This window comes from Ricinus communis, chromosome 3 (genome assembly GCF_019578655.1).
Source record: "Ricinus communis isolate WT05 ecotype wild-type chromosome 3, ASM1957865v1, whole genome shotgun sequence".
NCBI classification, from domain to species: domain Eukaryota; kingdom Viridiplantae; phylum Streptophyta; class Magnoliopsida; order Malpighiales; family Euphorbiaceae; genus Ricinus; species Ricinus communis.
The window spans coordinates 18,232,702-18,304,790 of NC_063258.1; the positions used below are offsets into that span (position 1 = coordinate 18,232,702).

Genomic DNA, 72,089 nt, shown 5'->3' on the forward strand with positions numbered 1-72,089 from the left:
TAAGTGATGGAATTCTAAAGATGAATTTTATGGATTGCCGATCTTGTTTACCCGTGCCTAAATCCCTGAATTGAATCCCTGCCTCTCTCGAGCTTACCGGATTCCTAAACCTGCACTAACCTAATAGAATCTCTTCCTATCGGATTACTACAAATTAGCATTAAGTATGATTTAAGACTATTAAGAGTTGTTAGTTCTTAATCCCGTGAGTAAATCAACCTCATCTCTAAGTGTTAACTACCGGTCCTTACTATTCAAAATCCAGTTGTAACAAGCATTTCTCAATGTCAAGAAACAACCTAATAAACAATTAATCCAACGTCTCAAATTAACCGCATCAAACTTTTATTACCGAATAGCAAGAAGATTGCAAGAATGACAATTATAAAAACTAACAATTAAGCATAATCCATCAACAAAGGTGAACCCTAATGGATTCAAAAGATCTAGCTCATGTTCATAGTCAAAGCAATTAAAGAATAAAATAAGGAAAAACAAATTAAAGGTATGTACACCCTTCTCTTTCAAGTCGAATGAGAAACCCTAAATTTGCAAATTCAAAATCTCAAACCCTAGTTGCCTCTTGAATGCTCCCAAAGTTTGTCTTGATCTTCAATTCGATGTTGGAATAAGTGGAATCCCCCCTTCAATTGATGAAAATTGATCTCCAGTCTACAATTGAGGTATAGGAAATATTTGATTAAGTGTGTGTCTTGAAATTGAGTCCAAAAATTGCCCTCTTCAATTAGAATTCAAAATCGTCTATATAGTTGATTCAAGACACGAGTCCAGTCAGGTCAACTGCGGAGTCTGCCAGGCCGAGCCACCACAGGCCGTGCCCAAGGCGGTGGCCGATCCACCACAGTCGGCCGGAGGCCGTGGTGGCTACCAAGGCGTGTCAAATGGCACAATTGGGGATAGCCTCTTGATAATTCAAAGACGGCCGGAGTCCAGCCGTGCTCAACCCTCGGGGTGCTTGTTCTCGCCTAATTTGATGGATTTTGCTCCGTAATCACACGTATTTCTCTCGATTGCTGATGGTGTCCTTCGAAAATGACCTGAAACGAAAAGGGAAACAAAAGACAGGTGATTCTAGCATAAAACGAGATAATCATGCATAAAAATGTGAACAATCGGGCATGAAAACATGTGTAGTATGATGCTTATCAAATTACCCCATACTTAAACTTTTGCTTGTCCTCAAGCAATTTACAACTCACTCCTCAAAAGATATCAAATAACTCAATCAGCTGCATTGCAGGAGGTTAGCTCAAAACAAATTTCAAAACTCCGTAATGATTTTTCCCAAAATCCCAAAATCCCTAAATCCTTAAGAGAAAGAGCAAACTTAATAAAGTTGCTAAAGTTAAAATGATAAACCATCTAAATTAAGAAATTGAGAATCATGTCTCACAAGATATCACTCAAAACACACAAGTGTATATAGGTGAAAGAAGATCGCCAAGCTCTCAATGCAAAAATACAGAAGAAGTGCTTACCATAGGCTTGCTTATGGATTCAATCTCCACTACTACGAAATAATCAATAATCATGATCAAAGGGTCTTGAGCCAGGTTGTAATGGGGTTAAGGTAAGGTACGTATAAATATGGAAAGTAGGCTACAAGTTGCTCGAAGTTAAGCAAGTAATGCAAGAAAATAATGAAGGATCAGGTGCTGTACCAAAATGAACACTAAGTTGCTCTAAAAATAAGATGATGCTCGAAATGAACTAAATTAATACTTTCTACTTTTTTTTTGTTTTTTTTTGTTTTTTTTTGTTTTTTTTATATATAAATATATATATTTACAACAGCTTATGTAGGAGTTGTTGGTTATTGACACATACAATAATTGAAGGGAGCATTTATGAAAAATCTAGCAACTTAGTGAAATATATGAATACAGATTGATCCAAAGTAAAATGCAGCATAACTTATATAATTTTCAGCAACAATGGTAGAAAGAATGGTCAAATGAATAGAAGTGATAAGATGAGTGTCACTGTTATTATTGTCACGAAAGGAATGGCTAAGGCTCAAAATTGGTTCACTAAGGGAAAAATAGGGTTAGGCTTTTTGGCCAAATTGTGTAAATCCTAAGTGCCCAAATCATCTCACGATTATTGACAATTCATGTAATCTCAACAGATATCGTAAAGCAAGTTCTAGAAACAGAGATTCATGAAATGCTCACTAATGAAAGAAAAGGGAGCATAATAGTGATGCACCAATTGGCTCAAAATCTCACCATTTGAGTGGGTTAAAATTGCATGAATTCTCAAACCAAAGTTTAAACAGTCAATCACAATAATAAGCAACAATATTAACAGTGTTCTATATCTAAGATAAAGTAAAATGGAAGAATTTAAGGAAAAATACCAGTTTTACACTGGATTGTAATTAAGAGATTCGTTCATTGCCTTCTTCCAACAAGGTTCGATAAAAGCTATAAGGGAATCCATTCAAAGGAGAAAATCATTAACTACTCGATTAAAACAAAACTCAAGATAAGGACAGTAATAATGAATGGACTCAATCAATAAGGGATATTAAAACAAGATAAAAACAAAGAAAGATAAAATCAGACTGCACAAATCTACTGGTGACCTACCCCACACTTGTGAAAGACAACGTCCTCGATGAACAAGGTAGGCACTCCAAAATAAAAGGAATAAAATACGTAAAATGAAGCTAATTATAGGAGTCCATAAAAGAAATTAGAAAACTAAGAGAAAAACAAGACGACAAGAAGAGATAAAAACTAGAAAGTCTACTAGATGCTGCCCTTGATGTGTACTTTAACACTTCAAAATATGTCACTCCTCAAAATTACGTACGAGCATCAAGTAGGCTAACTCCTGCAAAATTCAAGAATAAACACATTCCAAGCAACATCTAGTAAAAGGTTCAATAAGATAGCATCTCCTCAAAATCAAACTTACTAAAAACAGACTGAAATATCTAACTGCAAATGACTACATAAAATAAAATAAAAGAAATGTCCAAAAATTCAGAAAGCAAAAATAGATTCGGGAATGCCTCCCGAAGGCGCTTCTTTTTGTTCGAGTCGTCTAGCTGGACTCTGGATCAGCATTCCTGCATCGCGGGCAAATTAAGAAGGTAGGCTCAATGTAAGTTGGGGTTCGAGGCATATAAGCGCAATGAAAAGGTCCGATGTGTGCAGTAGATGTCCAAGGAGGTGCTCTCTGGACCGATTTGGGATGTCCATTCATCCATTCTGAATTCCGGCTAAGTGATATGTCAAAAACAAACTTGCAACTACCCTTCTCGGGTCTATCATAGCACAAAGTCTCATATTGATACAAGTTATTTTTTTTAGATGAATAACACATACTAGTAGGGGAAGAAACATGTATAGCATCATCCATTTGTACATCTTGTGGTTGTGTATTACATGCAAGATCAATTCCATCAATACAACAAATGGCATGAACATGGTCGGTGGAAGAACTATCAAATGAGGGTAAACTAAAAGTGACACAATCGTCCCCTACATTAAGTTCTAACTTCCCCTCAAATACGTCTATTTTAGCTCTAGCTGTGGCAAGGAAAGGTCTCCCCAAAATTAATGGTATACCATGCTCATTGTCCATATCCAAAACCACAAAGTCCACAGGAAATATGAACTTATCTACCTTAACTAGCACATTTTCCACAATTCCCCTAGGAAGCTTAATGTAATTGACTAATTGTATGCACATCCTAGTGGATTTTGCCTCCCCCAAACCTAGCTTATTGAACAAACTAGTGGGCATGACATTTATGCTAGCCCCCAAATCAGCTAATGCATCATCAACATATAAATTACCTAAAGTGCAAGGAATAGTGAAACTCCCTGGATCGTGACGTTTCTCTGGCAACTTGCTCTGAAACATCGCTGAGCACTCCTCATTAAGCTGAACATAGGCGACCTCCTCCAACTTCCTTTTTCTGCTAAGTATGTCCTTTAAGAACTTAGCATACTTTAGCATCTGCTCTAATGCATCAATAAAAGGCAAGTTAATATGCAGTTGTCTAAAAATATCTAAAAACTTACTGAACTGCTCTTTCGCCTCTGCTTGTTTATCTCTAGCAGGATAAGGAATCTTAGGTTGATATTCCCTAACTGGAATTGATTTCACCTTTGTCCCTCAGGTTCCCTAACCTTACCGCTTGTCTTAACTGCACATCAATAGTGGGCGTCATAAAAATAGGCTTAGAAGGAGCTCGAAACTAACTTACCTGAACGCAAAGTGATGGCATTCACGTGCTCCCCAAGTTAGACTCGGGTGGTGCTCGGGAGCGCTCCTTGCCTCTCGGACAACATCTTGAGATTTGGCCAATTTGGGTCTCCAAGTTCGAATCAAGGCCTCGGTTCCTAAGTGCACTATCAGTTTGGAACCTCATCTCCGTAGACGTCACAAACTTCATCATAAGCTCCTCTAAATTTGACTTCTTTTCCGGTAGAGGAGGAGCTTGTGCAGTCCAAATTGAATGTTGCCGCGATCACGATGAAGTCTCCGAAAACCAGTGGACCCTAAGCGTTATTGTTCCTCCAATCAAGTTGGGATGATTGCGCCACCCGTGGTTGTATGTATTGTCATAAGAATCGTTCACTGCCTTGGGGCATTCCCCATATAATTAACCCTGTTCAACATCGGGATGACATAGCGAATTAGATGGAAAAGTAGTAGAGGATGAAGCAAACATACCTCCCATGCAGACAGTCAGACCGTAATGCGGGCCACCACAAAACTCGCAGCCCAACGCTCACTGCATGAACCGGCATCCTGAGTTGGTCGATCTTCTTGGCTAGAAGCTCCACTTGAGCTCGCCAAGGTTGCTGTAGAGTCCACTTGGTTGACCACTCCCTGTCTTCCCTGGTCGGCTCCTAGAGGATTGCCACTAATAGTTGTTCATGGCCATTTCCTCTATCAAGTTCCGAGCCCGCCGAGCGCCTTACTGCTTAGCGCCCACCGCCGCGAAGATCCACCATCTCGCCTCGTTGCAAGGTTCAACCCATTGTAAAGGTCCGAACTGCATCCACACCGGCAATCCGTGATGTGGGCGATCTCAAAAGATCTTTAAATCTCTCCCATGCATCGACATGCTTTCATCATCAAACCGCACAAAAGAAGATATGTCATTTCTAAGTTTAGCGGTTTTAGCGGGAGGAAAATACTTATATAAAAATTTTTCGGCCAACGCCTTCCGGTGTAGTGATCGTCATTGTGGAAGAGATTGCAGCCATCTCTTTGCTCTGTCCCTCAAGGAAAATGGAAACAATCTCAAATTGAATGGCATCATCGGTTGTTACATTTATTTTGAATGTGTCACAAATCTCCAAAAGTTGGAGATATGTGCATTGGGATCCTCACGGGCAATCCTCCAAACTGCACGCTTTGTTGGATCATCCGGATAACATTGGCCTTTATCTCAAAATTGTTGGCCGTCCGACTATACTAGTTTTCGTCCCATCCAAAGATGGTCGAGCAAACTCGTACATCGCCCTCGATCCTCATCGTGGGGGTCATGGTTTTCCATCGTGTCTAGTCTATCCACAGGTACCTCAACCTCAATCTCCTCCTCTTCTAATTGCAACCTCTTCCTTAAGAGTTTGAGGGATCGTTCGGATCGGGATAGAGGCTCTATAAGATTCGAGTTTGAGCTCCCGGTCATAAACTACCTCAAACCGAAAGTCCACACAACCACCGATCAACAAAAATAATATAATAATAAATAATAATAAAATTAAAGAATAAATGAATAAAACAAATAATGACTAAATTAACACAAAATAATTCACTCTAGTTCAATTGACTCCCAAGCAGCGCCAAAACTTGATGGGCTCTTTATGCAACCTACACCTAAGGCGTTGAACCTACCGATGCAGCCCTAGCACTAGTGAGTATCAAGGTCGTATCCCTGGAGATCGGGTGAACCTAGAGTTACTACCGCTGCTATGTTATCTAGTCCGAAATAGGGTGTGAAAGTTCTAACATACCGGTAATGGTTATGAGTGCAATTAAGTAAATGAAGGACAACAATGGACAATTAAAAGACAATTGTAAAGAGAGAAATAAATCCAAAAGGGAGCCTAAGTGATGGAATTCTAAAGATGAATTTTATGGATTGCCGATCTTGTTTACCCGTGCCTAAATCCTGAATTGAATCCCGGTTCCTCTCTCGAGCTTATCGGATTCCTAAACCCTGCACTAACCTAATGGAATCTCTTCCTATCGGGATTACTACAAATTAGCATTAAGTATGATTTAAGACTATTAAGAGTTGTTAGTTCTTAATCCGGCAAGTAAATCAACCTCATCTCTAAGTGTTAACTACCAGTCCTTACTATTCAAAATCCAGTTGTAACAAGCATTTCTCAATGTCAAGAAACAATCTAATAAACAATTAATCCAACGTCTCAAATTAACTGCATCAAACTTTTATTACTGAATAGCAAGAAGATTGCAAGAATGACAATTATAAAAAACTAACAATTAAGCATAATCCATCAACAAAGGTGAACCCTAATGGATTCAAAAGATCTAGTACGCTCATGTTCATAGTCAAAGCAATTAAAGAACAAAATAAGGAAAAACAAATTAAAGGTATCTACACCCTTCTCTTTCAAGCTGAATGAGAAACCCTAAATTTGCAAATTCAAAATCTCAAACCCTAGTTGCCTCTTGAATACTCCCAAAGTTTGTCTTGATCTTCAATTCGATGTTGGAATAAGTGGAATCCCCCCTTCAATTGATGAAAATTGATCTCTCCAGGTCTACAATTGAGGTATAGGAAATATTTGATTAAGTGTGTATCTTGGAATTGAGTCCAAAAATCGTCCTCTTCAATTAGAATTCAAAATCGCCTATATAGTTGATTCAAGACCGAGCTGAATCTGGAGTCTGTTGCCGAGCCACTACAGGCCGATCCACCACAGTCGTACGGAGGCCGTGGTGGCTACTGAAGGCGTGCTTGAAATGGCACAATTGGGGATAGCCTCTTGATAATTCAGCACGGCCGGAGTCCAGGCCGTGCTCAACCCTCGGGGTGCTTGTTCTCGCCCAATTTGATGGATTTTGCTCCGTAATCACACGTATTTCCCTCGATTGCTGATGGTGTCCTTCGAAAATGACCTGAAACGAAAAGGGAAACAAAGGCATTTGGGATGAACTAGATACTCATCAAGCACTCCCTACTTGCAATCAGCTAAATGCGCATAATGGTTAAAGAGAAGAAGACCGATTAATGCAATTCTTGATGGGTTTGAACGACGTTTATAACAATGTTCACTCAAATATTTTGATGATGTCCCCATTGCCTAATGTGCGTCAAGTTTATTCTCTTGTTGTCCAAGACGAAGCACAGCGAAAAATGACCTCAGAACTAACTGGACCTTTCTCTATTGCTGCTGCTATTCAAAATCGATATAATAGCTCCTCGAACAACTCCAAAGGCAAGTACTGTGAACACTGTAATAGAGAAGGTCATACAATTGAAAATTGTAGGACCCTGAAATTCCATTGCAGATTTTGCGATAGAAAAGGCCATACAGAGGACCGTTGCAAATATAAAAATGGAACTTGGATCCTCAATAACACAAAGCCTCAAAATAGTCGATAGAATCAATAACAACAACAACAGCGTGGACAGCACAACAATTTCACTTCCGTTGCGAATGCCACAATGTTTTCGCAATCATATAATACGCAGGATTCTTCTAAATCCCTTTATGGCCTCTCCACCGAACAACTCCAACAACTTGCACATGCCATTTCTATAATGTCTTCAAATCAAAGTTCTGGTAATAACGCTTATGCAAATGCTGAGGTCTGTCTCCTTTCTCTAGTGCTTCAATTAATTCTGCATTTACAAAACCTTGGATTTTGGATAGTGGAGCCACTGATCATATCATTTCTGACCCTATACTTCTCACACAAACAAAATCTTCCTCCATACCTGTTGTTAATTTGCCTACTAGTTCATTTGCTCCAATCACTTTCATAGGAACTGTCCCATTCAATTTAGACATAACATTAGAAAATGTCCTGTGTGTTCCATCTTTTAACTTAAACTTGATGTCTGCTAGCAAAATACTAATGCTCTCAACTATTGTGCCATTATGTTCCCTTCCTTTTGCGTTTTACAGGACTTGCAGACGGGGAGGATGATTGGCTTGGGTAAACAACACAATGGTCTATACTACATGTCTCCATTGCAAAAGACTCATGCATTTCACCAAGTTGCTCACCCTTTAAATCTATGGCACATGCGGCTTGGACATCCGTCACCATTCCGTCTCAAACTGGTTTCTTCATTGTTACCTTTACAAGATTTCTCTTCTAATAATGATTGTACTGTCTGTCCCTTAGCTAAACAAACAAGACTTCCATTTCCATTAAGCTCTATATCAACCCATGATGCCTTTGAATTGATACATTGTGATATTTGGGGGACACATAAAGTTCCTACACATTCAGGTGCACATTTTTTTCTTACAATTGTGGATGATTTTACGAGATGCAGTTGGATATTTCTTATGCAGCATAAATCTGAAACACAACACTTTTTAACATCTTCCATTGATTTTGTTCATATCTAATTTCATACCCATGTTAAGGCCATTAGAGTGGACAATGGTTCAGAATTCCTATCCATGAATTTTTTTTTTCATTCACATGGCATTGAATATCAATGCACTTGCGTATATACTCCCCAACAAAATGGAGTTGTTAAGTGAAAGCATCGCCACATACTTACTGTTGCTCGTGCATTATTATTTCAGTCCCATTTACCACTTGATTTTTGGGGTGAGTGTGTCTCAACTGCTGTTTACCTCATTAACCGAATTCCATCACCATTGTTATCCAATAAATCTCCTTTTGAATTGTTCTATAAACATCCACCTTCTTTTAATCACCTAAGAGTATTTGGCTGCCTCTGTTATGCAACTGTTGTTCACCCCATCGCTAAATTTGATTCTCGTGCTAAGCGTTGTGTCTTTGTTGGCTATCCTACTGGTCAAAAGGGCTATAAGCTTTATAATATGGATAAAAAAAATTCCTTGTTAGTCGGGATGTTCAATTTTGTGAAACTACTTTTCCTTTCTCTTCCACCGCGACTAATATCACCCCTGATCACTCTCTTGATATTACACCTGACTGGACTCCCATTGAACCACCTGCTACAACCAACCCATCTCCTCTCACACAAGAACTTGAGCCATTACATATTGCTCCACCAACACATAATCCTCCTGACCAACCAACTATAACTCCTCAACCCGAACCAGATACACTTCTTTCAAACACATCATATCTTATCTGACAGTCTACCCGTTTCAGAAACAACATCATGTGTGGCATCAAGACTATATAATGTCTGCTCAAGCCCATCAATCCACTTCGGTCTCCAGTCCTATAAAAGGTACTCGATATCCTATCTCTAATTTTCTTTCATTTTCTCGTATTTCTCCTCCCCATCGTACTTTTCTAGCTAACATTACAGGACACTCCGAACCCAACTCCTATGATGAAGCCATTCTTGACCCAAATTGGTAACAAGCCATGAATGTGGAATTAAAAGCATTCCAAAATAATAACACATGGAGTATCGTTCCTTTGCCAGTTGGAAAAAAAACCCATTGGTTGTAAATGGGTGTACAGAATTAAGTACAAATCTGATGGGACAATTGACCTTACAAGGCTCGTCTTGTTGTAAAAGGTTACACTCAAGTCGAGGGTGTTGATTATCAAGAAATATTTTCACCTACAGACAAACTCACTACACTCCGTTGCCTTCTTACCGTCGCTACTGCTCGACAGTGGTATACCCATCAATTGCATGTTCAAAATGCTTTCCTTCATGGCGATTTGTATGAAATTATATACATGGATATACCACCAGGCCTTCCTCGACAGGGGGAGAATACTGCATGTCGACTCAACAAATCTCTCTATGGCCTCAAACAAGCATCAAGAAATTGGTTTTCCACTTTTTCAAATGCCATTCAAAAGGCTGGTTATCAACAGTCAAATGCTGATTATTCTCTTTTTACAAAGGCTAAAGGAAATTCATTCACTGCCATCCTCATTTATGTTGACGATATTCTCTTGACATGAAATGATTTGCAGGAAATGGAAAGTCTTAAAGGATTCCTTCTTAAACATTTTCGTATTAAAGATCTTGGAGACTTGAAATACTTTATGGGGATTGAATTTTCATGGTAAAAAAAAAGGAATATTCATGTCACAAAGGAAATATGTGCTGGATATTTTGCAAGATTCAGGCCTTACAGGTGCTCGTCCAGACAAATTTCCAATGGAGCAAAATTTAAAACTCACTTCTACAGATGGAGAATTGTTAAATGATCCAACCAAATACAAAAGATTGATTGGACGATTGATATATCTCACTGTTACAAAACCAAATATTGTTTACTATGTTCGAACTTTGAGCCAATACATGCATGAACCTCGCAAACCCCATTGGGATGCTGCTTTTTGAATACTCAAATACATCAAAGGTGCACACCGGGTCAAGGCTTGTTACTACCGTTTAATAATAATCTCGCCTTAAAAGCCTTTTGTGATTCAGATTGGGGAGGTTGTCGTACTACACGAAGGTCAGTTACAGGTTATTGCATCTTTCTTGGCAGCTCTCTCATTTCATGGAAATCTAAGAAACAAGCAAACGTTTCTAGATCATCAGCAGAGGCCGAATATCGAGCTATGGCTAATACATGTTTGGAACTAACTTGGTTACGCTTTATATTATAAGATTTAAAAGTTACACAAACATCTCCTACACCATTTTTTTGTGATAATCAAGTAGCATTGCATATTGCAGCAAATCTCGTTTTCCATGCACGAACAAAGCATATTGAAATAGATTGCCACATAGTTCGAGAGAAATTACAAGCCAAGATAATAAGTCCTTCTTATGTTCCCTCACGTTTCCAGCTAGCAGATATCTTCACAAAAGCCTTGGGAAAAGAGCAGTTTGTAACATTGTGCGGCAAGTTGGGACTTCATGATATTCACTCTCTAACTTGAGAGGGAGTATTAAAGAATATTGTTGTAATATTAGTTGACTTACCTTAGTTACTATATGCTATAGTTATAATTCCTTTAACATAGGAGAATAATGCTAGAAATTAGCTCTAATTTATTCACTATATAGACCTATACTCTGATATATATATACATGTTGTAATGTTGTTATAATAGATATATAGAAAACCATTTCATTCAGCTTTTCTTATTCATATACACTGCTATTTTTACGTATAAGAAGAGACAAATATTGCAAGTGGGTTAGACATATTTCTAAGAAGAAATACTTTCCATTTTTGTTAATTGAAGTACCATCTTTCTAGAGAACATTTACTATTCCTTTTATTTGGTGCAATAAAAATAGAGAAAAATCTTTTTAAGAAATTGTTTTAATATCTTTTATTGCGGTATTTAGATGACTAAGGAAAAAAGGAGACAAAAAAGAAATTAAGAATAAATGAGGAAAAATTGAAAACTTCCATATATAATGAAAATGAAATTAAAATTATAACTCTTTAACTCCTTCTTTTTATGCCCTTAATTCAACAAAAGTAAAAATCAGTTTTTGAGTATAAAAATATCTCATACTTTTTTTAAAAAGAAATTCTAAGAGAATTTGCGAGCCTTAGATTACACAATAGAGAGTAGATATTTTTCTACATTCATCGTAAAAGCGATGATTCACTTAGTTCAGAGTTATAAATTTGAATTCAAAATCTCTATAACTCAAAAGAAAATGTTATTACCATTTAAACTCGATCTAACGTGATTGATATTTTCTTCTTTTTCATTCTTAATACGGGAAAGGTAGAAAATACTTCTGTTATTTAACTTTTTCAAACAAGAGTTCTGTAATTTTTTTATTCTTATGCTTTAGGAGTTACACTATTTAAATTTATTAATATTAATTTGATAATCTTTGCTCATTCATCTGGCACAAATTACTAATAATCCTATTATCATTCAACTCATTATCAATTTAATTTCCATTTAAAGCCAATTAGATGAATTCTTTTCAAGTTTAGAAGAGCATCAGAAAGAGATAAAATAATCTTATAGTTTAGTTTTTCTTTGATTTTAATCTATTCTAAGGAATTTTAGATAAGATTAATTTTGTAAATATACGAATTTATTTGAAATTTAGTAACTGAAATTATTAATAGTGTTAATAAATTTTGAATGTAAATCTCAAATGCTGTAACATTATAAAAGTGTTAAAAAATAAAAATGTTAAATTATATATTCAAATCTCTTTTGCTCTTTTTCCAAAATAAACATCCCAAACAATGAAAATAGACTTTTTTTTCCCTCTTTAGTTTTTCGTTTCTTTTCCCGCACATCGAATAAAGGATTAGAGAACTTATTCTAAAGCTAGTTAGTCAGCTTGCGTATTGTATAATTGTTGCTTTTAATTTGATTATAAATATTATTAATTTGTAAAAATCTAAACTGAACTTTTTTAATTTAAAAAATATTTATATATAGAGCTTCACTAATGCTAAACTTATTCTAAAGCTAGTTAGTCAGCTTGAAGAATATTACTGATAATAATATCGTATAATATGAGAAAATTTTATTAATTTATTAATCAATATTTCAATAATATTATAAAATCAAAATTAATATTTAATATATAATTTTTCAGAATTAGAAGATTAACTTGATAATTGTCTTTGACATCTTAGTAATTAATCACATAAAAGAAAAGTAAAATAAATATAAAATTGGAAGGCAGTGGACTCACATATCATAATTCTGTTTTGTACTATATATAAAAGTAAACTTTTTGGATTTGGTACTAATATTCTACAGCCTTTTTATTTTTGTTTTTTGAAATGGTTGATAACTTCACGCAATCAATGGTTATCATCTGTGACTTCGCAGTTTTCACGTTCTTTTGTAGCATCTGATTCTTGCTTCTATTATTTAGCCTCACTCCCATCAACGGCTGCCGTGCCGCAGAGACAGAAAAAAGCCGCCCACATGGGCCGTATGTTATTCTCTATGAGAAGTTTGCTCTTTTTTATTTTTTGTCTATTTTTTGATTAAATACTATTTATCATGATATTAAATCTAATATATGACTGAGTATTTTTATTTTTTATTATATTAAGATTTATTTAAATTTAATAAAATTAATTACTTTTTTTTTCTCATATCAGTCGAAGGATTAAATTGGTAATTTAATATTATAATTTAATTTTTAAATTTAATATTAAATATCAAACTCGTTTAAAATTAATCTTATTATCAAATTAAAGTAAAATATCATTTTACTATGTTAATTTTAGTGTCTAACTAAAATAATAAATTTAATATTTTTTACTTGTTTATATTTTTTATTTATTAGCATATTATCTCATTCTAAAAATATTTAAACATAAATATAATTATTTTTATTTAATATTATCAAATTACTATTTAATTTAATTTTAAATTTTTAAATAAAATATAAGTTAAAATTTATTATTTTATTTTAATATTAAATTATATTAAAAATAAAAACTTTACTCATATTAATCTCATTTGAATGGTTGATAAAAAATTTTAATTTTAATATACAAGATAATCATGATCTTATTCATTGATAGTAAACTTGTTAACTTAATATATAAATTATTTTACTAAATTTAGACGTGATTGTTTAATTTAAATTTTACTTTTTATATAGTTTTACTATAATATATAATAAAAATTACAATAGGATAATATTTTTAACAAGAAATATTTATTTTATATTAATAACTAAAATTAAATTATATGGTAATTAAATAATATTATTATAAATATAAGTAGTTTTAAACTGTTTAAATTTGCTTGAATTAAATTGTATTAAAATAAAATAAATTAGAGCAAAAAAATGATATTAAATTTATTATTTTAATTACACACTGAAATTAATTTATGCTAAAAACAAGATTTTACTTTGATTTGATAAAAAATTATTTTGGACGAGTTTAATACTTAATAATAAGTTCACTAAATAAATTATAATTTTAAATTATTATTTTAATTGTTCGACTAACACTAATAGTCAATTTTATTAAAACTAAAAAGAATTTTAATATAGAAAAAATATAGAGACTGAGTAATATATTAGACCAAATATTAAAGGTAAATAGTATTTAATTCCAAATTTTACTAAGTTATAAGTACGTGCTTTTGAATAATTATAAAAATGAATTTTCAGATATCAATTTTAATTTAATTATAAATTTAAATGTAATTAGTTCACGGTTCACATTAAAACAATAAGTAAAGACTTAATAGAAAAATTGAAATATATTTAAAAATGTACAAGAGGATTCAAGATCCATTGGCACGCACCTCTCCACTTGCACTAGTGAAGGAAACTCCTTTACAGTTTAGGCTTACTTATAATAATACCAAAGAAGGTATAGCATCCTGCTTGAATATGCGAATTAGAATATGGGATATGGTGCTGCCTCACTTGCTCAAGCTTGGAGAATTTTGACCTTGTATACAAATGGCATCTTCTATTTCTACACCAAATTCAATTACAACCCATCATCTATTATGTATTTTTACACCAAATCCAATTACAACCCATAATTTATTATGTAGTTTCAGGAGGAGAGCAATACATAATAGGTGAGTTATAGTTGGTATTATTATTTTTATAATAAGAATAATAATTTCGTACCATTAACTTTTAATGAATAACATATAAAACTTATTAGTTATCTATCTAATATTTTATTTAATATAAATGATTTTTAGTCGCTAGATTGACTTCTAGTACATTAGCATTTAGTATAAGGATATGAATGATTATAAATAAATATTTTCAACATGCTAGATGGGAAACTAAGGCAAGCAATCTCACTTTTGATTTTGTATAGTAATAGTGGTTTATTTTGGAGTCGAAGAATTGGATTCTTAAATGAACATTTCGTGCAATGAATGGTCATGAAAAATTCTTCTAGAACCTCTTTAAAACTATTATCCAATAGTTGAAAATTTTGGGTTCCAAATATGAATGGTAAGACTTGAAAAGCAACGGCCAATGAGAAAAGTTTGATAAACATACACTAAAAATTCAGTCCAAGTTCCTAAAGATTGCATCTAACTAATTAGCGGGCACCTTTGAAGAAATTATGGGTTCCAATGTAAAATTATTGATACTTTAAAAGCAATGGCCAATGAGAAAAGTTATTAAACTATAAATATACATATAAAAGAGGGAAAAAAAGAAAAAGCTTTGGTCTAAGATCCTAATTGCATAAAGAAAGATTGCATAAAAGGGGGCACCGTTGAAATTATTCTCCTTGTTTGGTGATTAATGGAAGTATATAGAGTAGTACGGTTAGGGTTCTTGATTTGTGTTGGTTAGAGAATGCCAAGTGAAGCAGTCAATTTTGGTTTGTTTTGTGGGACATAGAAATACTTAAATGGGGAACCATAGGAATCAAAAGGTGGTTTGAATTTATGACCAATGAGATGATAGAATTTGAGAGATTGAATTATTTTGGTGCCTAAAGACATGCATGGATAGTGATGTTTGGGAGTGGAGTGGAGTGGAGTGGAGTCGAGCTTTCTCAAATATATGCTTGTTTCATTGTCTATATTGGAGGTTGTCATTTCATTTCTTATAATTTTATTACCTTTTCTTGTCACTATGTTTGTTTTAAAAATGATTATATATATTTATAAATTAGTAACAATTTATTATATAAATTTTGCGGATAGTTATAATTTTTTTAGATATATGTTTATTTATTTATTTATTATTTTTAATATGTAATTAAAAATAATAATATAGAAACAATATAAAAATAAAAGGGAAAAAAGTTAAAAGATAAAGAAATTTATCATTTTTATGAAAAGAAAGAAAGAGAGAATAACGGCAAAGAAAAAATTAATATAATAATATAGAGACAATATAAAAATAAAAAAAAAAGTTAAAATATAAAGAAATTGATCATTTTTATGAAAAAAAAGAAAGAGAATAATGACAAAAAAAAGACAATAAATTGAAGATAACTCAATATTTAAATTAGAACATCAAAATTATTGGTTTTTTATAAGATAAAATGATGAGTTTTGTTGTTATAAATCAAACTTTACCAATTTGTCTCCTAAGAACCAAAAAGTATTGATATTTTAACACTTTAATTTTTATATTATTATCATCTTATTATTTTTATTTACATATAGAAAATGAGAGCTCAGTAAAAACATATGTATAAAGAGAGTTAGATAAAATTATAATTGTTCACAAAGTTTATATAATAAATTATTGCTAATTTAAAATTAGGACAACATTGCAAAAATATGTTGAAGTCATTACTCTAACAATTCATACATATCTCTGACTTAAATAGTTAGATTTCATGTTGGAGTCTCTCCTCACCTTCCTCCATAAGAATTTGCTCAGAACTATTATTGACCTAATGCTTATTGAGCCATTTAAGTTAAGAGCTAAATAATTGACTTCCCTGTTAAACCAACCATGCCATCCTACTGTTAAACCAAACAAAACAAAGAGCCACCCAATACTACATCAAGATTTATTTATTTTTGTCTTTACCATTTAATTATAAACTTTTTTAAAAGAAAAAGTGCAATTTGAAATGTGATTTTGTTTTTTTTGTTAAACCCATAATAAAGAGTTGAATTTTTGTTCTCTCATTACAACTTAATATTTTACTATATATCCAACTGATATTCAATAGGATAAGTTTAGAAATTTTAATTAGTACTTAGAATTATTAAAAAAAATTATATTCATTCAATTGATAAATGCCATGTTAACTAAGATTATGTTTGGTAAAGTAATAATGGAATATAATCAATCATAGAATGTAATAAAAATTTCAGCTTACTAATTTTTAATAATTTTTTACAATATAAGAAAAAGAAATAACTAAAAAATTTAGTGTCTTAATTTTTAATTTTTTCTATTTTAATGTTTAAATTATTTTTATTTAATCAAATATCTGAACTTACTAATTTATATATATTATAGTGTTCTTTTATAGATTTTAGATGTTAAAATAATAATTTGACTCATTTTTATACATGAAATGACCTAAATATTCTTACTCTTCATTACTTACAAATTTTTCTATTTCTACTTTCCTCATTTTCTTATTTTTATATTTTTATATTTTCTATTAAATTATTTTTAACACGAAATATCTAAAAATATTGGATTAATTATTATTTTATTTTATTTTTATTTATTTTTTAAAAATATTTACTCATCATTTTAAATTCTAGGAAAATATTTTCTTTTTAGAAAAACTTAAAATACTTTTCTTTATCTCTTTTTATTATTTTGAAGTGAAAGAATATATCATTTTTTATTTTTTATTTAAATATAAAAAATTTAAAATATAAAAAATAGTGTTTAGTATTTTTTTAATTTTTATTTGGATATGTCGGAAAAATATATTATTTTCTTTCTTTTAATATCTTAAAAACAATAAATCTTTTTATTAAAGTGATGAAAATGGATAGAGACAGAAAAAGAGAAAAAAGAGAGTATTAAATTATTTTAAAAGAGAATATTTGAGTTAATTTATTATTTAAAATTAGACACATAAATACTTTAACTTGTAAAATCGGCTAGAAACATCATATTGAATATTTTTAGCAGGTTCGAACACTTAATCAGACAAAAAATAGTTCAGATACCAAAAATAAAAAATTAAAAAATTAAAATTAAAATACCAAATTTATAGTTTTCCCCAAAAAAAATGCATTGTAATATAAACTAATCATAATTTCTTATTTAATCTATTTAAAGAATGAGTGTAAAAATAAAGTATTGAAAGATTCTATTATATTTATCAATTTTTGTTATTTTGATGTTGAAGATTTAATAATGGTCACTAAAGTCCAAGATTTTGAGTATTAACATATTAAATCTTAAAAAAATAGCTGAATTATGATGACTGCTAACTAAATTTTGGCGATAAACTGTCAGATATAGTTGTAATAAAGTGATTGATGATAATTAAAGGTGTTGAGATTAAAATGATAAGAAACAAATAAATATAAATATTAAGGTAGTGATAATTATATATATACTTTAAAATTGAACATTACATTAATAAAAGGTGATTGATTATATAATTTATTTTGACTATATTACTATTAAATCCTTTTTGTACTAGAAACAAAATAACAAACAATATAATGTAAGATTGATTACACTAAAAGAGGAAAAAGAAAAGAAGAAAAAAGAAGTGAAGTTTAAGAGTCGTAGATGGTGAGAAAACGATAAGATGAAAGGAGGGCCTTTCCTTTTGCAACAATTTAAAATAAATAAATAAGTAAACGAAATAATTGGTGAAGAATAGACATTGTGGGAGGAGATATTAGATGAAGATCCAGATTTGGGGCTATCGATCGTTGTCCACTTAACAAAACTGTCTTGTTACTTAACATATCTCACAATTTGGCAAATTACAACCCTCATGTCATCTTACATTGGATAAATTAAATGTTACTTCTAAGTATGTTATAATGGGTTAACATGTTACATATATGATTGAATTAATGGGAATTAAATAAATGAGAGAGTATTAGAATTCAATTAATAGATCTTAATTTCGGTGCTATCAAAATCAAAATAATTAGAATAGCCACTTAATTGGAGGAAGTTTCACCCTTATAAATTATCAGTATCTCTTATTTCTTAATAATTTAGAATCTCTAACAATATATCTTATAAATTGAATCAAACATAATAGAAAGAAAAAAGACAAAATAACTACTTTTATATATTATAAATTATTATCTCTGATTTTTATTTTCTACTTAGCAAGTACCACGTAATAATATTTTCAATACCCTAATTATTATTTTGTCTTTTACTTATAAATGAGAGGAAATCATTCGGTTCAGCTTATATTTTAAACCAATAGCGTTCTAAATCTTTCACATTTATGCACATATGTGTGTTCTGTGTGAGTGTGTTATTTTATTATAGGAACGTAAATTATGTCATAGTGGTTTTAAAATTCATGTGATCCATAAGTTCATGATGCAAATAATTCATCAATGATTGTTGCTTGTAAAAAGATAGTAATTTTGAAAACAACAACATAATTGCTAACCCATTGAAAAATCATCATAGCAACTTAAAACTTCACAAAGTCTTGTCCCATAATGGCCTAAGGGGCATGAGTCAGGCTAGTAAGTTTTGATATGATGTAACACATAATTAAATAAGTTTAGATTTAAAATAAATAATTACAGATTATAAATTAATTAATTTGTATATGACATAAAATAGAATTAGATTTAAACGGATTGATTTATTTAATCCGTGAGTAATAGAACTAACAATATTTATCTAAATAGATTTATAGTCTGATATACATATATGATACCTATAAACAAGTTTAAACATATTTATTCTCTCTTTATATATTTATATAAATAATTTTATTATTTATAAAAATATATTATATTTTAAAATAATAATTTAGATTTCAGTCATCTTATAAATAAATAAATAGATTTTTGAAACTATATTAATTAGTTCTTTTTATTTAAGAATGTAATTGTTGAGAATTTAATTTATTAGTTGGGTTATACGGGTTGATCCGTTTAATTTAGTTAATACATCTGGCTATATTTGACTTCAATATTTTAATACGATTAGTTAAATGGATCATTTTCGAATTAGTTATTTTTATGTTATACACATATCTTGACATGACCTAATTAGACACGATATGACACGAATTATCAGTCTTAACTACCACTAGGGCTAAGAATAGATCCTGATGATTCTCACCTGAACCGAATAACTATACTGAAAAATTTCAAAACTGAAATAACTTAAAATAATTGTACCAAAATCGAACCATTCTGTATTGATTCGGATAAAATTATAAAAATAAATTTTTTTACATATATTTATTAATAATTATATATATTATATAAGTAATAATATAAAAAATTAACTATATTACAATATACTTTATATATATATATATATATATATATATATATATGTAGTATTTGTTGTATAGTGTATACTATATTACTAATTTACCATCAATTTAAACTCTAGTTTCTTTCTCATTCATATCACCTACTACAGCAACCAGTTGCATCTCTCAAATTTCAATTCACAGGCTCATTTTCTCACATTTGAACTTTCAATTTAAAGATCCTAAGCCAACCCTATCTCTCACACTTAAAATTAGATTTGTATTTTAGTGTTATATAAAATATTTAATTTTTTATTTTAATGTTAACCATCTGTAAAATATTGTTATACTAGTAATAGCAGATATTTTAATAGTTTACATTTGACTATTAAATTATTATTATTTACAAATAGATTAAATTGTAAGATTATTCAAAGATGTGATTGCAGTTCTATCTAATTCCAATTCTCATACTAGTTTCATTCGGATGTTAATTATATATATATTATTAATGTAATTAATTAAAGATAAAGTTTAAAATTGTATTTTCTCTAAATGTCAAAACCAAAAATAATACCAAACCAAATTATATTAAAATGAAAAAATTAGTTCAATTTAGTATGGTACCATTTACGTTTGGTGCAGTACTAATACCTTAATATTGATTAGATTCAAAATTTGGTATGACACTGATTCGAATTGGACCGATTCATGATACCCTTAACCCCTACAGCTCATCAATATAATTGTATTTCCTCTGCTTGCATTTTACTATGCAACTGCTCATAAATAGAATATTGTCCCTCCTTTCTTTTTTGTCTTTGTTGTTCCACGACTTCTAATGTTAACAACTATGATCTACTAAAAAGAAAATGTTAGGTCCGACTAACCTCGTAGTGTCACAAGCAAAGTGGCTAAATTTTAATGTGTTATCTAACCAAAAGTTATGAGTTTGAATATTTTTGGAAACAACTTCGCCATTTACAATGTGCCAATATGAAAAGCAAGATGTGATTGAAGTTGTTTAAAGAACATTGTATTCCTTTTTAATTAATTTAAAATTATGTACTGGTGTGCATCAGTTCATGTTCATACTTAAGCTCATTGGGTAATTTCTTTGTTATTTATTTTTTAAAAATTTAATTTTTTTTAGAAAGTAATAAAATATATTTTTTAAAAGTAAGTTAAAAAAATAGTAAAATCAAAATTAAAAATTAAAGTTTTAAAAAATAAGCGTCCCACAATGCCTAACTAGCATTTAATAATTTCTATTGTTAAAAAGCTCGTGTTCTATATTACTTTAGAAAATGAATAAATAAATTATTACCAAAAAAATGAATTTATAAACATTTCGATCACATGATTATTTTTTTTAAGGAAAAAGGCCTAAAATCTAGTATCCATTTAAATATAGTTTCATGGTACTATTAGATTAAGACATAGATTTATATCATAAAATTTTGATAATAATAATAATTGATTTTTTTTTCGCCTTTTCTTTTACAATATTTTCATAAGTGGTTTATAGATAAATCTAATATTTTTAACTATTAAACAAATCATTTTTAGTTTTAACCATTAAATAAAATAACTAGTAATTTATTAAATATAGGTTATCTATTTTAAATGAGTTAAACATGTTACTTATAAAATAAATTACTTTTATCACTTTTTAGTTCCTATGCGTAAAAAGTTTCTCTTTATATTATCCTTTCTTCTCATTGGTACGGGTAATGTCAAGGCTAAAAGTAACAAATTACATGTATTATTATCTTTATTTCTTGAGTTGTTATCTTCTCTTTTTTTAGATATAAATTATGAGTTAAATTTCTAGAAAGTTGATTAAAAAGTAACAAATCATTTTTAATATAAAATATTTTACTATATTAATATTCTTATTTTTTTATTATTTTGTTAATTCATAGTCTACCAAAAATATAAAATAAAAAATAATAATTTTATTTACGTCAATTATATTATTAGTTCTATGGTACTATTATATTATATCTAGTATAATACTATCAACCTTAATCTACAATATTTTTTTAAAATATTTCATATAAATAATGTGGATGGTAATAAATGAAAGGTTAAAAAAAGTTATTAAGAAATAGCAAATTTAAAATACTAATAAAAAAGGTCCTTTTTAATGACTAAAATATAATTATCTTGTCTCTCTTCGTAATAAATTTCTTTAAAAAAATTACGATTTGTTAAAAAGAATATCAAATTAAGGATTAAAGAATCATAATATAGCATTCTAATATTAAAATACTAAATCTTATTTTTATATTTCAGTAAATTATAAATTAAAAATAATAAAAAATATAAAACATTAATAACAATAAATATTTTTTATTTTAATCAATTATTTTAAAAAATTAATTCACAATTTACCAAAATAATAACAAATTAAAAATTAAAGATAAAAAAAACATAAATTATTTCAAATTAAGATTCTTGAAGTACTTGAGTTTGTACTTTTGGAATAGTTTCTTAAATGGGAGGTTCTCCAATACTGTCTTGATCTATTGTGCCTTGAACAAAGTCAGGAATACGATCCTGATCAATACTAATAACACATGTGAGGACATCAATATATTCCTCTTTAAAGATAAAGTCCTTAACTGTATCTTCCTCCCATAAACTCGACATCCTTAAAGAATCGGACATCTGCTGTCTCGAAAATCGACTTAGTCGTAGGATCATAAAATTTGTACCCCTTGAATCTTTCAAAATATCCAATAAAATAACAACTCATTGTTCTTGAGTCAGGCTTGAGCCTTATAGTGCATTTATTTTCAACAACCATAAAATTCTTTCTACTATCATCTTCAAATTAAATTTCAAGTTCAACCTTGATTCTTGGATAGTTGAGTGATTCAATTCTTGTATTCAAAGTTTAAAAGTAAGTTTGAGTGAATGGATAAAGAATTAATTGCTCTTGCAATTAAGATTGAGTGTCTTAGATCGTGGATCTAAATATTACTCATTTATGAAAACCAGTAGGCATAAGTTGTATTGAGCTTGTAAAACATACAGGTTTCTATCTACATAAAGTAGATTTTTAGTGAATTCTAACTCTCAAATTGAGGAGAGAACGTGGGCTAGAAGAGCCAAACCTCTAAATCAAATGTCTTTTTACTCTTTCTATCTTCCAATACTTGATTTTCTATTCTTGTAATTTCTATAATTTTAATTTCTCAATCTTTTTCAAATCTAAAATTCACCCCTCTTGTGTGATTTTAATATTCCAGTGTTAAACTAAAGTTTTAATTTCAATTCTAGCCTCTGATCAAATTTTCAAAAAAAATAATAATTTAGAATTGAAAAGTAATAGAATATTAAAAATAAATCCGACTTGATAAGGGCAAACACACTCGCTGAGTCATAAATATTATTTTGAGTAATTAGACTTTATTTAATTTTTTAAAACTGTAATTTTAACCATATTTCTCATTTACAAAGTAAATTTTATTATATATTGTGCTAATTAACTGCAAATAAATGAAAAAAAACCCAAACTAGATAATTTATCACAACACTATTAATATTAGGTAATATCTAGATATATACATTAATTTCTGAAATATAAACTTTTTGATATGTGTGCTTTTTATATATGATTTTATTATTTTTCTATTAATTTAATGATAAACAATATTTCTACTCGTACAATGATTCTAATCCTAATAAATAACATAATAATTATCTTTTAATATTAGATTAACTAATAAATTAATTTTCTAATCAGATAATAATTTTAATTATAGAAAATATTTTAAATAACATTTTTAATATTATACTCACTAAGAAATTAATTTTTTAATACTAAAAATAATAATGCCAATTATATTGATTGTATAACACTAAAATCAATTAATAGATATTTCTAAAATAATTTTTGCATTATTGTATTAATAAAATTTTAAAATATTAAAATATTGAAAATAAAATATAATTTTTATAATAATGCAAAGCTTCAAAAAATACCATTAAAAAAAATAACAATTTTCCGCAAAAGAGGCGGTTCTCTTAGCTAAGGAAACGGGCATTTCTTCTGCCATTTTTGAGTGGGATGCAAAAGAGATGATTAGTGAGTAGTACAATATTATCTTGGAGATTTCTCTTATTTTAATAATTATCCGTCGGTTGTGTTCAGACATCTTTAAACTTCGTATCTGATTTTGTAGTGAAAGTTGTTCTAAGAAATCTTTGTGGGTTTAATCAGTCGAGGGATTTGTTGTCTTCTGATGCGGTAATAGCATTGCTGAAAGTCTATGATGAAATCCAAATTTGGTTGCTAAAGAAGAAGAAATGAAATGAAAGTGCAGGCTGTGGCTTGTGAGCACGTGGGGCCAATATCTAGGGGTAAGGGCTTGACGGACAAAATGCCTTTCCAACTCAGTATCAAAATCAAACAAACATTAGAAATAAATAATAGTCCAACTTTTCTTCATTGTTTGAGTAGACTTTCTAGTTACTTTTGCTCACTCGATCCTTCTTTTCTCCAACATCAAACCTTTGGCTTGTCCACTTGTTTTTTCTTTTGTTTGCCTTTTTCACAATTATTCTTCCCTAATTACCCTTTTAATCCTATCCATGAATCCATTAATAATTTTCGAGAATTTATATATATAATCTATAATCATTGTTTTATATATATATATATATATATATATATATATATATTACGTATAAATAGAAATGATAAAGATTTCCACGCGATAGAAAATCTAATACCCACTCGAAATTTGATATATTATTTTTATAGCGATGGGTAAAAATGAGAGTGCATCATTTTAATTTAATTCTTTTATAATTTATAATATTATTTAGTTAGTAATTTATATTTGTATAAATATTTTTTTAAAAATGTATATGATTAACAAATTAATATAACAAAAGTATGTTGTTAGATTATGTAAATTTATGAATTTTTTAACATTAACAAAATTAGTAAAAAGACACATTGGATCTCCATTTACATTTTTTTTTTAAGAAATTATTTATCCTGCCTTATTCCACTCTAATATTTTATGAGGCGGAGATAGAAATCTAAAAACTCCGATACATTGAAGCAAATAATTAGAAAATGACAAACTCAATAGATTTTATGAGAATCCTTCATGGGGACCTTAGTTTTCATGTTATAGGCTTATAGCTATAGTCTCCTTTATTTGATGCATGTACTCACTTATTATTGTTATCCTCTTTTCCTTTTTTTTTTTTTTTTTTCTTTTTTACACTCGATCCGGTCGATGATATATCAACGGCCATGTTTGGATATTTTCTTTTCTTTTTTCTCTTTTATTTAGTAAAATATAATTTCTTAGATTTATTTACTTTTTAAATTCTTTTGAATTTTAATCAAATATAATGATCCCTTTTATAGAATTTATGAAGTATTTAATTATTTTATGAAGTTAATTGGTGATATTTATATTTTTTATTATATATTTATTTATTAATATTTTTACAATCAAACTCATATAAAAAGAAAATAATTAATTTATAGTATATAATTACCTACTAAGAGGAGTTCTGAACCGCTATTGAATTATTACTTAATTAAAAGTAAACCTCTTATATCTGTTAATTGTACTTAATTTTAGTTTTAGTATTAATAAAGTTATACTACTATTCTAGAATATATGAAAGATTTATGTTGCAAAGAAAATGAGCAAGTACTATTTACTTTTTGTGATTTAGTCTAATTTATGACTCAATTTCTGTATTTTTTTATTATATTAAATTTTTTTTGAATTCTAAAAATACTAACTATTACCTCATTATATGTTAATTGAATGATTAAACTAGTAATTTAATATTATAATTTAATCATTGAACTTATTATCAAGTATCAAATTCGTTCAAAATTAATTTTATTATCAAATTATAGTAAAATCTTACTTTTATCACAAATTAATTTTAGTGTCTAATTAAAATAATAAAGTTCACTTATTTATATCTTTTATTTTTTTAGTATAATCTAATTCTAAGAAAATTTAAACATATTAAAAATATTTATTTTTTATTTAATATTATTAAATTACTATATAGTTTAATTTTAAATTCTCAAATAAAATAAATATTTACATGTTATTATTTTTACTAAACACTAAAATTAAACTATATTAAAAATAAATATTTTACTCGTATTAATATCATTTGGCAATTAATAAAAGAAATTATTTTTAACATACAAGATTAATATAATCTCTTTATTGATAGTGAATTTGTCAACTTGACGTCTAGATTATTTCACTAGATTAGAACATAATTGTTTAATTTAATTTTTATTTTTTATATAATTTAATTATAATATATAATAAAAATAACAATAGAATGATATTTTTAACCATAAATATTTATTTTATATTAATAACTAGAATTAAATTATATAATAATTTAATAATATTATTATGAATATAAGTAATTTTAAAACATTTAAATTGTATTAAAAATAAAAAAATGAGAGCAAAAGAAATAATATTAAATCTATTATTTTAATTAGACACTAAAACTAACTTGTGTTAAAAATAAGATCTTACTCTAATTTGATAATAAAATTAATTTTGGATGAATTTGATATTTAATAATAAATTTTTAAATTTTTAAATTATTAGTTTAGTCCTTCGACTAGCACAAACGGAGTATTAATTTTATTAAAATTTAAAAGAATTTTAATATAATAGAAAAAAATATAACTAATTTATATATTAGACCAAACTACATAAATAAATAATATTTAATTCAAAAAATTTTTGTTGAAATGAATTATATGGAAGTAAAAGATCTACTGTTATGGGTGCCAATTAAATTCCATCCTTCGGCTGAACTGTTCAAAATCGAAATCAAATCATAATATTTAAGATTTGTTTAAGATTGCTGTTTGGGGTATTCAAAAGAAACAAGCTTAATATTTTAGTTTAATGAATTAATTTTTTAATATTTTTTTAAACTATTTTTATTAAATGTGCTTTTAGAAAAGAAGAATATGTATATATATATTTTTCTTCAGAAGTAGTTTTTATAACTCAAAAAATTTAAAAATATTATTTTTTTAAAACTAATTTTTACTAAACGCGATCTCAAATGTATATTAGAATAAAACACCTTGCAAAAATCAATTAAACGAACCAAATCATATTAAATTCTGTAGAAAGACTAAATTTTATAAATGGATTTGATTAAATTAATTTTTATTTTTATTTAAAACACAATCCACTCAAAAACAGTATAAATTAAGTTTATTTTTTATTTTAAAAAAATATAAATATTTTATTAATGAGAATTAATAAATACATTTTAATATATTAAGATAAAAATAAATATCAAACATCAAGAAATACAAATAAAAAAATCTACTAATAATAATCGTCAATCGTAATGATTGAGCAATAAATTGCAATTTTGCGGGAAAACACTTCAATCAATGGCACTAAATCACATCTCGTCTTTATAATAATCGTCGGATTTGATTTTTTTCTTTTCACTATTTTTACGGAGAAAGAACTCAATACCCTTGTAATACAGAAACATAAAACTCCTATAGAAAGAGTTCAAAATCTCATAACCAAGGACCATAAAACTCCTTTAAAAATATTAATATTTATTTATCAAAACTAATTAATAATGAAGGAAAAAAGACCATCAATCTAAAAATAATCTTCGGTACGTCAAAAGATAAAACTTTAATGAATAAAAAAAAATGAGAGAAAAAGAAAAGACACTACTAAATTTTTTCTTTGTTTTTTTTTTTTTATGTTTTTGATATATAGCATAAATTAAATTTATAGAAAAGCACAAACCAAACCATAAATCTCATTATAAAAACTTCTCCTAAATACTAAAAAAATTAGGAAAGATATTTAATTATTTATTTATTAGGTCTTTCATGGCAATTCATTGTTGTGGTTCTAATATTGTAATTATTCTTTTCTAGAATTATAACCTCTCAACTTTATTGATTCACTAAATCATTTTCATAGCAATGAGATAATCATCACCATTCCTACAAAAACCCACATGCTTGTCCATAGGACAAAAGGATCAGGAATGGTTTTATTCAATAGGTATATAATAAATGGAAAAGTCAGACTAATATATTAATTATGAAGCACTGTTGACAAAAGCCAATCTAATTTTTGTATTGCCAAAATAAAAAAAAAAAAAATATAAATTATTTAAATTTATAGAATAATTAATAAAAAAATATGTATATATGAGTATTTTATATTTTAGTATTAAATAATTGATACATATTTTATTATTTATCAGTTTAGTATATAAATAAAAATATATATCAAATTAAAATTAAAAAAAATTAAAAAGAAAAAGAAAAAGAAAATAAGGGGTGTTAAAGACAAATCGTCAAATGTGATACCTAACACCTAACCTGGAGAAGTTTTTGCATGTCGTAACTTAATTTATAGCCATCATCTTTTACTTCTTTTTCTTGCCCATCTCATGTCACCTGTGTGCTCCTATCTATCCATTTAATAGTCCCCAACAGTGCCCTTAATTATCTCAACATCAAATCATCATCATATACTTTACAAGGTTAAATAAAAGGAGCCAACAAGAAATTCATTTATATCCTTTAATTTATTTATTATTTTACAATAATCTCAAAGTCTGTTAGATCGTGTTCTGCCATTTCAATTGAATTATGGTTATTCAATCATTTTAACATTTTAATTTTTATATTATATAATGATATTTAAAATTTATTTTTTATAATAATTAAGATTTCTTTTAATACATAGCTTTATTCAATGTGTTTATATATGTAATTGTATATTACTATGTAAAATGAATAAATAATCAAAACTGAGATGTTGAAATATGTTTTTCCAGGTTTTGGATAAGAAGGGGGAAGAGAACCCAAAGCTAAACTACAAAGAGCTTTTAAGGAGAGACACTAGTTTGTGTCCCTGCTGGTTGCATTGTCATAAGTTGCAATTCCATTCCCATGTGCACCGCTCCAGAGAATGCTCATTGCTCAACCACCCAATGCTGCCAGTTTGCAATGTATATTATTATTAGGGCCTTTTTAAGACCTTGTAATCATTGCTCTTATGAATAGTTAGAAATTGGGTTAATATGGTTCACATCTTCAACTCACTAAATCAATGGTGAAAAATCCGTTCATAAATTATTAAAATATAAAAAACTAAAATTTATCATATTATCAATTATTAATTAAAGTGAACTATTATGCTTTACAGTTAGGGGTTGAAGTCTTTAGTTCGAGAAATTTTTTTTTCTTTTTTTTTGGAGGTGATTTATTTTTTATTTTATAAAATAATTATTACTTTTCTTTTAATCTAACATACTTACTAACGTACTAATCATATTTATGATTAATAGATTTAGTGTCTATTCTATTCTATGTTGACATAAATTTATCTAATCCACAGCCCTAAAGAGATATTTTATTTTAATTCATTCTTAGATTAAGAAATATAAATAATATTATTAACTTTCATCATTATTTATTTACTCTTATTAAACCTTTTATAATAGTTGCAAATTTAAAAATATAAAATATAAAATATAAAAAGTAATGTGATAATATCTATATTAAGTACTGAAGGATATTTTTAATAACTATTTGCTACATTAATAACTAAAAAGGAAAATAGTGAGACGAATTAAAAAAAGAAATATATTTTTATAGATGGAGGGATTAACAATAAGAAGTGAATTAAACTCATATTATGATTTGAATTCACATACACTAGGAGCCCTCCAATTTTGGCAAACAATATGTACCAACAAAACTATTAGTGAAGAGAAAATATTTTAAATATGATATGAGTGATTTATAAATTAGTAAAAAGAGAAAATATTTTAAATATGATTTGAGTGATTTATAAATTGTGGAGGTGTATATTTGTATGCCATTCTAGACCCAAAAGTAGAGTAGAGTTACAAAAGAAAGACCCACATGGCCAACCAAACCACATGCAAATAAGCTTATCTGTGGATCATCAGATAATGCTACTTACATTATTTAATTATCATTAGTTAAAAATATCATATTATATAATATCAGACATTAAGAAAAATTGGAGACCTAATATTATCCATTACAGTTTTCACTTCCCTCCAAGCTTCCAATTCCAATTCCAATTCCAATTCCATTTCCATCCCCCACCACCAGCTACTAGCCCACCAACAAAATTTTCAAGATTTTAATACTCCCAATAACCATTCTAACTATTTTCTTTTCAATCTTTATCTTTCTCCATCACAAAAGATTTAATAAGAAAAAAAAAATTGAAAAAGAAAAAAGCTAAGCCTTCATTTTCTATATCATTTAATCTTCTCATCATCATGATCTTCTCCTTTCTTGCAATTCTCCTCTTCACATTCACAACCTTCTTTAGGACTCTCTAGGGCTCTTTTCTCTTGCTCTTCCTCTTCAACAATATCATTCAAGTTCTTTTCTCTTAAACCTCCATTCTTCAAATTCCTCTCTGCCCTTTCTTTCAGTGCTCCAAGTAACTCCCTTAAAGCCCTGTTCTTGTTTCTCCTATGCTTGATCAAGACCTCACTAACATCAGCTGGTGTCATCTCTGCCTCATTGATAACCTGCTCTAGTTCTTCCAAAATTCCATCTTCCAAGTCACCTTCTTTTTCATGATCATATCCCAAGTAGTTCTTTAACAAAATCTTCAATGCTGGGAATGAACAGTAACTCATGAAAATATGCATGTCCATTCTGCCACTCCTTAACAATGCAGGATCAAGCTTCTCAATGTGATTAGTTGTGAACACAAAAATCCTTTCACTTCCACAACATGACCACAACCCATCAGTAAAATTCAATAACCCGGATAGAGTTATTGAATTTCCACCATCTTCACCACTAGCACCACCAGACCCAGATCTCATTTCTTGATCATAGTAACTCCTGGCCATTGAATTAGTATTACTCTTCTTTCTATTGCTCAAATTAATAGAACAATCAATATCCTCAATAACAATAATAGACTTTGAAGTTGTCTTCATTAAAAGTTTCCTAAGTTCTGAATTAGTGTGTACCTCAGTTAATTCAAGATCATAAATATCATAACCAAGATAATTTGCCATAGCAGCAATCATACTAGACTTGCCAGTACCAGGAGGACCATAAAGCAAGTAACCTCTTTTCCAGGCCCTTCCAGTCTTCTGATAAAAAGACTGCCCATTTGCAAAATCTTTCAAATCTTGCAAAATTTCTTGCTTCTTGACTGGGTCCATGGCCAAAGTATCAAAAGTACTTGGATGCTTAAAAGGGACTGATTCCCATGGATGCCCTCTTGAATCCAAAGACCCACCTCTGGAATTCGTATACAAAAGCCTATCTTGATTTCTCCTTCGAATATCATTAGCTCTATCCATAATGTAATCAAGATAAGAATCAAGAACCAAAGACTTGTCCTTTTTCTTGATTCGAAGAGTGAAACCTCTCTTTTCCTCCGGTAATGGCCGCCAAGAAAACGTCTGAGACTGTCTCTGAGTGACCACATGCTCCCAATGGACGGTCGCGCCATTAAAAGTGTCAAAGATGGAGTCATTGTTAGTTAAGCCAAAAGTAATGGCGCTAGAGTTGAGAGCACGAGTGAGGCTTAACCGGCTACCGGAGATTGACACGGAGGAGCTCAGATAAAGCTGGACAGCATTGTAAAGCTCGTTGGTGTTAACGCCGTCAATTTCGGTTATGTCGAAGTAGCAGTAAGCAGAGAAAGAGTTAAAGATCCAGTTAAAGAGTTTGAGAGAAGCGAAACGGAGTTCTGGTGGGAAAATAACCTGTAGAAGAGTTTGACAGAAGGCTAATACACCGAGAAGTGAGGCTAAAGATGTCCAATATTCCTTCATTTGGGTAATATTCAGAGGGGTGGTGATGGTGGAAATGGTGTAAAAATGGCAGTTTGGGTAATGGGTAAGTAATGATCTTGAGAGAGAAAGGGAGAGAAGAGGGAAAAGAGCTGGGTTTTCTTTTTTTCTTTTGTTTTGGCAAAAGGGTGTTTGCTTGCTTAATTTATAGACAAACTAAATGGGTTTTTTGGAATTTTAATGGACCCATATCAGGAGCAAGATTTTAATGGACCCTGTAGAAACTGGGGAAATTTGTGGAGATAGAGAGAGAGAGAGAGAAAGAGAATAATTTTTTCTTTATATGATATATATATATAAAAGGAAATGAAAAAGCACAAGAAGGAAAAAAGAAAGTTATTTGGGGAAAAAGATAGATAGAGAGAAAGGGATATAAGTACAAGGAAAACAGCAAAGGCAAGAGGAAACAACAAAAAGAGTTTTTGGATTTTTGAGTTGGAGAAGATCAGAAATGGGGCCAAAGGGGGTTTTATTGGTAATCTTTTTATTCTTTTTTTTTTTTTTCTGTACCCTATTATGGAGAGTTTGAATCTGATTACTATAAGGTCTTTCTTTTAAATTTACATTTATATTTAATTTATTATTATTATTTTTATTTTTAATATATTACTTCAGCTTGTTGGATGAAACACTTACTTTAAAATATTTTATAGTTGTAATAATACATTATTTTAGACTTTATAATAATTTTATATTTATAACTTATTCAACAGTTAAAATAAAATAATATAATATATTATTGAAAATTGAAAAGAAAACAGAAAAATCCTCTTAGCAATGAATGTAGTTAAATGTTTAAAACATAAAAAGAGGAGGATTTAATTTCCTGCTGAACGCCACAGATCCTCTTAGCAAAACAGCACAGAATTTAACCACTTGAGTGACAATAAAATCAAGATTAAAAAATAAAAAGATAAAAGATAATGGCAATTAGAAGATTCAAAATTTTCATTTATCGATGCAGATTTGTACAGTGATTTGGCAGTGATTAAAATCCAGTGATTTCGCAGTGATTAAATCCAAAAAGCCACTGGGAAATTCTATTTATTAGCCCTCTAAATTTATATTTTGTTAGAGCATCCTCGTTGGAAATTTTTTATTCTAAAAAGCAACATTTTTATAATATTTATATTTTAAAAATATTTATATATTTTAAAATTATTTGATTATAAAAATAAAATATTTTATTAAAATTTAATACACTTTTTATATTTTATATTTTATTTATAATATTAATAGTTTTAATTTTTTAGTTTTTATTAATAAAAAATAAAAATTATAAATATCAATTAATCAAGTGTATAAAATTTATAATATATTTATTAAATATAATGTAAAGAATATAATTTGAAAAATTAAATCAACCCTCTACTTTATATTTAAAAATTGAAGACTATATTGAAATATTATTTTATAATATGACTCTTTAAAATAAAGAGTTGACATATATAAAGAGTGTATTGGAAATAATACCTTCAATGATACTTTTTATATGTCTCTTTATTAAATTATAAATAATTAATTTCTATTTTATTTTGTCTTGAAATGTGTTGCATTCCAACTATACTATCCGACAGGAAATATGAGCTTATTAACCTGCACCAAAACATCTTCAACAACTCCAAGGGGATGAATATAAGAGTGATCAGCTAATTGAATCATTACACCAGTCTTTTGCAAGTTATTTAGTTTCAATTCTTGATAGATAGAAAATGGCATGACATTAATGGAAGCTCCTAAATCTAACATGGCATGCTCAATTTTCGTATTACCAATAACACAAGGTAATGAAAACATACCTGGATCCTTGCATTTTTCGGGCATATTCTTTTGCAAGATGGCTGACACATTCTTACTTACCACCACTTTCTCCTTTTCCTTCATCCTTCTTTTGTTTGTGCACAATTCCTTCAAGAACTTTGCATATTTAGAAATTTGCTTGATAGCATCCAACAACGGGATATTTATCTCCACCTTCCTAAATGTATCCAGGATCTCATTTTCTTGCTCATCTTCTTTTGGCTTAGCTAATCTGCTAGGAAAAGGAGGTAATGGAGTGTGAGATGAAAGAGATAGAGGAGGATCAATTTTATCCCACGTGATGCTATAGAGGAAGCTTCTTCTTCCTTTTTCTTGCTCGGTTCACTTTTCTTAAGTGCAATCGACCCTGAAGGAATCTCCTTTCCACTTCTTAAAAAAATTGTACTGACATTCTCCTTTGGATTTATCTCTGGTTGTGAAGGTAGTTTTCTAGAATTTTGAGTCTCTAATTTACTAACCGATGTAGCCAATTAAGTAATTTGATTGCCTAAATTCTGAATGCTTGACCTAGTTTCCTGTTGAAATTGAAGAGCATTATTAGCAAGATTTTTAACAATATCTTCCAAGGACATACTTGAATTTGAAGCTTGAGGTGGTCTATTGAAATTCTAGGAAGGATACTTTTATTGTCCTCCTTGGTTTCCATAGCTCAAATTCGGGTGATCTCTCTATCCAGGATTATAATAATTGGAAAATGGGTCATACTTTCTTTGAGGTTGACCAGTAAATCCGCCTAGAGCATTAGCTTTTTGCATGGAGTCTTGTTGCAATGTTGGACATATATTGGTGGGATGTCCTTGCAACGAACATATTCCACAGACTTTTGCCATTTGCAATTGCCCTACAGCCATTTGACGAACCAAAGCAGTTAAATCAGAAATTTGATTTTCAAGTTTCTTTTATTGCTTACCTCATTAACTCGCCTAATAGCTCCATCAGCTCTTGTACCAAATTGCTGAGAATTTTCAGCCATGTTTGAAATCAATTGCTCGGCTTCTTCAAGTGTCTTGTCTACCAAAGCTCCACCACTTGCTGCATCAATCATACTCCTATCCATTGGCAATAATCCTTCATAGAAGTATTGGATTAAGAGTTGCTGAGAAATTTGATGATGGGGGTAGCTAGCACACATTTGCTTGAACCTTTCCCAATACTCATACAATGTTTCTCCAGTGAACTGTGTTATGCCACAAATTTCTTTTCTGATGTTGGCAACTCTTGTTGCAGGGAAGAACTTATCTAAGAACAATCTTTTTATCTCATTCCATGTTGTTATTGAACCGGAGGGTAGATAATAGAGCCAATCTTTTGCTTTATCCTTCAAAGAAAAGGGAAAAGCTCTAAGAATTATTTGCTCTTCGGTCACACCATGTGGCTTCATTCCAGAGCATATAATATGGAATTCTTTCAAGTGTTTATGAGGATCTTCACCTGCACATCCATGAAAAGAAGGGAGTAAGTGAATTAAGCCAGATCTTAATTCAAAATCAACTGCAATATTGGGAAATGTAATGCATAAAGGTTGTTGATTTAAATCCGGTGCAGCTAGCTCTTTGAGAGTTCTGTTCGCCATATTTTCTGTAACTTCTTGAAAAATAGATGTGTTACCAATAGCCAAATCTATTTCCAACTCCTTTATAAGACAACTTTTCCTTTGTCTAGTCTCCTTTCTTAATCGACGCGCTGTCTTCTCAATTTCAGGATTAAACTGCAAATTAATATCTTGAGAAGAACGAGTCATAAACAAATAAATTAATCAATGAGAAACTAAAATAGGTTCCCCGGCAACGGCGCCAAATTTGAACGGGTTGTCGAAGCCCTTCAAAATAAATTACTGATTTTCCTAAACTAACTTGTAGAAATAGTGAAACCAGGTCGAATCCCAAGGGAACCAATGTGAATAGCTTCTCAAAGTAAAATAAAAAGGGGGTTTTGAATGTTTGAATCAAAATTATAAATAAGTAGAAAATGATGAAGGCTGAATATTAAAGTAAATAAAATCAATCTTAACAAATTTCTAATTCAAGAGTGCTAATTTCATCCAATTGTAACCATGATCATAGGCTAAAATATCAATTCTTCTATTCAAGTACTTAGTCTACTTATTCGAAAAAGCCGCAATAAGTATAATTCTCCTAATACAATTGACTCAAACCTAACATCCAAATCAAGACTTATCATTAGTCAACTGGGCACGATAGCGTTCCATATCAACTTAATTATAGCATTAAGAATAATGAGAATGACTAAACCAAAATTAATTTAATTGAGATAACTGCAATGAAATAACCTTGTTCCTTTATTTCTCTAGAGCCTATCATGCAAGCTATGTAATTCGAATAAGCCGTAATCACACACACATGAGCCAGCTCCTTGCTACTTGTGTCAATCGTTCATGGCAATTACGGATCACAAACTCAAAGTTTAGCAATAGAAAAATTAACATCAAAGTTGAGTCGTCAGTTTAATCAATATCAATAATTCACAAATAATAAGAACAAGAAATAAAGAATACTTGAATTAAAAAAGAATTCTGTTAAGCACAAAGCCTCATAAAATCATAATTGGAATTTATTCACTCTTGAATTAGAAACTAAAAACTTAGCCACTCATGGTGGAGTAAGAATTCACAAGAATTGTAGAGAGTAGAAGAAGAATAAGAATATGAATAATCAGCTCAAAGTATCTAGTCGTCCTTATATAGGAAGTAAAACCCTAAACCCTAATAGTAGAATCCTTATAAAAAAGAAATATGCTTCCTATTTAATCTTATCCCTATAAGGAAGGATAAGATTAAGAGTGATCTAAATAAATTAAAACCCTAAATACATGGAAGAAAGTTTTATTAATCTAACACTTCCAAAAATAAAGGAAATTAACTAGGGATAGGTCCACCACAAATTAATCTCCGAAATTTGAAGCTCTCATTCACATCTTTTAGCGACTCATGGGGCGTGGTCACGCCTTATTGTGATAGTCTTCCGCATGATTTCTCACGGAGCTCATGGCTGTAAGGCGTGGTCACGCCTTGTCGACAGTGCAGATTTCTGCACCTCCTCTAAAAGACTTGGTTTTTGACAAATGATGATTTAAAACATGTCTTTAGGCTGGATTTTGCTCTATCCTTGATATTTCATCACCTAAGCCAGAATAAACAGAATTTCCATAATTAAGTACATTATTCAACCAAATCGCAAGGAAATTAAACACAATAAATATAACTATTTGTGACCTATCACCCCTTAACCCATGAGTTTTAATTGAAACTCAACAATCAATTCCTTTTGTATTAAGATCTAGGCTTATATAATAACCATTTTGTTTAGTTGAATAATGAATTCAACTGAATACTATACAGCGAAAGAATTAATTATGGAAAGCTGAATAATAAATTTCCAAGAGTTTGGGCATAAAAGTAGTCACACTTTTTTTCTTATGTATCTATAAAAAGTAATTATACTCATACCAATCTCTAAAAGACATTACAAATAGCCCATAGCTCAATAATTGTAAAATTTAATGATTTGGCAAACAATTACTTTCTGCGTGAAAATCATCATCGTACTTTTTGAATATAGTTATTAAGACTCCAACGACACTAGACATGTGGCACTACTTTCGCGGTTGTTTTCTAACGCTCATCGACTCGACATTAATTTAGAATACTACCCTTACACTTTGAAAGCGCCCTTACAAAGATCTTGTTCGTGCTTAGAAGCGTCCTCACGTTACAAGTCATATAACCTTCTTCCATATTTTATATTTCTCTTTGGTTTTAAACGCCTTCATGCTTTTCGAAGAGAAAACTCTTTGGGGTCTTCTAAGGAGTCTTTATACGCAGATGACCAGCTTGACTAAATGGAAAGCACCCTCGCGCTTCTCAAGTGCCCTCGCACTTCTCAAGTTTTCTTAAGACATTCTTAAGAAGCTTAAGATACTTTTATCTAATCCTTATTTCCTTAAGACACTATCACATAAATATTCAAACAACTTATTAGCAACTCTCAATTTGGGTGTTAAGATTAAAATAGACATCAATTGACCTTTAAATCAACATAAAGAATAAAATATACTTAAGAGTCACTTTCTCTCTCATTAAATTTAAGGAAAGATAATGACTCTTAAATCATTATACTGAGAGATAATAAATTCAAAAGTTTCTTAGAAGCCTAATCTTTACATATACATTCTATAATAAAGAAGAAAAATGATTTAAAAGTCTTAAAAATACTCCATACTCCCTATATGTCTCTCTATTAAATGATAAACAACTAACTTCCTATAATTTATCTTGAAATAAGAGAATAAATTAGAAAAGAGACTGTAACTTTAAAAAAAAAAATCTATACATATATATAAAAGTCATTTTGTCTTTTCTTAAATTTAAAGAGAAAAAATATAAATCTTAAATTCTTTTAAAGAATGAAATCTCTTAGAGATCTAACTTTTACATATATTACTAATAATAGAAAAGAAATATAATTTAAGAATTGATTGAAAATAATCATATATTATAAAAATTACCCTTGCTATGGAATGCCAATTTTATAAATAAACTAGCAGTATTACAAGCACTTTAGTCTATGTTATAGATGAGTAATATATATTTAATTAAAAATAAATTAAAATATAAAATGTTGAAATATATTTATTGTTAATCATACCATCTTTTCGAACTGATAAAAGAGAAAAGAAGACGATATATTTATTGGCTGAAGAAAAAATATTTATAAAATGATAAAAATAAGTCTATTTTTATATTATATTATTTATTTACTCGAAATTTTACTTCAAAATAACAGTAATAAATTAAATTAATTTTTTTAATAAACTCATTAAAATGAATAATATCAGAATTTTGTTACATATTATTATGGTAATTTATTATTACAATTTATTTTTTTAATTATAGATAATTAATTAGTATTAATTTAAATAATTATTTATTTTTATATCTTTTTACTAATTTAGATCGTCTATATATAACTTTTAATTATTTATACAAGTTAAAATAATAAAGATGAAATCTTATATTTATTAACTACAACTAATTAAATTTTAAAAAATAAATATAATTTTTGAATAAATAAAAATAATATATTTAGTTGATTAATAATTGAACAATATATATAACTCACTAATCTAGTATTTAAATTTTATTAATAACTTGTTAAAATTAAAATAAAATCAATTTTTATAAATTTATAAAATATAATACATTCATTAAATTAAAATAATTTTTAATTATATTAACAAATTATTAAGTTTAAAATAATTTTAATTTTCATAAGCTTATACGGTATATTAGAATCACTACTCATAGCATGTAGTTCAATCTTATGATTCCTTAGATTCTAAATTTAACGGAAAATGGTATTTTATTATTAAATAATAATACAAAAAACATGGGTTATTAAAATAATGAGAAAGCAGCACCAGAGGTGGAATTTTTATGGACCTAACCTGGACGTTTAGGCCTACATGTCAAACCTATACGTGGAGTTAATATTATTTATATATTTTTATTTTATTAAAAATGGAATATATACGGCATTTCTTTTTTTACAAAAAATTATTAACTCGGAAAAAGAAAAAACCTACTAAACGTGTGTTATTTATGTTTAATTGGAAACGACCTTTATAAAATGCATTGTTGGTAGAGGGTCAATTTTTGACCCTTAAACTATTTTTGGCCTTTAAACTATTTTTCAAGGTTCCATTTAAAACTGGTTTCTTAGCTTAATTATGTCAAAATTTTCTATTGATGGACTGACTTGTTTTAAAATTCTTTAGCTGAAAATTTGAATAAAAATTATTTCTTTATTTTTTGATAATGGGAATGATTAGCTTCGGCTTCAAATAACTCGTTATAACTTGTATTTTTCGAAATCAGAAGTATGTCTTTTAATTTCATTACTAATGATTTTGAAGATAAAATTTTAATAAGAATGACATATTTTTCTTTAATTTCTTAAATTAGTTTTAACTAGCGTTTAAATGATAGGAATATAAAAAATATAAAATGATTGAAATATAAAAATATAATTAAATTGAAGCTATTTGATTTATTTATAAAAAATCTTAATATATAATTGAATCAGAGAGTTGAACTTAAAAAACAATTTAGATACCAAATTGAAATTTTAGCCAACAAAACTGAGATATAAAATATGCTTTCTATTTTTCTTTAAAACTACAGTTAAATATAAGTTTTACACTTAGAAATAAATACTATCAAAAAGATACGCCATATTAAGTTTGTAGAATGAATGAGTAAATTAATGGATTAGACTTTTAGGCTGTATTTGATATATTTGATAAAGTGTAATAAAATATAATGTAATCAATTAAGTAATAGAATCAAAGAAGCAATGAAATATTAATATATTCATTACTCCATTATCATATTTGGTTATATTAAAAAAATAAATGTGATTTAATGTAATTATAATTTTTATCTTATTCTTTAATTTAATTATAATAGTTAAGATATAAATAAATTATTAAAATAAATTATTTAAAAATAATATTAAACTTTTTATTTTTTAAAATATTATCAATTTTCGAAATTCAGTCTTCGGTCGCTGGAATCCGATCACAAGTTACAGGGATTTGGTCGTCGATCATCAGAATCTAGTTATTGGTCGCCAAAATTTGGTCTCGGTCGCTAAAATCCAGTCATTTGATGGTAGCGGTTGGAGGTGTTTACATTATATTGATAAAAAATAAATATAAATATATTGTAAGTAATCATGATTACATAGATTTTATGTGTATTAAATACTACATCAAATTGTGGATAATGGATTACACAGTGTAATTATTATTATATTACATCAAAAAAATAACAACCAAATAAAATAATAAAGTATGTAATGTAACAGTGATTCTATTACATCCTTCATTACATCATTTACCAAATATAATTTTGATTTAATAGGAGAAGACAATAAAGCTCGAATGAAGAGCTCGACTGTGATCCTCCACTTTCCTATTCTAATGATAAAAAAAGGCACAAATATAAAAAAAAAAAGTGTAATACGATTTCAATCTTTAATAATTATTAGTAGATAATCTTTTTTGACAAAAAGGGATATATGGTTACAAATTGTAATAAAAAGGTATTTTACTTTTAAAGAATTTCGATTTGTAAAGATTTAGTCATTTTCATTTTGATAAGTTATTATTATCATGTTGTTTATATCTAATAACATGTATTTAAAGCTTAACAAGTCATAATATCTTATTTGACCATTAAATTATAGTTCAAGAAGTCACTAGTCCAATGAAATCAATTTAACGGTCAAATAATAATATTATAAATTGTTAAGCTCTAAACTCATATTATTAAACATGAGCACCATAATAATGATGGTTGATTAAAACGAAAATGACTGAATTATCAACAGTGAAATACTTTTATAGTTTATAACAACATATTTCTTTTCATTTCAAAAAAAACCATATACTACTAAAATCTTCAATGATTGAAACTATATTATTTTTCCTTTTGTACTTATCTCTAAAAAATTCGTGGTTAAATACTATTTACCTCTTGAGGTTTGTTCTAGTACATGATTTGGTCATTGCATTTTGTTATTAATCAAAACTTTCTTGAATTTTAATAAAACTAAATTACTGCGAGCAATATTCCGTCTTTGAACGGACTAAACTGGTAATTTAAGATTATAATTTGATCATTGAACTTATTATCAAGTATCAAACTCGTCTAAAATTAATGTTACTATCAAATTAGAGTAAAATTTTATTTTTAGCACAAGTTAACTTTAGTGATATAATATTCTTTTACTTGTTTATATCTTTTATGTTTTAGCATAATTTAATTCTAAAAAATTTAAACATGTTAAAATACTTACTTTGTTTAATATTATTTAATTACTATATAGTTTAATTTTATATTTTTAAATAAAATAAATAGTTATAAATTATTATTTTTATTAGACAATAAAGCTAACCTATATTAAAATAAAAAATTTACTCGTATTAATTTTATTTGAATGATTGATAAAAAGTTTCATTTTCAATATATAAAATTATTAATGATTTTCTTCATTTATAGTATATTTATCGACTTGGTGTCTAGATTATTTTACTAGATTAAGACATAATTGTTCAATTTAATTTTTTAATATAGTTTAACTATAATATACAATTAAAATAACAATAGAATGATATAGTAATTTAATAATATTAATGTAAATATAAATAATTTTAAAATATTTAAATTTATTTGAATTAAATTGTATTGTAAAATAAGAAATTTAGAGCAAGAAAAAACATTAAATTTATTATTTTAATTAGACACTAAATTAATTTATACTAAAAGTAAAATTTTATTTTAATTTAATAATAATATTAATTTTGAATGAGTTTGATATTTAATAATAAATTTAAGAATCAAATTGTAATATTAAATTATCAGTTTAGTCCTTTAATTAACATAGAATGAACTTATAGTTAGTTTTATTAAAATTCAATAGAATTTTAATATAATAAAAAAAATATAAGAATCGACCGGTGTATTACACCAAATCTCTATCCAAAAAGCTAAGAGGCTTAATTTTGATTCTTTAAAAACATTGTTTGTTAATCCTAATCTGTAGGGTTAAAAGTGTAATTTTTATTGTTAATACTTTCGTAGAGAGAGTCAGAATAACAAGTGTCTTTATCTAAAGCTAAAAAGGTGCTGACCCTTGATGTACAACCTATTCAATTCAACATATATAAATTTTAAAAAGAAAAAAGAATATATGATATGTGTTATGATGGGGTGTGTGCAGAGGAGGCCTGTCCTCTTCTCAGCCTGTCTGAAATCGTCTGAGATTAGATCCTTTCAGTTTAGTTGTGTTTTTCTTAAAGATTTTTATTTATTTATTAAAATTTAATAAAATTAAAATATCTTCTTAATAATAATATCTATAAAAATAAATATTTATCTAAACTTAATATATATATTTTATAATAATAAAAAATATATGTATAAATATCTTATATTTTTATTAAATAATTTAATAAATTTTATTACTTAAAATTAATAAATATATATTAATTATTTATATATTTAACATATAAATAGAAATATACATTAAATTTAAGTAAAATATCTTAAAGAAAAAAAAAGTAATAGAGTAGGTATTTAAGATGATTAAATCAGAAAGTTATATACTAATCTGTCTTTATGTATTAACTATTTTTAATATTCTAAATTGTATCTCCATTCATAAGAGAATGAAATATCAAATAATAAATTTTATATATAAATAAATATATATATTTTTTAAATTTATCTTTTATCTTATATTAAATGTATAATATTTAAAAGAGTAAATTTAATAATATTTTGTGAACTAATGACAATAATAAAATCAACAATATAGGAAAAACATAAATAAAATTTTATTTGAAAAATAAAAAATATTGCTAGAACTAAGATCTTTATATATATATATAATTTAGTAGTATATATAATTTATATTTATATTTACTAATTTTATTTTTAATATCATATTTTTTTTAAATAGGTACATTAATTCATATTCTCCTTAATCAATACTATGTTCTCTTTCAACACCTAAGCTTTTCTTTTTCTTTGATGATCTCAACGAGGGAAACTATTGCGTGCAAACTAAGATTTAATAATGTTTTGAATAAATCCAAATAACAACATTAAATTTTATTGACCAGATTTGTGGTGAATAAGGTTGAATTATCCAATGATGCCTTACTTTCTTTTTTCTAGAAAAAAGAAATCGGTTTTGACCTGTTAAATTTTTTTTATTGAAATTCTAATAAGACTTTAGAGGTTGTAATTCAGTAATGTGTTGCAACAAAATTTTGTTATTATTTTATTACTAATATTTTTAAAGAAATTGCATATTTTGTTAAAAGAAATTATATAAAATTAAACTAATATTAGATTAAATACATATTGACTTGTTGCAACAACACATCAAAGTATGAGAAATAACAAACAATTCCAGCCTAGGACAATTATATGGAAATATGAAAGAAGCTTATCGGCAAATGCAGACACCATTAATCTACAACAACCCTTCGAACTACAATTATAGTATTCTTTTTTCTTGGTTCCATATTTACATAGAACAAATAATCGGTATTGGTTGCTTGGCCAGGATGATATAAGAATGCATCTATTGGATTTCAAGATTTTTAGTCTAGATAAATCAAGTAAACAATATCAAGTCCTTGAGTTGGGTCTAAAACTTGTCGTTAGGGAGCTACAAAGGACGAGGGAAAAATTTAGCTACTGTTTGGTGGTATATAGGTGGCGAAAATGGCGGTGAACGGTAGTTATAGATGATGGCGGGTTCAACTGAAAAATTAAAAGATGTAAATTTTCAAATTTTGAAATCATTTAAAACCACATAAAATATATAATGAGGAAGCAAAAAATAAGTACTAATAGTATCTCTAACTGAAATTAATGGTCATGTTATTGAATTGTCTATATTGTTGTTAGTCTTATGTTTCCTAAAAGAAAAGAGATATTCTAAAAATTGAGAGAGAAGTTTCCTTTTCAATTTACAAACTCAACTTTAAGCCCTATCTTTTCATATTTTATTTTCTATTGCTTAAAATTATATTTTCTTCCATTCAACTCCAAATAAAAAGATGTTCAAAAAATAGGGGCTTTCTCCTTTCGTCTAAGGTTTCAGTTGTTTTTTGATCTTTAATGATCCACATCTTTATTTGTATAACAATAAGTAGTTTCTTTAGTTCTCCCTCCCTAATCTTTTCAGTCAGTCGCATTTACTCTTTTCATCCCTTTCTTTAGTTCTTCACCTACCTTAGTTATGGAACCTGATACTTCCTTAATAAATGACCTTAGTGCTTCTACTAACAATCTTAATTGTACTGAACCATTTTTAACGCTTCATACTAATAGTGAAAAGGGTAATTAACATAAGAAAAAAGTTTTGGTGGGTAAACTTATTTCAGCCAAGAACTTAAATGCTCTTATTATTAAAGAAGCTCTAACAAGGGCTTGGAAAACAAAAGGAACCTTCCAGATCCAATGTTAGCTGAAAATTTGTATGTCTTCTCCTTTGAGCATGAAGTAGATGCAAGATTCATTTTGGAAGGAAGGACCTGGTTAGTCAATAACAATATGTAATAATCAAGGAATAGCCCTCCAATACCCATTTGGAAAGCCTAGACTTCAGCACACTACCATTCTAGGTTCAGGTCCATGGTGTCCCACCAAACCAACTGAATAAAGAAATTGCAAATATTACTAGGAGATTATTCGCTAGCTTAAAGGAGGTGGACTTCATGCAAAAAGATTTGATGGGATGGCAAACTTACTTAAGAATGAAGGTTATGGTAGTCTTAACAAAGCCTTTGCTTACCGAGTTCTTTAGTAAAATAGGGGAGAATGAGAAAAAATGGTTATCCTTCATAATGAACCGTTGCTTGATTTCTATTTCAAATATAGAATCATAGGACATGTGCTTAAAGCTTGTAGGCTAGAGGAAGATGAAGACTATTAAAACTAACTTAAAAGAGAAGTTTAAATTTGGAGCTTGGTTGAAGGCGTCACAGCCTGTGTTTAAGTCAGCTTTGCTTGCTTCATGAGGTAATCAACAAGGGAACCCAAGTCGGGAAACCATACTGGCTATTAGCAATACGGTGGAGAACACACTAAAAAGAGAAATAAGGGAGCAGACAAGGAGACGTGCCTTGGGAAAGGCATCAATGAAAAGGATAGGTTAAGGGGCCCCGATAACAACGGCAACAAGGCAGCAAAAGCAGCTGCAAACTTCGAAAAGATTGAGGAAACTTGTATTCCAGGCTATAGCAAGAAGATAACTGCTAATTTAAGCAAAGTTAAGATACTAGAAATATAAGAGACTATTGCCAAAAAGGTAACTCTAAGCTTTTGTTCTAAGGTCAAAAAGATTCCGGCATCCCTCTTATTTTAGAACCTTTTGATGAACTGGGAAAATCCCTTGTTGGAGCTAGACCATGCCTATCTAACCCTTTAAATAATAAGGCCTGAAGTAGCTATAAGGCCCATCAGGCCAACTTTCCATCCTTCATCAAAACTGAATCCAAAACTTTCTGCCCTCTTTTAGCTCTCTTTAGCCTAGCCCAACAACCACTCTGAAGTTCAAACTGGACCAAGCATTTTTTGTATTAAGGTCCCTTTTTTTAGCCTCACCAAATCCAATCGTTGTACTCTAAGGAAACAGACCTTCCATACTAGTTTTCTCTTTTTACAAACCCTAGAAATCTCGAGATTCTTTCAAACAACTTGACTTGGAATGACGATAAAGGGAATGAAGAGAGTTTTTCACTTGAGGCTTACGATCGAGTTCTTTACTCTATGGATCAGGTTGACTGTCATTGTGGTGTTCCTGCAAGAATTTAGGTATCATGGTCTGAGAAGAACCCTAGATGAAGGTTCATAAAGTGTGCTGAACAAAGTTGCAGGTTCTTCATGTGGTATGACGAGCCATTCATCGAGCATATATACTATTGTCTTAACAAATTGAAACTAGGCAGAAGTTACTCTAGGCAGGGAGTTATTTTTTTTAAAGTTTTTGGCTGAAAGGGCAAGTCATGAGAACTTTTTGGAAATGGAGTTTGAGATTACACTGCTAAAGGAAAAAATGAAGCACATGGCTGAGAATGAGAAGCATTTGAAGGCATTGACGCCAATGAATCCTTTAAATTTCCTTTGCTGTATTTGTTGCTATTTTAGTGTATTTCTTCTTTTTTTTAAAGTCAAAGTGTTTGTGTTAGATTATAAAGGACGCTTTTGGATTTTAGTCAAGAGGAATCTTGTGTCAGGATGGCATGGTTTATATCGGTTGATGCGACTAGATGGATGGTATGTCATAAGTGATGTGGTTTGGTAAGAAAATAAGGTTGTGAGAACCCTTGGTTTTGTCGGCAGGTTGGTGAGGTGGCATGTAAGTTGGACTTGCCGCCAAGTATTAGTAATGTTCTCTGAGGTTAAATCCAGTTGTTTGTAAGTTTGAGCTGAGGAAGTGTATTTTCGATCTTTGCTCGTGTTGGATCCCTCGGTGTCGCGGAAGCAAGTGAAGATTTGGTTTCGGGGTTTTGTCGATGAGTCTTGTGGTTTAGTTTAGTTTCACTGAGGAAAAGTTCCAGAAGCCGAGTTGGAGATGAGCGGTTCCTAATTAGTTTCAGTCTTAGAGTGTAGCCCTTTTTCTTTTTAAAATTCGAGGTCGAATTTTTTTTAAGGAGGAGAGAGAGAGAGTGCGGCCACGGGGGAAGAGAGTGAGGGGGCCCTGCAGGCGTCAGTGGCGGCCGTCGGGCGTGGGCTGGGCGGCGGCGGCTTAGTGGAAGCAGCGGAAGAGCGGCGGCTTCAGGCGTGTTCCGGCCGTTTTGGCGTTGTTGGCCGAGTCGGGTGGCGATCGGCTCCTCTCGGCGAGAGCTTTCTTTTAGCGGCCGGTGGTGGCCGGGAAGCGAAGATCCGGTGGAGAGAGAAAATGGTGGCAGCCGGCATTTTTGGGCTTTTCCGGCGAGCTCCGGAGAAGAATGGATGATCGGAGGATGTATCCCGACTCTCCTCATCTCAAGCTTCGCGATGGCACCGGTTTCGTGGCGATCGGGCTTCGTTTGTAAATCGACGGTCGAGATCGTCCGTAAATTTCTCCGGATGATCGGGTGTTAGATCGGAAAATCGAAAGCGGGGATCATCATCAGCGCGTCGTTGTGAGTCCGATGGTGTGTTCGGATCGTCGATCGGACTCCGGCGGCCGGAGGCGAGTCGACCGAGCGATCGAGCGTCTCGGTAATTTTCTTTGGCCCGTTAATTTTAGAAATCCTTGGTTATTTGTGTTTATTGGATTATATTGAGTATTTGATAATTTTTGTGAGTCAAAAATAATTGTCTGTCAGTTTGCCTGCCTCGTATTTTGTGCTGTGTGGCGGAGTCGGGAAATAGTGAAGTTTGGGGACCCGACTCCTATTGTTTGAATCGTTAAGTATTTGAAGTGTTCTTCTGGCAGGTCCTGGACCCATTTTTACGGGGGGTAATGTTAGTGTTGTAGGGAGGTTCACGGGATTTTCGGTGAGAATTCTCCGAGTCGAGATTCTTAGACAGTCAGTCTAGGAGTCTAGACCTAGGATTAATGATGGATTGTCTCGGTATTGATAAATTGTTTTCCGTGATTAGATGATCATGCATTCGGCTCGCTCCTCTACCGAGACACCGGAGGAGCTAGGAGGTCGCCCAATCCCGTGAGTTAAAGTCATTTAATCTTTCGCGCTATTGCTAGTCCGATTTTAATATGCTATTTAGAATTTGTGCTTAATATGATTATTAGTATCGCAAGATAAATGATTTCACTTGATTATTAATATTTGAAATAATATAAATATTATTATTAGTATGTTATAATAAGATAAGCGTTATTATTTTTCCCCTCACAAGTTGCACGTTGTTTTACCTTAAATCTTTAATCTTTATTTCGATATGTGTTGGTTGAGTTCATCAGATAATGATATTTATTATATGTGATGATTGCGAATTGGGAAATGTGGCTTGTAGAACATGCCACTTTGATGGGTTACATCGGGACGCGTCATAGGTAATGATCATGGACATGTAATAAGATTTTCATGGGTTTGCCCTGGTCGAGCATGGCTCTCTGGGCTGATTTGTGTAAATTGCCGGAGGTAAGGTCCCTGGTCGAGCATTGCTCTCGGGGCACCAGTCTTATTGGATTAAGAGAGCCGAATGGCTACTAGATTTCTTATTTGGATATTTAAGTGACTAGAGGTAAGGTCCTGGTCGAGCATTGCTCTCGGGGGCGCCAGTCTTATTGGATTAAGAGAGCCGAATGGCTACTAGATTTTGGGGTTTAGGGTTCTACCGAGCCACTTGTCCCGTAAAAGTAAAAATATATTTTTATTTATTCATTTATTTATTTATTATGGTAATGATTATAATATGGATTGTATTTACGTGCATGGTTGATATTTTGATTCGAATGATTAATATTTTATGTGAAGGAAATAGTAGGGTATGATTATAGTATGATTTGAATAATCTATGTTTTCCGAGAAGAAGCAATAGTCCCTAGATTATTTGATTTTAACTCACTCTAGACCGAGTCTCCATTTATGTTTTTGATTCGTATTTGTTAGTTCTCCCGCGACTCTTATTGATGCTTGACTCCTTCATCATCGGGTGATGTATTTGATTTGGTATGTAAATTGGTAAATCTTAGATTCTCCGCAGTAGTAATAGTAAATGTATCAGTTGTAAATTTTCTGAGCTTCAGGTCTCGCCTAGTTTTTCCGGGGCGCATCAAGTATTTATGTAGAATGTAGCTATTAAGATAATTTGTGGTTTTAATAATATTAATTTGAGATGAGATTTGTTTAAATCAGTGAGTGTCAGGCTTACTACGGGTTTCGGTGGCCTTAAGCCTACCCATTCCCTAGTGCCGGTCACAGGCCCACGGGTGGTGGTGGTGCTATATAACTAAGGCACCTTATGCAATTAGTTTTCCTTTTAATATAATGAAGATGGATTGTTGTTGGTTATTTAGATCTTATAATTTATTTTGTAAAGGATCTGTTTTAATAAACAATGACTAAGAATTATGAAAAAGAAGAAAATTGTGAATGAGTAACAATTCCTAATTATATATTCAATTCCAACAAAAAGAGGTTATGTTTCAAAAATGAAATTGGTAGTTCAATTGTCTAGCTTGTTTCAACTGTGAAATAAAAAAAATGAAGGCACCTCCCTTCCTTTTGTCTAAAAAGGAGCAACAACTTACAAAAAATAAAATCTACATTTAAATACTAAAATCTATTGAATTAGTTGGAGTTATTTTTTGGTATGCTGCTTGTATCTTGAAGGCACCTCCCTTCCTTTTGGTCTTGGCCCTTTCTTTTCTGTTTCATTTGTTGTCTTAGGTTGACCTGCAATTTAGCTTGACTGTGTTTAGTTTGGCATAGGAAATTCACTTGTAATTGATTTCTAACTGCCAGGAAATGCACTTTCTATCTAACTTGAGCCTTAACATAATTTGACAATAAAAGGTACTCAATATAACAGTCTTCAAACCAATATTCAACAAAGTCAACTATCATATTTAAATATACACTTACAACCAATACCATAAATAGAATCAAGCACACTTTTTTAAGTGGTATGGACATTAATATTTCCAATTACAGAATTTGGTCCCTCCTTCCCATTTGCAGAAGTTGGTCTACCTTGGCATCTTTGTTGGAAGAACTAGCGGATGCCTATCAACATAAAGTCAACTACATAATAACAATCATAATAAAGCATTTACTACTATCAAACAAGGTAATAATGAATGAAATACTTATATTTAGTGCATATGACCCATAATACCTCTTGTTATGTCCCATCTTACCATAAATACTGTATTTTATGGATATTACTTCTTTCCTTGTTAATTTCCCTTTCAGCTTGTTATTTTTTTTGCCTTTTTTTTGCACTTCCTCAGCCTCCCTTCTCCCAGCTTTGGGTTTCTACCTATCTTCTTCTTGATAGGTGTATGTGGTTGTATTATACCTGGTGGGCTTAGATGTTTTTCCTACATTTGAAGCCTATTCAAAGGATTGATGACATGACTGTAAACCTTAATGTAGGTTTCTCTTTTGTAACAGTCATTAACAAAGTGTTATCGTTGTTCATTATTCTCATATATGCAAGAACAAGCATGCATACATAGAATGCCTATAAGTTCTCACCTCCTACAAGTGTAGGTCATCTTTTCTATATATAGGTCATCTTTTCTATGTCCACCACAAGTTTCCCATCCACTGTCACGACCCGATTTGTGGGCCCGTGACCAGCGCTAGAGAATGGATAGACTTAAGGCTACTGAATCCCGTAGTAAGCCTTACTAACCGATAACTCAATAACATGCTCATGAAAATATAATATTAATCATGTCTGACATGCCATATATAAATCTAATTGGTCTGATAACATTTCACGTCCATTATGGACCAGAAAATCATAACAATAAAAAATATTCTACTGCAGAAGGTCTAGAGTATAGAATAACTAAAAATATAAAAGTATAGATTATTTATAATAAGCCCAATAAAGGAAGGAGTCGGGCTATCAAAATGCAGGATGGCAAAGAACTCTAACTGTCACCTGAAAAATAAAATTGAGACTATCAGTCTCGAGAGTGAGTTAAAATCAAATAATCCTGTAACTAACAAGCATACTAGGAAGTGCACTGACAAGTGCTCCAAGCACACTAGCAATCGCCCAGCACACCAAAGAACGCCCAAGCACACCAAAGAATCAAACTGCAAGAAGGAGGACAGTGTGTAAGAAATTCAAGGAGGACAACTGGTTTTGGATGTCATGTGGATTTGAATACAGGAAGAACAACTTACAATGTTAGGGAACTTTTCATACTTATTTTTTTCTTATAAATATTAGTTTGTGGCATGTTTCATCTGACATTTTGACATTCACAGCCTGGACAAACTAGTAAAAGAGTAATTAGTGAAGGTCTACAAGTAGAGGAAATGGAAACTGATCCTCAAACTAGGTTCCCAATACCATGTGAAAGAGACTTCAGAAGAAGCAAAGAGAAAAGGGATGCATCATCCATTACAAGGACAATTAAATTCACTAGAGATGGCTCAGAAGTTACATTTGCTACTAACTTGCTATTTGAAGCCTCAGGACTGCAATGGAGAGGAGTTGCAATTACCTCTTCACAGTTGCAAGCTCAAAAAGAGCAACTAGTAGGTAAACAGAGAAAGAAAGGCAAGATAGTTAGTGAAGAGCAACTAATAGGCAGACAGAAAAAGAAAGGCAAGATAGTTAGTGATACTACTACAACAGACCAATAGTTACCACAAAATATTAGTTCACTAAACTATAACATCAAGCCAATCGAGCAAGATTCCCAACCGCATAACAAAATGGCAATTTTCCACATAACAATATTTTTTTAATAATATACCTGGGTCTCCTCTTGTCGCCATCTTCAAGGACCAATCAGACAACCCTACCACTTCTTCTTTTTATGTACAATAACTATTCTTTACAGCCTCACCACCAACCTTTTCAAGTAAGAGTTAAAGCCTGCAATGTTTAAAAACATATCCCATTATCAATCTTCGAAGCTTTGATGCACCCTTTTCAAAAAAAAAAAAAAATCAAAACAGGAAAATGTCACTACCAGACAAAAGAGAAAAAGAAAGTTCGATTATATAGAATAAGAGAAAAGAATAAGATTTTGCAAAAGCTTAGTTTATGTTTTGGCAAAGCAATAGCAATAGGCAAGACAAGGAAAGCAATGGGGGGTGTTACTATGAAACTGTAACTTCCTCATTTGATAAGTTACAGGGTTAAATGATGTGTCCTTTCTCTTATTTAAAGACATGTCACTTTTTCTGAATTTGGTGAACACGTGGATTGCCACGTGTGATTTCTATTACTCCTCTAACCGTTATTGGATGGTAAAAATTTTGTTACTCAAATCAAAGACCATAGAGTTTTGTGATACAAATTGAAATCCAAGAACGATGATGATATTAGGGTGATAGTTGAGAGACTGTAAATATGATTTACCGGCAAAAACTTAATATAGGAGCAAGATTTAAAATGGTAATTATTCTGAATCTCCACTTCTCAAAGAGCATTTATACAACTGGAGTCTGTCACATGGAATAAAAGTAGGGAAAAGGCTCAAATTTGCCCATAATATATAACCTCAAGTACAGATTCACCCTCCATATTTTTTTTAGCCGGTTGCACATAATATCTTGCCAAAACGGAGTTCTTAAGCCCCTATTTAGAACGGAGCTGAAGAACGTGAAGTTCAAAATATATAACGGTTAGTAGGACCCACATGTAAGGAAGCAACTTAATAAAGATATATATATAATGATTTAAAGTTCAAAATATATAACAGTCAGTAGAACCCACTACTTTATATTAATTATTTTTTAATATTTAGAAATTATATTTTTTATTTTTTTTTCTGATTTTATATTAAAGATTCTTTTCGGTAAAATTTCAAATGAAAAATAATTATTAATTAGATTTGATTTTATACTATTTGTTCTTTAATTTTTTCAATTTAATTAGATTTGGTTAAACAATTATCAATTTTAATGTCTGTAAGAAAAATAATTAACTAGTGTTCTTTAATTACTCTAATTTTCAAGATAATTAAATTCTAGTAAAATTTAAATATTATTAAAATATTTATATTTTTAAAATATTAAAAATTTATATAATTTAACTTTAAATCATTATAAATAAATAGATATAATTCTGACAAATTATATTTTTTTTAACTTAATTTTTAATTACATTGACTTTTAAAATACAATGAAACCCTAATGCAATAAATAAAATGTAAAAGACTATTACTATAATATACTAAAAATCAAGAGGCAAATAGTATAAATCAAACCAAGTTAATAATTTTTTATAAAAATTCTAATGAAATAGATTTTTAGTATAAAATTATAAAATAGAAGAATAAAAAATATAATTTTTAAATATATATACCATTTTAAAAGAATATATATATATATCAAAAAACACTCTTTATATAATAAAGCCTTCGTTGCACTCTTTATTTAGAAGCAAATAAATTCTAGTTTTCAATAGTGAATTAAATAATAATTTTAGCTATTACAGCAGAATAGCAAACAAATTCTGATACACAGCCAACAGTTATTAAATACATATATATATATATATATAGGTTAGCTAAATTTATAGTTGTTTTTGTAAAGCATAGAACTTTTGCTTTTAAAAAGAACCTAAAGCTATGAAAAGGCAGGGCTAAAATTTAAGGAAAAATCACATCAATGTACACGAGGTTTAAGAAACAAAACTACTTTGATATTTAATACTGTCAGACAGTATAGTTATTCTGTTTATACGTCTATTGAACACTTTAAAAGGACATGTTCCTAAACACTTTAAAACCACATCATTTTTAATCCTTACTTTTATATAATTATATTTCTAAAAGGACAAATGACACTTTATACTTCAAACTTTACATTTAACTATATTAATGCAATTACAGTTTCTTTACAACCTATCAATTTAAAAAAAAAAAAGAAATTTTATTTTTTATATTAATTATTTTTAATATTTAGAAATTATATTTTTTTTATTTGTTTTCTGATTTTATATTAAAGATTATTTTCAGTAAAATTTTAAATAAAAAATAATTATTAATTAGATTTGATTTTATACTATTTGCTCTTTAATTTTTCAATTAGATTAGATTTGGTTAAATAATTATTAATTTTAATGTCTGTAAGAAAAATAATTAACTAGTGTTCTTCAATTACTCTAATTTTCAACATAATTAAACTCTAGTAAAATTTAAATATATTAAAATATTTATATTTTTTAACTATTAAAAATTTATATAATTTAACTTTAAATCACAATAAATAAAATAGATATAATTTTGACAAATTATATTTTTTATTAACTTAATTTTTTAATTACATTGACTTTTAAAATACAATGAAACCTAATGCAATAAATAAAATGTAAAAGACTATTACTATAATACACTAAAAATCAAGAAGCAAATAATATAAATCAAATCAAGTTAACAATTTTTTATAAAAATTCTAATGAAATGGATTTTTTGTAATACCCGGAATTTTCATATATTTAATAATAATTTTTTATTTAAGTTAATTTTAGCTTTATTTTTATTTGGTTTAATTTGAAATAATTTAGTAGAAATTTTAATATTAATCAATTAAATGAATTATTTTTTTATACCCAATTAGTTTGAAATTTTAAGAATTAATTAAGTATATTATTTGTAGGGTAGATTATATTTTTGGTTATTCTAATTTTTCCCCAATGTATATGTATATGTATAAATAAAATTATATATATTGAAAATTTTTGGAAGAAATTATAAAGGATGTTTTTATAAAAGAATTCTGAGGAAATTGGTATTTTAATTAACTAGTGGTATTAAAATTTAAGTTGAAAAATAATTAGTAAATTGGTTATTTAATTTAATTGTGTGTTAGGACTAAATTGGAAATTTATTTTGAAATAAGGATTAAAAGTGTAATTTTATTTTTATGGGGTTCTAATGAAAATTTGTGAGTTTGGTAGTTTTATAAATAAATATGTCGGTCAGGGGTATTTATGTAATTATGTATTTTCAATAATTCTGATTTGGCCCAAATTAATTAGTTAAGGGCTTAATTGAAAGGATAAAGGAAAGTTTAGGGGTTAAATTGGAATTCTGTAGGATGAAATTGTAAGTAATTATGAAGGTTAAGGGATCAAATTGTAATAAGGAAAAGTTTGGGGGCTTAATGTCGATATTGAAAGGAAAGAAAATCGGGGAAGAAGAGAGAGAGAGAGAGAGAGAAAGAGGGCATCACGCGTGAAGAAGAAGGAGGAGCCGGTCTTTGCGTCGGGTTCTTCGGCGATGTCGGCTGGCGGTGTCGGTGCGGCATCAGCCAGGCAATGAATCAGAGAGGCTTCCGTAGTTCGCGACCTTCCGGTAAAGTGGAGGCAACCGTGTTTTTCGGGGAGCTTTGGCGGAGGATCGACGATCGGAGGACATATCCCGACTCTCCTCAGCTGAAGCTTCGAAATGGCACCGGTTTTGTGGCGATCGGACTTCGTTTGCAAATCGACGGTCGAGATCGTCCGTAAATCTCTCCGGATGATCGGGTGTCGGATTAGAAAATCAGAAGCGGGGATCGTCGTCAGCGCGTTGTTTCGAGTCCGATGGCGAGTCCGGATCATCGATCGGACTCCGGCGGCTGGAGGCGAGTCGACCGAGCGACCGAACGTCTCGGTAATTTTCTCTGGCCTGTAATTTTGGAAATTCTTGGTTTAATTGTGTGTCTATTGGATTATATTGAGTATTTGATGATATTTGTGAGTAAAAAATAATTGTCTGTCAGTTGCCTGCCTTGTGTTTTGTGCTGTGTAATGGAGTCGGGAAAATAGTGAAGTTTGGGGACCCGACTCCCGTTGTTTAAATTGTTGGATATTTTGAAGTGTTTTTCTGGCAGGTCCTGGACCCGTTTGACGGGGGGTAAATGTCCGTGTTGTAGGGGAGGTTCTGCCGAATTTTCGGTAGAATTTATCCGAGCCGAGATTCTTAGACAATCAGTCCTAGGAGTCTAAACCTAGGATTAATGATCGATTGTTTCAGCATAATTGATAAATTGTTTTTCCATGATTAGATGATCTGTCTGTTCGGCTCGCTCCAACCGAGGCACCGGAGCAGAGCTAGGAGGTCGCCCAATTCTGTGAGTTAAAGTCATTTAATCATTGCACTATTGCTAAGTTTGATTTTAATATGCTATTTTAGAATTTGTGCTTAATATGATTATTAGTATCGCAAAATAAATGATTTCACTTGATTATTAATTATTGAAATAATATAAATATTATTATTAGTAACGTTATAATAATACAAACGTTATTATTTTCCCTCACGAATTGCATGTTGCTTTACCCTAAATGTTTAAACTTTACTTCGATATGTGTTGGATGATTTCATTAGACAATGATATTTATTAAATGTGATGATTGCGATTTGAGAAATGTGGCTTTCGTAGAACATGCCACCTGATGGGTTACATCAGGACCGCGTGTGCACTGGTAATGATCATGGACGGGTAATAAGATTTTTATGGGTTCGCCCTAGTCGAGCATGGCTCTCTGGGCTGATTTGAGTGAGATCTTGGGAGTAAAGGACTGCAGTGAGCTTAGCTCTCTAGGCCGACTTATTTGAATATTAAGTGGCCGGACTGGAGTTAAGGACCTTGGTCGAGCTTAAGCTCTCGGGGCGCCCGATCCTATTGGAATGAGATCTGGGAGTAAAGGTCCTGGTCGAGCTTCGCTCGGGCTTATTTGGATACTTAAGTGACTAGGCGGAGGTAAGGTCCACGGTGAGCATTGCTCTCTGGGCCTTGATCTTATTGGATCAAGAGAGCCAAAAGACTACTAGAACTTGGGGATTAGGGTTCTACTGAGCCACTCGTCCCGTAAAAGTAAAAATATATTTTATTTATTTATTTATTTGGTATGATCATAATATGAGTTGTATTTACGTGCATGGTTTGATATACTGATTCGAATAATTAATATTTTCTGTGAAGACTGCAATAGTCTGTAGATTATTTGATTTTAACTTACTCTCGAGACTGACAGTCTCAATTTATTTTTTTTCAGATGCGTGACTGTTAGTCTTCTCGCGACTCTTATTCAGTAACCCGACTCCTTCCTCATCGGGTGATGTATTTGATTTGGTATGTAAATTGGTAAATCTTAGATTCTCCGCAGTAGTAATAGTAGATGTATCAGTTGTAAATTTTATGAGTTTCGGGTCTCGCCTAATTTTTCTGGTAGACCGAAGTAATTATGTAAAATATAACTATTAAGATGATTTGTGGCTTTAATAATATTAATTTGAGATGAGATTTGATTGAGTTAGTGAGTGTCAGGCTTACTACGGGATTCGGTGGTCTTAAGCCTACCCATTCCCTAGTGCCGGACACGGGTCCACAGAGTGGGTCGTAACATTTTTAGTATAAAATTATAAAATAGAAGAATTAAAAATATAATTTTTAAATATATATATATATATATATATATATATATATATATATATATATATAACATGTGTGATTATATTTTAACACATAATATTTTTATTTTGACATGTATATTTATTTTTTAACATGAAATTCAAGTATATGCAATTTTATTAATTTTCTATAAATTTATGATTAACAAGTTATATTCCTAATCAAACAATAACACTAATTCTAGAAAATAATATGTTAATTATATTTTTAATATTATAGAAATTAAAATTTTATTTTTTAATTAGACAATGATTCAAGTTCTAAAAATGATATTCTAAATAACACTTTTATTATTTTTATTAACTAATAAGTTAGTTTTTTAATTATATAATAATTTCTAATCTTAAAAATAATAATTTTAATTATATTTATCATATTAATTTATATAACACCCAAAATAAATTAATAAATATCTTAAAAATAATTCTTATATTATTATACTAATAAATTTTTTAAAACCAATAAATATTAAAATATTTAAAAATATTTAATTTATTATTATTTTTAAAACATTATAAATAATTATAAAATATTAAAAATTCTATTAAATTTATCTATAAATTTTTATAATCAAAATAATTATAATGGTCATATTTTTAAATAAATTCAAATAAAAAGTACTTTACAGTCACATGTAACATTATTTATTAAGTGTTAAATTTATATTGAATAGTTTATTTATTACCACTAATCAGTTTATTTATTACCATTAATCATTCATATTAAAATTTAATTAATATAAATTTTGATATTTAATAAATAATATTAATCACTGCATAATTGGTTTTATTTATAAAAATATAATAGGCAATATTTAAGAATTTTTTTCTAGCGATACCTATAAAAATTACTATATAGTTCCACTCTTTGACAACTTGATTTTTTTTTCAGACAAAAAGGAGTATGTAGTTAGAAATCGTGAAAAAAAAAGTATTTTGTTATTAAAAAGTATCGATTTATAGGAATTTAACCATTTTTACTTTGATCAACTATCGTTATTACATTTCACGTGTTTGATAATATAAGTTTATAGCTTAATAACTCAAGACTTTATTATTTGACTGTTAAATCGATCTCATCGAATTAATGACTTCTTCAGCTATGAATTGACGGTCAAATAACAGAATTAGAAGTTGTTAAATTCCAAATTGACATTATCAAATATGACCAAATGATAATGATGGCCAATCGAAGTGAATATGGTTGAATTCTTATAAATTGAGACCTTTAATGGTAAGAGTTTTTCTTTTGTCACGATTTATAATCATATATATTAAGGATTAGAGAAGTTTTTAGACCTCTGCTTAAAATAGGACTCCATATTTAGTATGGATTAGAACTTCTTTTTCTTATATTTGTAGAGAGTCATATGGATTGTTTCTCCTTTATATATTAGACCTTTAGGACTTGTATATATACCAGAATATTTTTATTCTGTTAATTAAGAAATCAAGTTCTTCATATCATAAATCTCTTTATGGTATCAGAGCATTCCGATCCGGAATCATCAAACACCAAACACCCTATATCGACAGAATCAACCATGAAGACTGAGATTCAATCTATCTCAGAACCCATTATCACACAAAGGAATCCTGAAGCATGGGAGCATCCAAACCACCCCCTGCATCTCAATCACAATGATCAACCAGGCATATCGCTTGTTCAACAACCTTTGGCAGAAGATAACTACATCACATGGTCTCAATCTATGAAGATGGCTCTCACCATAAAAAACAAAACTGGTTTTATCGATGGTACCTTGTCTGTTCCAAAACCAAATTCAACAGGTTATCATCAATGGGAAAGGTGCAACACTCTCGTCAAAACATGGCTTCTTAGTGCTTTTTCCAAGGATATCTCAAGCGGCGTTATTTTACTACCGAACAGCAAGGGATATGTGGCTCGATCTACTCGAAAGGTTTTCTCAAACTAATTCAGTACAATTATTCAATATCGAAAGTTCTATCCATGCATGCACACAAAAATCTGAATCTATGATTGCTTTCTTTACCAAGCTGAAAACTCTTTGGGATGAGAAAGATGCACTTAATGCATTCCCACCATGTCATTGCGAAGCTGCCTCCCAGATCAAGACTTACCTAGAATCTCAGAAAACTATGCAATTCTTAATGGGATTAGGAGAACAATTTGCAAATGTACATAGCATGGTCATTAGCATGGATGCTTTGCCCGAGATCAACAAAGCTTACTCAATGGCTTTACGCCATGAAAAACAAGTTGCTGCCTCTATTTCCCAACCTGCTGCAGAAACATCGGCAGCTTACATGATCAAGAAACCACCAACAAGGTATCAATGTTCAAATGATAATGAAACTAGAGCTGGAGAAAGGAAGTGTGATAAATGCGGGATGAATAACCGTTCAACCCAACAATGCTGAGCACACCTCAAATGCACCTACTGTAATGGTGAAAGGAACACATGGAAATACTGCAGAAAGCGGAAAGTTGCACTTGAGACCAAGGAGGGACAAATTAACCATAGCAATTCCACCAGAGACACAAATCAATTTTCTCTTTCACAAGATGAATGTGGACAGATGATAGACCTTCTCAGCAAATTCAAGAAAATGTCCCCAGACACATAAGCTTATAACACACTGCTTCGCAATATGAACACACGCCAGTCTTCATCTGCTAACCATGCCGCTACATATGAGGAGTTTACAGGTACACAACCAAACTCAGGTTGGATCCTTGATAGTGGTGCTAGCGACCATATTGTGTGTGACCCAAAACTCCTAACCACAGTCTCACCTATCACTACATGGGTTGTGCGATTGCCTGATAACAAGATCTATACTGTTACACACATAAGCACTATGGTGTTCTCTTCTACGCTCACACTACACAACGTCCTATGTCTTCCATTATTTCATGTGAATATGGTCTCCATCAGTAAACTAGCATACGATTCATTCTTCATCACCATATTTATCAAACAACTTTGTTTCATACAGGACCTACAATTGGGGAAGACAATTGGGATGGGAACTGAATGTGAAGGCCTATATTACCTCAGCACTCCTCATGGAAAACTTGCAAAGTGCAACGTGATACAAAAGGCATCAGCTCCCTTATGGCATTGCAAACTCAAACATCCAGCAAAAAAAGTCATACCCCTCTTCCATTTCCTTAAGAATATAGAACCAGCATTTAGTACATGTGATATATGTCCATTGGCCAAGTTACGAGACAGCCATATTGAATAAAACCTTCCTTTAGAGATACATGTTTTAATTTGATTCATGTTGACATATGGGGAGGCTACCAAATTCCCACATTTCCTGGTGCAAAGTACTTTCTCACAATTATAGATGATCACTCATGATGCATTTGGATCTACCTTATGAAACACAAGTTAGAAACATAGCAGCTCCTTACCAACTTCATTATCCTTGCCGAGAAACAATTTGGATATAAGGTTCAAACCGTAAGAAGCGACAATGGCTCTGAATTTCAGTTATATCAACTCTGCTCCAGTAAAGGCATAGAACATCAGACAAGCTGCATAAACACACCTCAACAAAACTCAGTTGTGGAGCGCAAACATCGACATCTTCTCAATATGGCAAGAGCTTTACTGTTTCAAGCTCATCTACCAAAGCCTTTCTGGGGAGAGGCAATACTGACTGCGGCATACCTCATCAATCGGACACCCTCACCACTTCTTCAAGGAAACACAACTTTCCAAAACTATTTGAAAAGGAACCAACATATTCTCACCTAAAGATCTTCAGATGTAAATGTTTTGCTTCTACACATCCTAGAACATCCAAGTTCGATCCTAGAGCTATTGAAGGTATCTTTCTCGGCTATCCACATGGATAAAAGGGTTACAAAGTGTTCAACCTTGCTACATAAGAAACTCTGATCTCCAGAGATGTGATATTCTTTGAAACGGATTTTCCATTCTCTACACCAACAATTCGAGAAAGTTATATGAACCAATTCCCACAGTTCTCTAACATCTTCCCTTTGCACAAAGAAGATGTCTTTATTAGTCCAGAACAACCTAGCATCAACATCTCACAACCTGTGCATGCACCTGCAATAGCGCAGTCTTTACCAAACATCTCCACACTAAATGATCATACACCAAATTCACCTCGTACTACATTGCCTACTTTGCAAACTACTGAACCATCACAATAGCATGACATAACATCGTAAGCAACACCAGTCCCTAGCCTTCCAAAAAGAGCCACAAAACCTCCTTCACGACTTCAAGACTATCAAATCGAGGTAAAACTCTCTTCACGAAGATCTTCATCTACCCCACATTCTATCTCCAATGTCATATCCTATCAAAACCTTTCTCCCAGACATAAAGCATTCACTGTCAACCTTAGCATGCACAAAGAACCTCGAACTTACATCCAAGCTGCTCAACATGAACATTAGCGCAAGGCAATGCATCAAGAGATTCAAGCTCTATAGGATAATGGAACATGAAGCTTAATACACTTATCTCCTAACAAGCATCTCATTGGCTGCAAGTGGGTGTACAAAACCAAATTACATCCCGACGGCACCATCGACAGGTATAAAGCACGCTTAGTTGCAAAAGGCTACAGCTAGATTGAGGGGATCGACTATAGAATGTTTGCTCCTATTGCCAAGCTTACCATTGTCCGACTTTTACTTAGTCTTGTAGCTCTCCAACAATGGCATATACACCAGCCAGACATAAATAATGCATTCCTTAAGGAGATCTTCTCAAAGATGTCTATATGAAACCACCTCCAGACTTTGCGAAGCAAGGAGAGAAACGAGTATGCAAGCTTCACAAATCCTTGTATGGACTCAAACAAGCCTCACGCTAATGGTTTATTAAGCTATCTACTGCCCTGAAACGTGCAGGGTCCATACAAAGCTGGTCAGACTACTCACTATTCATAAGGGACGACAATGGTCAGTTTACATGTCTACTCATGTATGTGGACGATATTATTATTGCAGGGAACAACATACAGGCCATAACTAGCGTCAAGCAACAACTCTCCAAAGCGTTTAAGTCAAAGGACATGGGAAATCTAAAGTATTTCCTTATTATTGAAGTTGTCATATTGCAATGTGGTATAATGTTATGCCAATGAAAGTATGCTCTCCACATACTTCAAAACACAGGCTTCCTTGGAGCTAAGCCAGCCAAAACACCTGTTGAGCAGAACTTGTTCCTCACACAAGGAACTGGAGAACTACTTAGAAATTCAGCTCAGTATCGAAGGTTAGTAGGCAGATTAATTTACTTGATGATAACTAGGCCAGACTTAGTTTATCCGGTCCACATTTTTAGTCAATATATAGGAAGCCCAAGACAGCCACATCTAGATGCAGCACATCATGTGTTGCGTTACATCAAGCAAGCCCCTGGCCAAGGCATTCTATTGCCATCGCAAAGGGAGTTAGAGTTAACGGCCTACTACGATGCCGACTGGGCAAGGTGCAAAGACACGAGACGCTCAACATCGGGATATTGTATTTTCCTTAGAAATGCACCAGTGTTATGGAAGAGCAAGAAACAACACACTATGTCTAGGTCAAGCGCAGAAGTCGAGTACAGATCAATGGCCATTACTTGCTGCGAGATTACATGGCTACGGAATGTACTTAAGGATCTAAGAATCACATGTGATAATCCAGTCAAGTTGTTTTATGACAACCAGGCCGTAATCCATATTTCTTCCAATCCGGTGTTCCATGAACATACTAAGCACATCGAGATCGATTGTCATTGTCGTACGAGAGAAGACACAAAATGGAGTAGTGATGACAGTTCACATCGGAATAAAGGACCAACCAGCTGACATGTTTACTAAACCACTCGGACTTAGTCAGTTCATACTTCTCCTATCCAAGTTAGGAGTCATTAACATTTATACTCCTCACTTGAGGGGGAGTATTAAGGATTAGAGAAATTTTTAGACCTTTACTTGAAATAGGACTCCACATTTAGTATAGATTAGAACTTCTTTTTCTTATGTTTTTAGAGAGTCATACGCCCTCTTTCTCCTTTATACCTTTATATATTAGATCTTTAGGGGTTGTATATATACCAGAATGTTTTCATTCTGTTAATTAAGAAATCAAGTTCTTCATATCATAAATCTCTTTAATATATATTTTATTTAAAAAATTATATATTTAAAATAATAAATTAACATGTTACTTTTCTGTCCTTGTTCCTTTTTTTTTTCTATTCTAAATTCTGTCCCACCATCAAATAGTTCTTTCCATTGAATCTAATTATAAAAAAAATATTAAACTTCTATTAAGTATACAGTTATTGCTATAAAAGAAAAATCGAAAGAATAGACCAAAAATTTTCAATCCATTAATCGTGAGCTAACAATTGAAGCACTAGATTATATCTTTATTAATTTAATGAATGATAGAAATGAAAGACGCAGGTAGATAATGTAAGGCTTGCAAATAAGAAATGTAAGAGAAACAGAGGAAGACATAAACAAGATGGCACATAGGGCTGAGCACGGATCGGTCCAATTCGGTTATTTATAAATCACCAGTACCATACCAAACCTCGGTTATTTTAAAATTAAAGGTACCAGTACCGTACCAAACATAAAAGGATCCAATACCGTATTGTACCAATTTTACGGTTCAATACAGTTCGGTTCGGTGCTATTTTCGATTCTAAGAAATTTAAAAAATATAACTTTAGTCTCATCTTTAATTAAATAAATTTAGAGAAAATATGATTACCAACCTAAAAAAATTAGCATGAAAATCTAAATTAAAATTGCAATAACATTCTTGAACAACCTGTTTCACAATTCAGTCACTTGCAAATACAATAATTCATTCATTATTCAAATACAAACCATTAAAATATATATTACTGCAAGCATAAAAATATTTTACAAATGACAATTATTAAAATAAATAAATTTACAAACTTTATGTAGTACTAAAATACATGTCCAAAATTAGCAAAGGAATGTTATTACCTCCCCTCAAAATTAGAACTCCACATTTAATCTTGGCATAAGGGACTCACCAATCTCAGGATCTTGAATAATTCCTACAATAAAAGTAAAAAATTATGTCCATAAAACTTAACAGCATCAACAATAAACAAACATATATAAGAAGTAAAGAAATTTTACCTGACTCTATACTTTCAATATCCTCTATTGATTCTTCTAGTTGGATAGGTTTATTTGAACTTCTAAGCCGATCTTGACAACAAATGAGGACCTCCGCTGTTGTAGGAAGTAAAGAACTTATATATTGTTAAAAGATATTTTGACAATTTTTTCTCAAGTTTTGTTTGATCCTTTTCAAAAAAAAATTAAATTTATAAATATAATTTAATATATTTTTTATATTTTAATATTAATTTATAATATTTTAAAAGTTAATAAATTAATTATTTCTAAATATTTAATTTTTAAAGTTTTATTAGTATAATAATACAAAAATTATTTTTAAAATATTTATTTCTTAATTTTAATATTTATATAAATTAATACTTTTAGTATAATTAATATTATTATTCTTAAAATAAAAATATTATATAATTAAAAATTATTTTATTAATAAATATAGTGTAAATAATATTGTATTTATATAATAATATCTTTTTATAATTTTTACTAATTTATATAACTTTTATTAAATTAAGTAATTTTTTAATTAACTTGTCAAAAATTTCTAGATAGTAAATAAATTTTAAATCTAGTATTATAGTACGTATACTAGATTACTAGTATCAATATACTATGTGACATATTAATATATATAATTTATATTTTTTATAGAGTATAAAGTATATTATAATATTATAGTTATTTTTAATATGTATTATTTTTTATATTTCGATAACAATTGCTTGAATTATATAAATGATAAATATATAATAATTTTTTATAGAGTATATGTATTATTTTTTTTAATATATGTATTTTTTATATAATATAAATAATTATTTATAAATATATATAAAAAATTCGGTTCTACGGTTTGGTGGGATGCAGTTCTGATGCAGTTTTACTAAAGAACCAGTACCATACCGTAATAGTAAAAAAATTCGGATCGGTTCAATTTGGTTATAAAAATTTTCGATTTTTTTCGGTTATAGTACATTTGGGTACAGTTATTCGATTCGGGCGGGAATCACCGACATCCATATTTAAGCCTAATGACACCACTGGAACAAGAAGAAGATATATATATATATATATTCTTTTCTTTCTTTTTTTCCCTCTCTTTAACAACTAAAAGCTGATCATGGAGATGAGACGAAGAAAGAAGATTATTATAAACAATATTCCTCTATAATTCAAAGGTTTTTTCTTTTTTCTTTTCCTATTTTTTTCTTTCTCGTGGGTCTTGGCTTTGTTTTTGGACAAGTGACACATTATCACACGGCAGAGAAATATATATATATATATATATATATATATATATATATATATATAGAGAGAGAGAGAGAGAGAGAGAGAGAGAGAGAGAGAGAGAGAGACAGAGAATGACCGATCAACAGGCTCATTACCCCAAGCAAAAGCCCTATTCTTTCTTGAACAGTGTTTCCTCTTTTTCTCTACAATATTATTATTGTTATTATACATAAAGTAAAATAAAGCATAATAATTAGAAATTAAAAAAAAAAAAGAAAAAAAAAAAAGAGAATCGTTACGGGGATTGGTATTTGGTTTCTGTGAGCATTTTGCAGCAGCAGCAGGCAGCAGGCAGCAGGCAGCAGGCTTAAAAGTTTAGAAATATAAACACCAAGTAGCTTCTTTACACTTTGCAAGTAAAGCTCTTCCAATAAGTTAACCAAATTTCTTTCTCTTTCTTTGTGCTGTTTTAGCATGGCCGTACCATTTCCCACTCACGTAAAGCAAATATCTTTTAATGAGTGGTAAAAATGATAAGTAGAATTCCTGTGGTCTAATGTATATAAATTAAATTTCAAATCAATAAAGGAAAAATAATTACACACCATATTATATATACTATACGTCTTTTTTTAAAAAAAAAATGAAAATATATTGTTAAGTCTTTCAACTTTTTATATTTTACTTTCTCAAATTTTTTAATTTTTATTTTATTTTATTTTATTAAATTTATAAATTTTTCTATTGAGAATTTAAAACTCTTTAATTGAAAAATAAATCTATAAAAATAAAAAAAAATTCGTAGAAAAAATATCTGTAATTTTTTTTTATAAAATCAAAAATATAAATATAAAAGCTTAACATAATAAAATAAAAACTCATGAGTTGAATATAATAAAACAAAGGAAAACATAAATAATTACAAGCCCTCATTTTAGGGATGGATATATTAGTAAGGGCAATATACATTTATACTATATACAAGATAGGTTGTTTTAGTACCTCCCAAGTAATATGAATAAAATATTTAAGATTCCATTCTTTAATAAAAAATTATTATTTAATTAAGATAACCTAATTATTAAAAATTAAAAATTTTAAATTGATATTTTTAAGATAAAAAGTAGCTCTATAGAATAAATTTCAATTATGAAAAAATATTTAAATAGATAAAAATAAAACATCTAAATTAAAAACAAAAAAAGCCATTGCATAGGAATAATAATATAAATAGCTTAGTTTCATTTTTATCAGAAAATTTTAATTTGTTTCATTTCAATCATTCTATTTCAATTTTAGTTACAATTTAGTCACTTGACCAATAAGAACTTGACATATTCTATTTACTTTTATTAATTTTTTTTATTGGTAATTTTTGCCACATGTTAATCTCTTATTTGCGAAATGACTGAATTGAAATACAATTAGAATTGAGTGATTGAAATAAAATAAATTAAGATTTTATGAATAAAATAAAATAAACTGTAAAACTCAATAATTATTTGTATGATTATCTCCCATTACATATATGTAGTAGTTTATTTTTAATATTAATTGAATTAATATTAAAAAATAAAGTAAGCCAATTTAAATAATTTGCTAATAATCTTAACCATTAAATCTACAAGTTTATATCAAATTAAAATAAATCAAATCTTATAAAAATGCATTATCTCATGGTTTATACAACTAATTAGTTCCGAGTTATTATTATTTTGACCAGTTATTATTATTGTGTTATTCGTATAAGATAATATGAATTTAAAGTTGAATAGTCTCTAATATTATTATTTAGTTATCAGAGTGTGCTTAAGAAGGTGCTGTTTTAAAGGATTGATATGACAACCAAATATTAATATTAAGAGTTTTCTAGTTTAAAATTTATATTTTCAAATATAACTAATATGACAATGATCAGTTATTAGAATAAAGATGATTAGATCATTCGGAACTAAAAATTTGAACAATAAAATATCTATTTTTATAATGAATTATTATTACATATTTTTTTTATAAAAATATAAAAAAGGCAAGCCATTTTAAAATAAAACACAAAATAATTTTTATATCTTTTCAATAATTAAAAAAAAAACATTGATAGATAGAATTAAAGAGCTTATTAACTATTAATTTCCCGGGTTAGTTATTTATAATTAGTAATATAGATATTTGTTACTAATTCCCATCTAATAATGCTAAGGTAATAAGTATTTCAGCAGTCAATATTCAATCAAATGTACATTTATATATTTCTTAAAAATAAAAAATAATTGGTATCAATATTATAGCAATAGGTTGTTACAGGACAAAAATCTTCTGGCAGGGACACTAACATATGATATGGGTGGAAAACAGGTAGAGTCAATTAATTTGTTGTAACATCGGTTATCCCACTCAAATTCATGCATTTCTTTTCCTTTTCCAAGTTGCTTAGTACTTGTCGACCTTTTAAAGGTGGCTTCCTCCAGCTATTTATGACCTTAGTTTTTTATTTTCTTATTAATCAATAAATATTTATTAATTATTTATCGATTTAATATATAAATTAGAACATATACTAAATATAAACTATAATTAAAAAATTTCTGATTTGATATGCATGCTAATAAGAAAAAGTATTAATAACTCCATAAAATTAAAACCATATATAAAGATTTTGGATTTTATAATCCATTAATTATAATAAAATTCATAGATTTTAAAAAATTTATCCATAAAAAAGTTCCAATGAAAATTACTTTATCCTTTTTCAATCTAATTAGTGGATTCTTTTAGGGTTAAATACTATTTTGCATTGAGATTTAGTTTAATATATGACTCAATTCATGTATTTTTTTATTACATAAAAATCTTTTTTTATTTTAATAAAATTAACTATTACTCTCTTCCATGTTAGTCGAAGAACTAAACTAGTAATTTAAAATTAAAATTTGATTCTTGAATTTATTATCAAATATTAAATTTATCCAAAATAAATTTTATTATCAAATTAGAGTAAAATCTTATTTTTAGCATAAATTAATTTTAGTGTCTAATTAAAATAATATATTTAATATTCTCTTACTTATTTATATTTTTTATTTTTTTTAGTATATTTTAATTCTAAGAAAATTTAAAAATATTAAAAATACTTATTTTTATTTAATATTATTAAATTACTATATAGTTTTAAATAAAATAAATAGCTAAGAGTTATTATTTTTATTAGATACTAAAATTAAATCATATTAAAAATAAAAATTTTACTAGTATTAATTTTATTTGAATAATTGATAAAAATTCTACTTTTAACATACAAGATTATCGTGATCCTCTTTATTAACAGTGAATTTGTCAACTTGGTGTTTAGATTATTTCACTAGATTAAAACATGATTGTTTAATTTAATTTTTATTTTTTATATATTTTAACTATAATATATAATAAAATAACAATAGAAAGATATTTTTAATTAGAATATTTATTTTATATAAATAACTAAAATTAAATTATATAATAATTTAATAATATCATTATAAATATAAGTAGTTTTAAAATATTTAAATTTACTTGAGTTAAATTGTATTAAAGATAAAAAATTAGAGCAAGAAAAATATTAAATTTATTATTTTACTTAAGTATTATAATTAATTTAAGCTAAAAATAAGATAAGATTTTTTACTTTAATTTAATAATAAAATTAATTCTAAACGAATTTAATATTTGATAATAAATTTAGTGATTAAATTGTAATTTTAAATTACCGATTTAGTCATTTAACTAGCATGGAAAGATGTAATAGTTAGTTTTATTAAAACTGGAAGAAATTTTAATAGAATAAAAAAGTATAAAAATTGATTCATATATTAGACCAAACCAAATAGTATTTATTTTATTTTTTCAAATAATAAAAGAATTTTTATTTAGTCCATTCACTTGCGGTGCAATGATTGATGATTGATTGTAGATTAAATGGAATTAGGTCAAGAATATGATATTTCCCTTTGAATATCTATATTTGAATTTTTTTTCCGAGAGAGAGTAATAAATGTTTCATTTATTGAAATAAAACATTTAATTTTATATATATAAATAGAAAAATCTCACTGATAAATCATAAAGTAGACAAGTACAATTTGAGGAAGTAAACAAAACAAGTACATCGAAGTGAAGCAATTTTTGGTGTTTTTGGTTCTTGAATTTGAACTCACATGGATAAAAGAAAAAAGATAAAATAGTGTTTGGATAGTGAAAAATGACTGAAAACTCAAGCCACTGATTTATCTTTTGAGAAGAAGAATTGTGACCTTTAGTGACAATACGATATTAGGGTACAGTTATTGGCATTGACAAAGACAACAGAACTGCATTTGCCAAGAGTTTTTTCTTTTCCTCTTTTCCTCTTTTTCTTATTTTTATATATAAAGATATTGCCTCTTCATAAGTAGTGGCGGCGGCCCACAGAGCATTGAAATTTTAGAAGAACAGATTATAAATTTTTAGAAAATATATGGAATATAAATTGAAATATAAATAGTATTAGTAAAAAGAAGATTTTAAAAAAAATTTGGAAAGGCGAATTGAAAAGATTTAAAAAAAAAAATTATAGGGTAAAAGTTAAAATATGAAAAATATTAGTAAAAGAATTTTTATTGAAAAAGAAAAAGTTTGTTGCACTTTACCCCTGTGTCCGCCACTGTTCACAACACTGGCATCCCTCTTTATTTGGCTTTTGCTCTTGCAAGGGGAAGTTCTTGATTTGAAATCTGAGAATGATAGGTATTTTGTAAATTTTGTAAATTAATTATCATAATAATAATAAGGATGAACAAATTCTCAACATTTGAAATATTTTGCTTACATAAACCCAATTAATAGACTCTAAAATCCTAAAATCGAGTTATACAAGTGTCCGATGAAAATAGGTGGATCACAGCCTATTCCATTTATTTTCGGGTTATTTACAGAATATTTTTTTCCATAAAAATAATTGTATTTCATTTCAAAAAAAATCATAAACATATACAAATATATTCATAAACAATACGCTCTAACTTTAATATATCAAAAATTAATTAAACATCGAGCATATGCTAAAATTCTATATCGATAGAACTTTTTTTAATTTATACATGTATTTTCACTTTATTTATATTAGTAGAATTTTTTTCATCAACTTTAAGATGAAAACTATTATTAATTTCTTAAAAATAATAAATATTACTAATGTGAAGTTGAAACTCAATTTTTAATATTTCACAAAACAGAAACATAATTTTTCAACGAAAAGATAAATCTCTAAGATTTGGAACTTGTTCAATAGGTAAATAATAATTCAAGTAAAGACAAATCTTCATTCATCTAAAATCAATAAAATATCAATTAAAATAATTTAACCAAAAATTAAAAGACTTTAAACAAAAAAAATTATTTTATATAAAATTTTAAAAAATGAACTTCTTATATAGAGTAAAATAAAAAAAATAAAAAAAAATTAAAATGAATATTTTTTTTACATAAAAAGTTGAAATGATAGAGATCAGAGAGAAAAAAAAAAAGAAATTGATATCCAAAAGAAAAATAAATAACAGCTCAAAATACAATTCTTCATAGTTTTGAAAATCAACCAAACATCAACTAAACATCAATCATACTAATTATAAAATCAATCACCCATTAACTAAATATCAATAAAAAGTCAACAAGTTCAAAAAATATTGATTAAACCAAAAGTAAAAATCAATGAATAAATTTAAAATATAAAATAATATAGATTAGAGAGTAAATTCCATATTACTTATGTTATAGATATACTAGAAAAAGAAATTATATTTAGCGACCGAAAAAGAAATTAAAGTAGAGATTAAAAGTAAAAAATCATTTTATGAAAAAAAATTAAAGACAATTTCTTATAGATCAAAAAATTAATCAAACGTAAACAAAATAAAATTATTCATTATGATTATATATAGTATCATAAAAAAATTTCGACTTACTATATTTACAAGGACTTGATTTTTAAAGTAAATAAATAATAAATCCGAAATAGAATAATTTAGCAATGATATTATGTTTAACTGTGTAACTTTTCATATATAATTAAATAAAATAATTAATATAGAGCTTAGTAACAATAATAAAAATAGAATATATAATTTTATGTTATTAAAAATTATTTTAAGTATTGTGAGTATTAAATTATAATTATAATTTATGTAATTAATTAATTTAGATTTATTTAATTAAATTAAAAAAGCAACTATATTAAATTAATATTGAATTATAAATGAACAACGGTGATATAATCTTAATGCCTTTATAGTCAAAGACCAAGTTAATTAGTTAATATAGCTTTTTAAACTACTATGTGTTTTAGATTTCATGTCACTAGAATAAT

At 29.1% G+C, this 72,089-nt stretch overlaps 1 protein-coding gene and 1 non-coding gene across 2 annotated transcripts; one reads left to right on the plus strand and one right to left on the minus strand.

Annotated features, from left to right (window-relative positions):
• The first annotated feature begins 5,054 nt into the window (after window positions 1–5,054).
• LOC125369616 lies at window positions 5,055–5,158 on the plus strand. Its single transcript, XR_007215293.1, has one exon. It is a non-coding gene; the product is annotated as a small nucleolar RNA R71 (small nucleolar RNA).
• Window positions 5,159–30,001: 24,843 nt separating this feature from the next.
• Window positions 30,002–32,108, minus strand: LOC8259372 (AAA-ATPase At5g57480). The gene has a single exon (XM_002534437.4). The coding sequence runs from the start codon at window positions 31,839–31,841 to the stop codon at window positions 30,294–30,296; it is 1,548 nt and encodes a 515-aa protein (XP_002534483.2). The 5' UTR covers window positions 31,842–32,108; the 3' UTR covers window positions 30,002–30,293.
• Between the last annotated feature and the right edge of the window lie 39,981 nt (window positions 32,109–72,089).

Bases quoted from the DNA above. Each gene is read 5' to 3' on its own strand.
- LOC8259372 (XM_002534437.4), bottom strand. From the start codon at position 31,841: ATGAAGGAATATTGGACATCTTTAGCCTCACTTCTCGGTGTATTAGCC.